Consider the following 61,998-nt stretch of genomic DNA (forward strand, 5'->3'; position numbering starts at 1 on the left):
GATGTCAGATCATCGTGTCATTTAATTTTAAATATAGAAACAGACCAACTTGTCATTAAACTGAACCCAAATGTGTTTTCCAGACCTGAAATTTTAATATGAAGTTATGAACTTTGTTCTTTTTAATATATTGTTTTCAAACTGTCTTGTCAGTAAGCTTTTGCAGCCAGAGCTCGATAAATGCTCTACAGGCTCCTCTTGTTCCCAGGTTTCTTTTGTCTCTTTATGTATTCATTTCTATTAGAGTTATTTCAGCTGTTATAGTTTAAGTGCAGTATGACAATGTCTAAGCTGACAGGCAGGAAAAAAGGAGGAACTGCTGCACCTGCACGAAGCAACACAGGAAGAACAGAAAAGCGTATTTGGTGATGTTCATGGACTCTAGACTGCATCCAAGTATTAAACAACAGTTTCTTTACTTAAAACGAATCGGTTCATTTGTCTGTACTTGAATCACATGCTGGTTGAAGTAAAATCCACTGCGGTGCTGTGCAGAGACAAAATTACAAAAACTGCGTCACTGTCCTAAAATGTAATGATCTGAGTGCACAAGTCCAACCATCTCCATAAAACATTGTCTGAAAATCTTTGTGACAGTAGGAAAAGTGTTATGACCAAATGATAGTGCATCCACACGCACACATAGCTTCAAGTGTTGCTATTTTGGAAATTTGTTATTTTGGAAATGTTGACTGAGACCGAGAGCAAAAATAACAGGATAAAAAGCTGAAGAGAAACCACAGAAAGCCGAGCATGGCAAACATGCCTTCTTTATATCGGTGGTTGTGCGTTCGCTCTACATCTGCACAGGAAGCAGAAGGTTACGGTAAAAGTGAAACCACAGCTTTACGTCCTGTTTTATGAATATCAGACCGTTTCCCCTGAACACATACAGACACACACATCTGCAAGTCTGTGTGAAAGTCACTTATGTTAGAAACTAATACATTTGTAACATTTATTGATTGGTGCATATTTGTACATTTCTCATGATTTGTGACAGAGGCAGCAGTGAGTGCACAAGTCCACTCAGCTCTGACAGTCTGCAGCAGTCTGCGGCACTGACAGAGCTTTTCTTCTTGATGGTTCCCTTAAAAGAAGACCATACAATGAATGTGGAGTAAATATAGCTCAAAACATCTTCAGCGCCTGCTTCTTCTTTGTTCATAAAGCTGGTCAGTGCCAGCGGCCCACGTCTACCCCGTCTGCGTGCCCTGCTGCGTGGCTTTGTGCTGTAGTTGATGGAGGATTCAGCAGGTCAATGGCATTTCCTTCCCTGAGCTTTAGAACTGCTTGCTTCAGATTCCACCTGCAAGGAGTAACGAACGCGTGTGAGGAATAGCGACCATCAAGCTTTCACATCAGTCCCTATGGTTAGCGTTCACATCCTGCTTCATTTGTTTTTGACGGCGGTTAAAACAATTATGGACAGTTTCACAGCAGTCATCATACAGTGTGCTGAAGAGTGTTCGGCTGCAAATACGATTCAAGGCCTAGAAACCCGTAGATGTTGTTTCAGCTTTGTTGTTATTTGTGTGGATGTGTGTTTGTGTGCTTTTTAGTGTTAAAGTTGAAGCCACGCCTGAGACTACTAACACGGTAAAGGGTTGTTAGTCAGTTACAAAGTGAATATAAACTATTCACTGAATGTACCCAAAACACATTACATAAGATTTCTATCAGGACGCACAGCCCTGAAACACACACGGTCTTTACAATATAAAGTGTCCTAAAATGACTAAAAAATGACTACTGTCAATGTGTCAGCTCAACACAACACTCTACAATAAAGCATGTGAAGTGTTACATTATTCTGTGATATTTTCAAAAATAATGATTTTTGCTTTTCTCCATTAGTTATTCATTAATCGAAAATGTAAATACAACTCAAATATCAACGGCACTATATGCATGATATACCACACACACACACACACACACACACACACACACAATAAAATGTAATATGCTGATGACGAATGGCAGCGTCTGCATGTCAGTCATGTTGATGTCAGCCTAACTCTGCTCACCTACTGAGCTAAACTGGCGCCCGTCAGTCACATCACTATGTCAAAATAAACTGAATACAAATTCAGCAGCAGCAGCAGTTCAGTTGTGGCACAACTGTCTCACCTGTTTGTGTTGGGATCCCTCAGTGAAGACGCACACAGATAGCCTCCGGATTTAATCCCTGTCACAGGAATCTTTATCTGCAAAGCAATTTACACTCAGTACTCAATACATTCAGAGTTCTTTGCAATAGGATTGAGTTTGTGATTTACATTTGCTCACTATGTGGATTCTACACCAATTTTCTATACATCTAAATACTTTTAAAAAGCTACTTGTAAGCAAATACTTTAATTATACGCAGAAGGAAAACCAGTTTAGCTGCACATGCAAAACTAGAAAAGAAAGAAGTCAGGGATGACAGCATCGGTTGTCTGTGTTATTGGCACACTTGCCCTCCTAAAGGACAGTACCTGTGCAGTGTGCTTATCTACACGGTTGTATCTGTCAGTCAGATGGATGTTGTGGACCTTTAAAGGTGGCGCCCCCAGGCTTTCCATGGCAACTGGACATGCCTCCAACTCCTGCAAAGCCAGCCTGTGGTAGTCTGACGCAGCAAAGTTCTCTAAGTAGACAGCAGACAGAATGATATATGTGAGTGAACAAAAACAGGAAAGCTAGAAAATAATACAACATTTTAAAGTATGAATGGAAACAGTTACTCTTTTTACTCAAAACTTAAAGTTAAAATAAGCTTTCACAGAACACAAACCAAGAGTTTAGTTTTTAAAAAGGTTCATATGGAGTGAGTTTGGCAGGGATGTGATAGGACGAGGAGACAGTTATTCCCTTTTATTCAGAACATAAGCGTCACACTTCTATACTTGTATAGACGTTAGCTGGTTAGAGAATTACGAGGATGTCTGTTCCAGTTTTAGTGAAAGCAATGCTAAACTGGTGGCCAGCGTTAATGACCTGGAAAGCCGACAGAACATGCAGGTCTGGTGGAATCCATCGAAGGTGAGTGCAGAGCCCATCGCTCACCTGTTGCTAAGCCAAACTTAGCTCAGAGACCATGGCCTGTAATCATTCGCCTTTATCGCTATCAGATAAAGGACCTTCTGATCCGCGAGGCTCGGCGGGGAGGGAAGTTGCAATAACATTACCAGCAGAGAGAAGGGATGGCTTTGCTCAGCCGCTGACGCGAGGGATTATGTGGACAACCTATCCACTGTATTTGTATCATCCTGAGCATCCATGTTATGTTATTAACTACCGCAGTCACGTTATCCTTTGCTGCAGTATGCAGGAGGCTAGATGATACCTGGCTGCTATGGTTACGGGAAGACTGTTCAGCAGTGGTTTTAAGTATTTGCTCATGTCAGCACTCTGCATACTTGTATACCGTAATTGTTGGGCTATAAGCCGCTACTTTTTGCACAAGCTTTGAACCCTGCAGCTTTTAGTCAGGTGCGGCTTTTCTATGGATTGTCCATGATTGTTGTCATATCGTAAGAGGATTTGTTTTGTGTGTTCCGCTGTTGTACGGCACTACGTTGCCTGGCGGAAGGATCGGGGTTCAAGAGTGGTATGTTGGTCACGTGTCCGTCCGCCAGGCAACGTAGTGCCGTACGAAGTAGCGCGAAAAACAAACTTCAAAGTAGCGCTACACGTTCAGCGGGAGGCGTGGATGATGAGCGGCGATAAACTTGCGAAAAGCAAGTTATGCCCAACTCCACCGGTGGATTCTGACAGCGTGGAAAAGTGTGAAAACATCCACGATCACCAACGGATTTCTAAGGGCTGGACTGCTGCATGATGGAGAGGAGGACACCGCCACGGCCCTTCTGAGGGTGTTCGACTCTGACAACGAGGATTTCTTTGGTTTTGTAAGTGACAACGAAGGAGAGAAGCGGAGAGTGGATGACGAAGCCATCCTGAGCCTGTTCGTATCCGACACTGGAGGAGAGGACTTTGGTGGTTTCAGTGGGCAGGAAGAAGAGAAAGATGGTGGTGAATGACTGACTTTTCTTCTTGTTAAAGCCGTGTCGCTGCACCTGAGCCTAAAAGGTAGTCTGAATCTATTTTTCTGGTGTGCTGTAGGTTACTGTTATGTACTACATGTGCAAATATGTACCCATAACTTGTTTTTCAAAATATTAATAAAAGGGGTGTGTCTCCAAACAGCCATCTCTTTCCTGACAATTCCCTTTGTGCATATTCTCTTACATATGATGAGTCAACATTGAAACACCTGCGGCTTTTGGTCAGGTGCGGCTAATGTATGTACAAAACAGGATTTTCCCCTGATTTTAGCTTGTGCGGCTAATATTCAGGTGCGCTTTGTAGTCCGGGAAATACGGTACATACATGCACGTATTGGTGCCGCTTTTATTTTACTTTTTTCTTTCTCACTTTTCAACATTCTGTGTATCTGGTAAGATGTTCTGTTCTGATGTGGTTGAAGGCACAGCCATATCTGACCAGAAGCTTAAAGGTTTAATTACGAATCTATTCTACAGAATTTTTGTTTTCTCTTTTTGAATAAGGTAGGAAGTGTTTTGGTGAGCTCGCTGCTTTTCCTTTTGGCAGCCGTCATCAGCTGGGGAAAAAGTAGTGGGGGTGGTTATGGAGTAGTGAGTATGGAGGGGTGGGAATGATCTGATTCTAATAGTAACGTTTTAGGAGGCACAGTGGCCTCGGTTGTGTTGGTTTCATTTGTGTTTGCAGGACAACCTTACCCTATTGTACATGCATGGCTCTATCTGTGCACGAATCTCTGTCGAGGTTGGGTAGTGCTGTAGACTCGTTAGGTGGAATATTGAGGTGTAAACCACCCTGCTAAAAGGATGTTCTCACACATCAAACAGTGCAGGGCAGCGGTGGTTTGTTTTATATTGTTTTGTGTTGTTTAAACAGGAAACACACATTTGCAGGTCGGATAGCACCCATCTCACTGGGGGAGGGGCAGCATTTTCACTCCACTCGTCAGGCCAAAGCCAGAGGTGTTTCAGTCGTTACGGATCCAGATGTGTGCTTTGAAAAACATGAGGTCATTTCTGATACGTTAAACTCTCGTGCCAATCATGAATCTTCCCGATGCCCCAAAATACGGAAAACAGTGATTTAATTAAACTCTTCTTGCAGACAAGAATTTTCTAAAATTCATGAAAAAACAAATCTGCTTTCCCCCAAACGAATACAACAAATGAGATATTTAGCCTGACGATTTAGGATACACTGAAAGACTTTCTGAGGGGGCAATTCATTTCTTATTCAGCAAACATGAGGAAAAAGGGAGTGACTTGAATTAGCTAACCAAATCAAAGAAATACTTCAGCTATATCCAAGGATTAAAAAAAACACAATTATATAATAGACGGTAATGCTGCAGACTATGTTTGACATCCTTTCAACACTCAGTTTAATGTCAGCTTCTAAAGTGTAAGAGTTTGTTCTATATGCACAGACAGAGCTGACAGGATGCTATCCAACAGCTGAAGGGTATCCAGGCAAAACTGCATATTCCCAAAAACAGAACGACCAATGGTACCATCACCTCAGATCATGTTAGAGTAACAACACATCCAGGTCTCTCAATTCTCAACTTTATACCTCTGAGCTTCCACAGGAGAAAACTCTGATGGAGAACTTTTTAATTCTTTGAATATCCCACGCTCTCTCCGAAATGTAACCTATAAAAAGGAACCTATAAAACAGGCGGAAGTTAAGATTTCATCAGTCTGGAAAGTCTCCGGGCCAAGATGGATTTCCTGATTTTTTTTTAAAGCATTCTCAGTATTGTTTTCACCTCAACTGTGTGTAGCATTGCCATATTTAAAGGAGTCAGCCAAAGTCCCTTCATCGTTCTATGAAGCATGTATGACTGTTGTTCTAAAGAAAGGTAAAGATCCACTCGAATGCTCATCTTACAGGTCAGTCTCCTTACTCACTGACCAAAGTTTTAGTGCATAGGCTGGAAATCGTTTTACCATCAATCGCATCTGAAGATCAAACCAGCTTTATTAAAAACCAGTATCTGTCATCCGTTTGATATATTATATTCTCCTCGCACGGAGACTCCAGACTGTATCTGCTCCCTGGATACAAAGAAGGCGTTTGATTGTGTGGAGTGCGAGTATCTATTCTCAAGCTTGGGAAAATTCAAGTTTGGACCCAAATTTAATTTTTGGATAAAATTGCCCTAAACCCTCAATCCTTTCAAACTCCCAGCAGTCACAGCTGTTTAACCTCCAAACCCAGCAAGGGTGTCCCCTCAAGTCCGTTACTCTTTGATGTGGATATAGAGCCACTGGCCATGCTACGAGGCTGAGCAGATGTCTCTGGGAAGTGGAGGAGAGGAGTCATGCATAAAGTATCCCTGTATGTAGAGGATCACCTGGTCTTCTTGTCATGTGAATCTATACATCCTATTTTCTACATTTTTACTCCGTATGTTTGCAGGATGCAAAGTGAACTGAATACACCGTAAACACTGCAACACTTCCACGCCTTTTTCATTTTATTTTTTTACACATGGAGGGGCAAACACCCTTGAGTGAAAAACTCTGGTCTCCACAAGTCTAAGCATAATTTCCAGTATTACTATTGGGCATCTAATATATGCTGGACCAGGTTTTGGTTTAATTTCCAATTCCTGTTAAAGACACATCTGTCTTGGCAATACTTGGATCTCCACTTTCCTTGGCCTCCATCAAGTCATTTGATAATCCAGTGGTGAGGCACACACTCAGATGAAAAAACACCGGTGAGACTGACTGTTCTCCTTTGAGTCCAGTCTCACCACATTATGTTTTTCAACCATCCTTAAGCGATTCTGTGTTTCAGGATTGGTGCAGTAGGTGCTTCGTATCTTTCATGAAACTCTCTGAAACATTCAATCTCCTGCACACAAATCTTCTCAGAGAGCTTCAGATCAGACACTTTGTTCAATCTCAGATGTCCTACTTCCAGAGGCTTGAAGACGGCTGATATGTTCCTATATTTGTATCCATCTCAGAAAGGGTTAATATCTGTTATTTATGACACGCTGGGTGTTCCCCTCTTTATTTTTAATTTAAATTTTTTTTTACTATGCAAATGTCTGTCAATGTTCTGCTACTGGAAACTGGATTTTCCAGAGGAAGCTACCCGAGGGATTAATAAAGTTTTATCTAAGTTTTATCTTCTCTACTAAAAGATGTGAACAAAGCATTACAGACAATCCCTACTGCAACCATCTCCAAAACGAATCAGCTGATCTAGACCACAGCAGCAGCAACCGCTGAGGTGCTTGGCTACAAAACGAACAACCACAAGGAGCAGTGCCCCCGTATGTTAGCAGGGAGGGACGTTCTGGGGAAGCACTGAAAGTTGGCTAAGTGTGATCTCTAAGAATCTGCCAAGCAAAGACTCACAGCCTTGGTCACCACTTGATAAGGTTTATCAGACAGAAGGCAAGAGAATAAACTGTACTCTTAGTGGCAGGGGAACAATATGAGAAAAGCCCCACCAAGGCTAGAGATGGAGAAGGGGAGAAGACACAACCTATAACAGCATTGTTCAGTGGCTAGTGGATGTGAGAGCAGACGGAGCAACAGGCTCCAGTAACCATCACAGTGCAGACATCCAGTAGGTCTCCAGTATGAAGAGTTGGACTGAAGCTGGGTAAATTAAGCTCTCTTCCCTTAAACAGCAGGTTAATTGCGCTGAGACCTTCTGTGATCCAACTTCTGTACCCACTTTCTCAAACAGATGGAAGCGGCAAATTTTTCCTGTCCTGTTTCTATTCATGTTTCTATTCATGTTTGTTCCAGGAATGGTCGATTAAATGCTGTCTGAGCATCCAAGCTCCATTGCAGGTGTTCTGTGTCTTGCTGCTATTGCACACGGCTACAATGGAGGACATCGAGGCAACGGTATAGCTGGCCCTATTCCAGGAAGTAGGCTCAGCTAAAACTCTGAATTTGTTAAGTCTGTGATAAGGGCTAAGTCAGTTACCAGGGCAACAGAGTCTGAAGTAAACATGCTGGCTGGCAGGTTTTCTTCATCAAGCAACTTCTCCCCACCTGCTGACACTCAGATTCATTCTCTCATTCATAGATTTGCTATCAAATCACGTAGCAGAGCAAGAGAAGTTTTTCCAATCAATGAAATCCCAGTTAATCGTTACTTTGCTATTTTTTGTACTTAACATGAACTCTTATTATAATTACATCACAGATCTATTAACTTTAATAAGGATGGAAAAACCTTTGGCCCAACTGGAACTGGGAAACGAGGTCTTGTCTGGGTTAATCTCACCGTCATTAAACTGTGGCTGAATTTCACTTTCTGGTCCTTTAAGGTCGCAGCTGAATAATCCAATTTTAAATCAAATGTTCTACTTACTGTGATCAAAGTCCAAGCAGGCTGAATGATGAGTGTGTAAATTATAATAAAATGATATATCGTGGTCACCACTGACATGGAATAAAAATGGAGGCTCTGCTCTTTATTTAATCGTTACCATGGTGAACGGCGGTATTGAGGTTCTACTGACGATTGCTTTCCTTCTCTACTCACGTGTGCACTTAACTCCGGGTGAAAATACTCAGAGTTAATTAACTCTGATCAGCTGCAGCACTGGAACAGGAAACAGGACGTTTCGTCACTCATCAAGACACTGCCATAACAGTTTGTGCCTCAGTGAGTGGCTCTTTGGTTTACACGGTGAGTAAGTTTTATTTATATCACCTTTCAAAATGCAAATCACAAGGAGCTTCAAATCAAATAAAAACCATCTAAGAGGGAAATAAAATAAAATGCTGCCCAAATGACAGTTTAACAAAGCTAGTCCCATAAAAGTAGACCTATCAGACTGACCATGGCTCTCCAAGGTGATGAGGTAGTGCAGATACGAGTGGGCAGAGGTGACTACCTTCAGAGGGCTGCAGATACAACAGGGAAGATGCAAATGCAAGGAAAAGGGCGAGGGGCAACACTGCACAGTAATAACAGGCCAGACAAGTGGGACTCAAAGCCAAGGTTTCAAACCACAGCGCAAGACAGAAGGCAGGAAGTGGAGGCAGGCGAACCAACGGTGCAAAGTAGTCCCTCTGAAGGCAGCAGCACGTTGTGCACCAACAAACGCTAAAGTGAGCAGAAAATAGAGAAAGGAAAGAACCAGAGTGGACACAGGCAATCAAGTCGCCGAGAGAAAGGGAAGTGACTGCAACTGCAAGATCTGGAGAACGACCTCAGCATCATTCTGAAGCATTCAGTGCATGGCCAGGTCGAAGCTAAGCTTAACTTCATGGACGACATGTGCGGAGAAGAAGGGTCGTCCAGGGCTGGAAGGAAAGAGGGAGACAGATCAAGCAAATGATGGTGAGGCTGGCAAGAAAAGCGATGAAGGGGCAGAGATCCAGCTCTGAAATTGCTACGATTCTCTTTGTTGATGTGGGAGGAGGGTTTGAGGTTGGCAATGAGAGGAAGCAATCCAAGTACTCGACCTGGCAGCTGAGTCTCGGGAGGCTGACTGAAATGCTGTAATATGCTCACTGGAAGTCAGGTATCAGGGCTTTGTTGGCTCCTCAACTTCACTCCTCCTCTGCAGTCTACGCTGCACGGGAGCAGCGCTGATGCCAGCCACCAGAAAACTGGCAGCAGAAGCATAAAGCCAGCATGTGGTTGTGATTACAGAGATCGCACAAGGTCTGGGGGCTAAACAACAGGGGATAAACATCCTTGGCTGGTGGTCCTCAGCTGATGCCACCCATAGATGTTTACTGTGGCTCCCCCAGGCAAAGGCCTTCAAGGGGCACCTGAGCTAAAGGGCATCATTAAAGGTGGGTGAGGCAGAAATGCCTGGCAGGATTTCCACCATCCTGCGTAGTGATGTGAGCTTTTAGCTGCTTTTTGAATGACAATGTGCTCAGATTGTGGAGTTTCTAGAAGAGGACACCACAACTGCAAAGTCGTGTTGTCAGCTGTCGAGGTAGAAGAGGGTCAGATATTAGAGCAAGAAGGGTTAGGCTTTATCATTCACTCACTGCACACATAACGTGCAAAATGTTTACAATTAGTAAAAGTACATTATCATGCACCTCTCTTTTATCATTTCTTTTAACCTCCTAGGACCTGCGTCCACATATGTGGACGTCACATTTTGGGTTATTTAGACCAAAATACTCAATTTTGCTCTATAAGGGCCTGATATCCACTTACGAGGACATTATCCTGCTACTGTTCTTTCAAAATTTTAAACAAATATCCTCATATGTGGCTCTTATTTTTCTTAAAAACAAAAAGATAAAAAAATAATCTGGTAATAGTTTGTTTTTACATTCATCAGGTCCCAATCAGCCCAAATATCAAAGAGATTAAAAATGCTGCTGTGGAAGAGTTCAGGTCTTAGGAGGTTAAACCCAACTTAAATTATGTTAAACCACCAAAACAGGTGATGACATTCAAACAGTAATTAGATCACCATGTTTTTGAACATGTGCAACAAACCACAGAGTGGTGCTAAATCCTGAAGCCAGCCCAGGTCAGCTGGAGCTGAAAACCTGAAGAATTCACTCTCAGGAGTGCAGCTGAAGTTAACGTCAAGTTGAATTTTTCTACACTCTCAAATGACACATTTCAGTACATGATCGAAGCTGCTGAAATGAAAAGTTTCACTAACTGTAAGCTTTTGTACTCACTCTGTAGCAGGTAGTACATTGTGCCGATCCCTGCACCCGTCAGCACGGTGGTGAAGATGGTGAGCTGCTGCAGGTGACTGTTGGAAATCCTCATGCTTGCTTTCTTTCCTGAAAATAATGACGAGGATCTGGTCAGTATACAGAGAGCGTCTGTGTTTTAATAAGGAAGTATTCATGGTTTGCCATGAATTCTGTGGTAACTACAGGACACAACCTAAAAGCTTCTGAGAGGCTTCAGTCTTACACATTTCCAATTTTCTGAAAGAGAAAAAACACGTTTTGTCATTTTTAATAGCAAAACATATGGTGACCCCCTGACCCCCTCTCCTACACACATACAGTTGAACAAGTACTATTAATATCACCGCCTACATCCATGAGACAGCTCAGCTAATGATGGTAAAGGTTGCCAACACAGGCAAAGACACATACATGCACATTCTGTGAATGCATCCAAGTCTGGTTTCCCTTATTTTCAGTCATATGTATCCTGTGTTTATGGTGGCTGCTAAGATTGAACATGTCCAAACCTAGCACAGGTAATCCATATGAGCACAGCGATGTGTGCTTAGCCCCTCCTATATTCCCTGTTCATACACAACTGTGTGGCTAAACATGAGTCCAACACCATCATTAAGTTTGCGGATGACACAACCATCAAAGGCCTCATCACAGACAACGATGACTCTACTTCCTGAGGAGGCTGAGGACGTTTGGCATGAACGCCAACATCCCCTCAAACCTCTACAGGTGTGCGATCGAGAGCTTGCTGACGAGCTGCATCACAGTCTGGTACAAAGCTGCTGTGCCAGCAGCCGGAAATCACTCCGGAGGGTGAAAGCAGCAGAGCACATCACTGGCATGAGGCTTCCTGCCATTCGGGACATTTATCTCCAGCGATGCCTCCGTAAAGCACACAGCATCACCAAGGACCACAGCCACCCAGCACATCAGCTCTTCTCTTTGTTACCATCTGGCAGACGTTACAGGTTCTGTCTGCTCGGACTACAAGACTCAAAAACAGATTTTACCACCAAGTCGACACCTCAACCACAACACTTCACATGATGCACACAGCTGTCCTGCAGTTTCTCAGGTACACAATACACTCTGCACTGGTCACCCCATTCTTATTTTTTTGTTAGTATTTAAATAAAAACCCTTCCTCTTACTGACCCTTAACCCTTACTGTCCTGCTGAGTGACTGTCTTCTGCTCGTCAAATACATTTTGACCCTGTGCTAACGTGCACATGACAAATATAACTGAAGCTAATGAGCCAAAATGTTAGGCTCAGCCTGGCAGTTTTATATCAGCGCAAGTGGCTCCTCAGACTGAGGAAGAAATCAATGGCTGCACCTCTATAATAGGGAAGTTTAACTGCAGCTGAGAGTCTCTGTTTAGCTGACATGCAGAGGCCTTAGAGCAGGGGTGTCAAACTCAAACACACAGTGGGCCAAAATTCAAAACTGGAACAAAGTCGCGGGCTAACGTTAATATTTATTGAAATATATTTATTCCTCCAGATATGAGAATGAATCTTTTCTTATGGACTCAAACATGTTGTGCTGAAAAACTGAATATGGAACAAGCAAAGCTTAATACTAAACAATATATATATTAGCTGTATGATACCAGAAGGCCAGCTCTGATAATAACTTGGTATGGCTTCGCGGGCCAAATGTAATTAGGCTGCGGGCCAGAGTTTGACACCTATGCCTTAGAAGGTTCAACTCATCACGAGTTTTTCACAAGACAAACTATCTACATAAGAAACAAGTAAACAAGTATAGTTAAGTACACGGGGTTTTGAAAAGTAACACTTTTCTTTCTTAAATATCATTTTGCTTCTTGAGGAAGGGAAACCAGGAGAGGGCTGAGGTGTGCCGAATGAAAGAAAACTGGACTGACTGAGTGGTTCGTTTAAAAGTGACATTTTTGGTTCTGATTGTTGTCAGTATGTCAGCAGAGCAGGGAGATCTGCTGACATACTGATGATTTTTGTTAGAGAGACTTCTGGATGTTATTCAGGATGTCGCCATAGACAAAATTGAACATGCTCCTCTAAGATCCATAAAATGACATGTGGTGTGCCTCAAGGGTCGGTTCTAGGCCCTGTACTTTTTAATTTGTATATGTTGCCTCTCGGCAGTGTCATCAGGAGGCATGGAGTGAACGTCCACAGTTACGCTGATGACACGCAGCTGTACATCTCCGTGTCTCCTGATGACACCAGACCAATGGATGCCCTTTTTAACTGTGTCTTGGATATAAGATCTTGGATGGCAGAAAACTTTTTACAGCTTAACCAGGACAAAACTGAAGTTTTAATTGTCGGTCCTGAGGCTCAGAGAGAGAAACTCTTGTCTAAATTACAGGCATTTTCACTATGTCCTTCGCTACAAGTGAAAAACCTGGGTGTTATTTTTGACTCTGAGCTTGGTTTTATCCCACATGTTAAACATGTGACCAAAATTGGATTTTATCATCTAAAAAATATAGCCAGAGTCCGCCCTATTCTCTCTCGGGCCAACACGGAGATGCTGATGCATGCTTTTATTACCAGTCGCATTGATTACTGTAATGCCCTGCTCTCTGGTCTTCCTAAGAAGAATATTTCAACTTTACAACTCTTGCAAAACTCGGCAGCTCGTGTGCTGACGAAGACCAGAGGGCGGGCCCACATTACACCGGTTTTAGAATCGCTGCACTGGCTCCCCGTGTGTTTCAGGATCGATTTTAAAGTTCTTTTATTGGTTTTTAAATGTCTTAATGGTCTTGGGCCTTCTTATCTCTCAGATCTGCTTTTACCATACGAACCCTCGCGGACCCTGAGGTCCTCTGGTACTGGCCTTTTGATTGTCCCTAAAGTCAGGACACATACTCACGGAGAGGCAGCTTTTCAGTGGTATGGTCCTCGTCTGTGGAACAGCCTGCCGGAGGAGCTCAGGGCCGCAGAGAACGTACATGTTTTTAAGAACAGGCTCAAGACCCACCTTTTTAATTTAGCTTTTACTTAGCGTTTATTTATTTTATGCTTATTTATTCTATCCTGTTATTCTATTATTAATTTAGGATTTACCTAACATTTATTGATTTTATTCTTATTCATTTTTTAATCTTCTTACTCTATTTATATTTATATTGTATCCTGTTCTTATTTATTTTATCATTTTACCCTGTATATATCGTATTGCGTCATATCTCCAGTGTTTCCTCGGAGGGCGCTCTCTGCACCGGGGCTGTTATTGACCGTGGCTGCTGGGTCTCTGGGGTCCTCTCAGCCTGGTTGGGGGGCTCCTTTGCCTCCCTCCTGCTGTGTGCCCAGCCCGGAGGCTGCGGTCTGTGACCGGCTCCCGGTGCAGACGGCTCTCTGTTATAGTGTTTCCTCACTTGGCTCATGCGAGCCCAGCCCAATTTTTACTCTTTAAGTGTGCGCGTGTGTGTATGTGTGTGTGTGTGGGGGTGGGGGGATATATGTGTATTGAGAGTGTGGGGAGTGAGTTGGAGGGTGGGGTGGGCTGCTTTTAACTATGTAAAGCACTTTGTACTACATTTTTTCTGTATGAAAAGTGCTTTATAAATAAAGATTGATTGATAGATTGATTGATTGATTGATCTAAACAGTTTCAATCTTCTCAACATTGATGTTATTCCCCAGAGGGTCTGCAGATGGAAATTAGCCCAAGGCTATAATCTGGCATATTTACATTTGTTAACATGTTCATTAATATGTATTGCCCCTCTTTCTAAAAATAAATAAATAAATTCTGAATGCAGAAGAGAGCTGTGGGATTTTAATATGACCGGTAACAGCTTCACTGTTGGTCTGGTGTTTTTGGAGAGACGCGCACGCCTTTGGCCTGCAAACATGTGTTGGACGTTACATGTTTGAGCAGACTGTATTAGTACATGTTGAGAGAGCTCATTGGTTTTACCTATTACAGGATGTGTCCTGTATTAAACCTTGTTAATGACACCGTCTTCATAGGCCACCGGTTGGGACTGAACCAGCTGATGCTAATTTGGAAGATTGCTTTGTAATTCCTGACAGGTTTGAGACGGTGTGGTGACTTTTCGCGCCTCCCTTTCTTCGCATGTTCAATACTTTTTCCCTGCGTCGTTTCTCGTTATTGCACAGAATCATCTGCGGTTTGATTTCGTTACATGTGTGGACTGAATGGGTTGCACCAGCATCTGGTCTATCACTGCCTACAGATAGCGTTAGCATTGCACTAACTCAGTGCATGAGTGAAACACGCAGCGCTGCAACAGGTCCTCCAATAATCCGTCAGAATGCAAAGAAAGTGGAAAGGAAAAGATCTAACAGCAGCACCGTCGTGGCTGCGCAGACTGTTGACCGTTGTTGAGAGCAGATAAGCACCGGTGTGAAGTGCACAAGGCAGGCAGACGTGTTCTGTGCATACTGGGTCCCAGCAAGAGTAATGCTGAAACACATGCAGCCGCAAACACCGCGCATTCGCTGCGTGTCAAGGTTGCTCACAATGATATTTAAACAGCTAAGGTGCATCCTTGGAGACAACTATAACACCACACGTCGACACAAACACTCACCTCGCGTTACGGTGGACCACTGTATTCTCTCCACATCCGGTAACGTCACAAAACCCGTAGCCAATCGGTTGTGGGTGCGCTTTATCAAACAGCCGGATGGGCCGGTTGTCGCTTGTTCACGCAGGGGGTGTTTATCGAAATATGATATTAGACCCTGTCGGGCGTGGTTCAGAAAGAAGCTGAAGCTGGAAGCCTTCCTCTACTGCAGTACTACACGGGACCTGTTTATGGTGGTCCATCAGCAGCACGTCTCACCACCATCATACATGCCCTGCATCACCCTCACATGTCACTCCCGACTTCTTCATAGTGATGTGATCGATACTGAAACATCGATTCCTCCCATACCAGTCATTTATGTTCTAGAAGCGATTCTCATATTAAAATATCGATATTTTAGTAATTTAGGGTAAATTACTATATCATTCTGATTCTCTACATTGGAAGGAACTACTTCCTCTCACGTCTTTCATAGTCATGTGTGAAACACGGCTGTATAAATGTGTGGCAGCCCCTGGTGTGCGCACTCACAACAATAGCTGAGCGTAAACGGAGTCATATGTGGACGTATTTTACCTCCACAAACAGCAAAGACGTGGTTTGCGATACATGTGGCAAGACAGTGAGGTGTTGTGGCCACACCACTAACCTCATCAAGCACCTCAGAGTAAATCATATCACAGAATATGACGAGCGTATGTTGAGGTGAACTGAAGAGGAGGACAGGTGCTGCTAGGGCGAGACAGACGTCTCTCAGGGAGTCCTTTAGTGCTGCAGGCAGGCAAGGTGTTCAAATAGCACAACTTCAGGTTCTTATTTCTATATGTTAATTGTTTATTATTAAGTGATAAGAACAAGTAATCTGATGTCCTATAAGCATTATGAAGCTATAATTTGAGACACAATAAATAAAATAAGTTTTTGTACAAAGTATCGGTATCGGATCAGTATCGTCGATACCACCCTGATTTTTACTTGTATCGGATCGGACAGGAAATCGGTGGCACATCACTGCTTCTTCATGTAGTGCCGCAGCTCCGCTCTCTGTGCTCTATCATCTGATTCATCTGATTTCTTATGGGGTTAAAAAGAAGCCAGTTTAAAATGAAACAAAAAAAATACTGACATTGAAAAAGAATATTGTAAGTGAAATAAATAAACAGAAAAATTTTGTATTGAAAGTGAAAAAAAATACTCATTGAAACTCTAAATATAGACATTAAAACAAATAATTCCCAACCAAGTCACCCTTTTCTCCACTGCTTGTGTCGCCATCGTGTTCTTTCGATCACTACAGAAAGCTCGTGACCACAGGTGAGGGTAAGGATGCAGACTGGTCTGTAAATTGAGAGCTTAGCTTTCACATCAGCTCTCTCATCACAATGGAACGGTACAGCGTGTAGACCAGTATAATGGATTAGAGTGAAAATGTGCTAGAGACAAATGTGAAGCAGAATTACAGAAACTGAATGAAACTGTCACGAGGGCTGAACCACTGCACCTTAGAAACTTAGCACTGATGTCGGCCCCACCAACCTCCTAAACTAATCCAGCATAGTTCAAAAGTTCACAATGACATTCATATTTACATAAGTTGAAGCTCTAAACAAGTACCCAGTTTTGCTTCTCGGTAAACTATCTGCATTTTGATAACGGATAATGAACATTTCCTGGGGAAATAATTATTCATGTTCCAGATGACTTTGTCTTAATAAATGCTCACCAGTGTTGGTCAAGTTACTAGAAAAAAGTAATCAGTAACTAATTACTACTATGCCATATGTTAAAACAAGATCTAGAGTGTGATTAAAGTGGTGGGTGGGTTCTTTTACAGTTTGAGAGCCAATTGAGTCTAATAACAGATTAAATGCCATGTTGAGGCTGTCATTTTTAGCATCTACATGGATGTTAAAATCACCCACAATAATTATTTTATCTGCGCTCAGAACTAAATCAGATATAAAGTCTGAGAAATCAGACAGAAACTCTGTGTAAGGCCCAGGTGGACGATAGATGATAACCAATAAGACTGGTTTCTGAGTTTCACAGCTGGGGTGGACGAGGTCAGGCTTTCAAATGAATGAAACCTCTGTCTGGGTCTTTGGTTGATTGACAAGCTGAAGCTGAAGATTGCTGCAACCCTACTAGGAGGAGGACACACTAGTTTTAACTGTGAAAAACATGACAAACATCTTAATCCTTCTATTAAGAGGATGTCTCAAGCAGGCGTCCACATGTGGACATCGCATTTTGGGTTATTTAGGCCAAAATACACAATTTTGCTCTACAAGGGCCTGATATCCACTTATACATTATACTGCTACTGTTCTATCAAAATTTTAAGCGAATATCCTTATATGTGGCTCTGATTTTTCTTAAAAACAAAAATAAGGTCAAAAAAAATCTGGTAATTCTTTGTTTTTACATTCATTGGGCCCCAATATGCCCAAATATCAAAGAGAAATTCAAAATGCATGCCGTGGAAGAGTTCGGGTCTTAGGAGGTTAAAGTTTCTTTGATTCAATGCATGAAGGAATATTTTTTGCAGATAACCAGACTTTCTGATCCGTATGATGGCGCAGAAATCCAGCTGTGATTGTCAACCGTAAAGGTGATGCTGTACAAAAGGGACACATAGCTCCCCTTCAGTAACAGAGAACAGAGCTGAGTGACTATTCAAGAAGGAACAGTTCATTAGTTGACGATGTCATCAAATTATGGGCATGTTCCACCCAGGCCAGTAGAGAGATTTCATGAGGTGTTGCAGCAAAGACTCCAAATCTTGATTCGCTTCTTCAGTCTGACCGTTTGTTTGAGGAGAGAACCAGAAGAGAAACTGACCTGGGCTCTGATAGTGAAACAGAACTCATTCGATACACTGGATTTGAACGCGGGCCATGCAAACAGAACACATAATCAGGGAGCAACTGGGCCATCTTAATAGCTAAAGGTAACTGACCGTACAATAAAAATGGGCAGCCATGGAGAAGCGGTCAGTAATGGTGAGTATTGTAGTATTACCTGCCAATGGAGGTAGGCATGTAACAAAATCCAGAGCAATGTCTGACCATCCTGGTGTAGGCAGTAGTGTGAATAACCTGGGAGGAGGAGAGCTGAAGGTAAGAAAATCCCAGAAGAGTTTGGGCTTTGTTGAGAAGGTGAGCGATGTTGTTATTGTTTATATTGTGTGCACTTGGTATTTGTTGTCCTTCTGGGTTTGCCGTAGTGGTAGCAGGCTCACGAGATTAAGGAAGTGAGAGCTGTACGTTGGACATGTGTATGGAGTGAGGGGCAATGAAAGAAAACAGTGGCTCGTGAAGCAGTTCGGGAAGATTTTTTTTATTATTAGAGATAAAACGATTACAATTATAGAGGAATCAGAATCATAAGATAAGATAAGATAACCTTTATTAGTCCCATGCGTGGGAAATTTGTTTTGTTACAGCAGTGGACAGTGCAAAGTTACATAGAAAAATTAGAAACAAACAAACAAACAAAACACTGGACTAATATACCAATAAGATAGTGCACACAACTGTACAAAATAGAATAGAATAAAATAAAATACTATATACAATCAGTCCTGAAAAGAAGTTGGGGAACCTGGGAACCATAATCTGCAGCTATGGGGCTGAGCGATTTGGGGTAAAGAACAAGACTCAGAGACAGCAGAAAGGCCCTTTAAACCAGTCAAAGTCGAGGAGACAGCGGAAATTTGACAGATTAATTAAAGAGAGAAGACAGCTGAGGAAGCAGTGGAGGAGGGCATATGAGACAGAAAGGGAGGGACTCACTGCCCTGCAGGAGGAAATAAAGCAACAACTTACCAAGCTGCGAAGAGCAGAACAACTCAGACGACAACGTAAGAGGAAAGAACGGACAAGGACCCTTTTCTACAGCAACCCATACAACTTTGTTAAGGGCCTTTTTGTTGAAGAGAAGAGTGGGTGCCTCCAAATGCCCATAAAAGACCTGGAAAATCACCTGAGGAAAACTTACTCTGAGCATCGGAGGCATGAGCCAGTTATTATTCTGACTGATATGCCACCTATCCAGGCACCTGAACATGAAATGGACATAAGACCACCTACATGGAGTAAAGTGGAGAAGGCAGCGAAGCAGGAAAGAGAAGCATTGGCTCCAGGACCTAATGGCATCTCATATAGGCTCTATGGAAACACCCCATGAGTTCTCAAATACCTGTGGAAGCTGATGAAGGTAGCGTGGCAGAAGGCTTGGCGAAGAGCAGGAGGTATTCTGATCCCTAAGGAGAAGAACTCATCCATCAGCCAGTTTTGCCAGATCAGCCTGCTGAACGTAGAGGGAACGATCTTCTTCAGTGTCTTGGCCCAAAGACTATCTACTTTCTTGCAAAGAAACAACTATATTGACACATCAGTGCAGAAGGCCGGCATCCGGGGCTTCTCAGGATGTCTGGAGCATGCCAGCGTCGTCTGGCACCAGATTCAAAGTGCCAAGAAAGAACAAAGGAATCTTCACGTGGTCTTTTTAGACCTTGCCAACGCCTTTGGGTCAGTTCCACACGAAAGAGTGGCCTTCATCTTCCTCCCATTAGGGCCTACATGGATGACATGACCATTATTACAACAACAAAACCATGTACTAGGTGACTGCTACAGAAGCTCTAGAAAAACATGAATGGGCAAGAATGAAGTTTAAGCCAAGTAAATCTGGCAGCATCTCCATCATAAAAGGAAAACTGACAGCCAAGCAATTTCTATATCAGTGGAGAACCAATTCCAACAGTCTTAGAGAAGTCCAGAAAGAGCCTGGGACGGTGGTATAACGCAGACCTCAATGGAGTCTAATAGACTAAGTTTCATCATCCGAGCGACGTACCATGTTCTACCTTCCCCAATAAATCTGCAGCTGTGGTTTGGAAAGGACCCAGCCTGCCCCCTGTGTACAGTCCCAGCAACACTCAAGCACATCTAGCATCTCATCTGTCTAGCCGAGAAAGTTGAGCGCAAAAGAAAATCCATCAACGCTCAACCTTTCACAAGCCAAGAGGAGCATCAGTTTTCAGCAGCATTTGTCCGGGAGGGAGACAAGTCGAGGACGAGCCCTTCAACACCAGATCTTGGCCAGCTGAAGGTTGCCAGGGATTGGCAGATGCAAGCGGACTTGGGTCAGAGGCTAATTTTTCCCACAGAGATCGTAACAACTACTCTGCGACCAGACCTCGTCCTTTGGTCTAACTCCCCAAAACTTGTGTATGTCATTGAGCTGACGGTACCATGGGAGGAAGCAATTGAGTGTAAGAAGCTGCGGTATGCCAACTTGGCAGCTGAAGCAGAGGTTGGAAGATCAAGGTGCGCCCGATGGAAGTGGGGTGCAGGGGCTTTGTTGCCAGTACAACAGCAAAACTGCTTAGAGAGATTAGGATCAGAGGACAGGTGCAACGGCAGGCTATAAGAGAACTAGCTAACACTGCTGAGAGGACCAGTCACTGGCTATGGCTAAAAAGGGCTGACCTCACTTGGGCAGCTAAGGCAGTCAGCTAACCGCAAGAGAAAAGAAAATATTATGCTCTTCTCCCCTCTGCTCTTCTTCCCTTTTCTGGGAGGCAGTGGGGAGGTAGAGCGTACAGCCCGATCCGGCGTGGAGGTGTGGGAAGCCAGATCGAGCGCCCCCCTTCCGGCTCTCCTCTCTCCTATCGTGTCCCCTTTGTCTTACTTCTCTCGATCACCTTTTCTATCCCTTTGAAGAAGTGAGGCTCCATAAATGCTAAAGAGGTAAGTATTATTTCTCAGTTGCAGTGAATAGATAGAAAATAAACTGTAAACAGAAGAAAGGAGAGAAATAACAATTTAACATAAACCAGACAGACTCCAGGGCCTGATCAACCCTGGCAGGGCCTCCTTGGATGAGGGTGTCTAGTGATAATGGCCGAAACACCCGATTAATCCAAGGTCCACAACTGATGATGTGTCCCAAATCTTAATATGATAATCTATATCAGATGTCTAATTCCCCCCCCCAAAAAAAAAAAATAAAATAAAATAAATTGCAGATTAGCCTGGGTAAAAGACCGAAAGTTGAGGCACACAACGATGTGTGCTGCCTTTAAAGTTTCTGGGCTGCCTTTTCTTATAACAGCCATCCCTCAAGATTCTTGCCATTTAAAGCAATGCAATTATCAGGGACGTATGTCTGTGAAGGTTCTCAGTCATCCAGTCATCCAATTTCTTTGCAAGCTCTTTTGACAATTATCAGGGACAACATCTAGTCCTTTTACTGAATGTACACAACTGTACACAATAGAATAGAATAAAATACAATATACAATCAAATAAAATAGAATACAAATGCTATATACAATTGAGTATATATGAGAGTTATAAGAAAAATTACCAGTGCAATGGTTTCTGCTGTTTCATTTGGCGTTTCTAACCTAATTAATTTTGTTTGCACGCCACCATTCTTCCAGTCAAAGTATGACTGGGAATATTTTCCCTGTTCCATGGTTACTTAAGTCTGAGAAGTGCCACAGTACTGGATTTCATAAAGAGCTTCAAGAGTGACTTCCACTGAATGTAGCACTATCACTGACAATAGCTTCAGTCTTGGTGCACTACTGAACTTTTTAGCTGTGTTTCTTTAGCAACACACTAGTGCAATCCATGGATCATAGCATGAAATGCCAGTGCGCCTTCTACTGCAGATACAACAGCATCCTTGTTTTTCCCGGGTGTAACAAAGAACTCAGTCAACTTACTAGATGAATTTTCGCCTCGCACAGCCTTTTTGTTTTTCTGTGTCCATGTAAGCAACAAGATCTCCGGCACCTTTGTTAGACACACAAACGTATGTGCCAGCTCTGCACACAGTGCACTACGCCTCCCATTTATTCCGACCACAAATTTCTTTTGCAGATTGTCTGAAAAGATGCACTTGCGCGTTGGCATCTTTTCAGCGCACAGCTTGCGCTCTGTCCTGTCTGTGAGCGCGGAACAACCACTTACAACACAGCAGTTCAGGGATGACGTTGCACATATGGGCCCTCTGTAGGCCTGTAGGAAAACCCGGACATTTTCATCCATCTCGAAAATCCTCCCGGACGCCCCGGACAGAATGTGAAAAGTGGACATCTTGGGGGAAAAGAGGACGGTTGGTCACCCTACTTTTATCCTACCCTGTAACACCACCAAGACATCGGTTCAGGTATGTGGATGACACCTGGGTGAAAATCAAATCTCCGAACATTACACTGATCACATCAAGTTCACCAGGGAGGGTATGAAAAGATGACAGGCTAGCTTAGACTGAGATTTCCATCAATGCTGGGGGACATTTAAATGTTGATGTTTACTGTAAATCAAACAGAACACATGCACACACTAACAAGAAGCCCAATATCGAAGAAAGGGCTGTGGAGCAGAATAAACACAGTACAGTGTGGTCTTAGATTATAGGAGAGAGCAGAGCTTCACTTGATGGTTGTTGTAGGAGCCATTTGTGTTTGTTACCTCATGTCTGCTGCTAGGGGACGCTTTTTGTTTGTCTGCTGCACTGTTGTGATGTATGTTAAATGATGTTGAATACTAAGAGGAATTGCTGAACAACAAAAGCAGCTACTGATGAGCAATAAATGTGTTAAACCGACAAGTTAAGTATGGCTGGAGTTATTGGACTTTCTCAAGCATCATTTGTAACAGTGGCAACCCCACCATCCAACACCTCAGTGGCTTAGCCGCTATGTTTAAACCCCCCCCAAAACATTTCTACATTTCTCAAGAGCTTCTGGTTTAGTGAGACTGTGCGGGTGGTTCTACAGGTCTGGATGGTGAATGTTACAGTGTAGGGGAAATGGCAGATTTCAAACAGTTGTATTGACAAGTGAGACTCCAACTGGAAATGCAATTCTTATTCCAATCATTGTTTGGGTTATGAACATTAAACCAAGTGTGATCAAGAACCAGAGGGGAGCTCAGGGCCTCAAATAGGATCAGACTGATTTACTCAGACTGTTTGCCAGACAGAGAGAGAGACAGGTTACGCTTTGTGATTTAATGTCAAAGAACCGTTCCCAGAGACTGGGAACCGGGCATCTTCTCCAGACAGAAGCAGAGAGATGGGCTCGGCCCGGCTGCGTTGGTTATGTTGCACACTTGGACAAAAAGACAATTCCAGGTGTGCATGAGTTTATAATAGTCTCCTTTAATTCTTTCATTCTGCAAACACAGAAGCACAAGCACTTCAGCTCGCAGGCCGTTCGTGCACTGAATGAAACAGGGCTGCTGTGACTAACTCTGAGGTCACCCTAGCTGCCCCCCCAGTACCTGCGTGAGGACCACTCATGGCAATCATACTTAAACTTCTAAAACGTGACAGTAGGATCCCAGTGACCCTCCCAGCAGGGAATCTTTGCATAGTCAGAGGATTCTGTTTTGCTTTGTTGCCAGAAAACCAAAAACTGAGTGAGAAATCCCCCACTTTTCTCTAACTCACCAGTAAAAACTTCAGGTGTGGACGGTAACTTCTCTGGAGTCATCGTCATGCCTGTGCTGAGCTCTGAGGAGGAGGACGAGGAGAGTTAACATAAGGTTCTGAATCAGGTTTTATCATAGCTTTTAGCTGAATGACTGCTGTCCAGAGATAAGTCTGAGCATTTGTTCATGCCTGCTAAGGTGGACTTCATGAACACCAAAATGCAGTTTCAGTGCATTTTATTATTGCAGTGTTGTGATAGTACAGCACCTAGCCTGGACTATTCTTTCAGGTCTTCAATGGCCAACTGGTAGGGGTTTTTTCGTTCAGTTAATGGGGTAGCCACCCTGCTGAAATCTTGGAAGAACCTGTGGTGAAAGTTAACATCATCAAGAAAAGCCACTGAGCGTTCACAAAACTGGCAGGTCCCTGAAAATGGGGCAGGATAGTTCTGCACTGGGTTAGAATCCAGTCTGGGGCTTCTCTGTGGGGAATGTACATGTTCTCTCTGGGTGCTTCCTCCCACGGTTCAAAGACATATATGGGGTTAGGTTAACTGGTGATTATAAATTGTAAAGTGTAGGTGTGAATGGTTGTCTCTGTTCTTAGCCCTGTGAAGGATTGGTAACCTCTTCTTATCAATAACTAATGCACATTTGAAAACAGAGTTTAAAAATGCATACACATATTCATTTTAAATGCACACAAGCACACAGAGTATGAATGGAAAAACAGTGCTCCTGTGGGTTATCTTTCTCTTCAGGCCAGTGTGCTATCAGCTCAACCTGAGGGCAGTAACTGAGAGATCAGGGTGGCTTTTCTGATAACTGGCTGGCTATATATTTCTCTCACGTCATCTTGGTGGCTGTTTATGTTCCTCCCTCTGCTAACCCCACAGCTGCATGTGACACTATCCACTCTGCCATAGCTCGGCTACAGACTCAGCACCCGAGTGCCTTTATTGTGATCTCGGGTGACTTCAACCATGTATCACTGGACAATACACTACCAACATTCAAACAATATGTGGACTGTCCCACCAGGGGAGAGAAAACTTTAGACTTACTGTATGCTAACGTCAAGGATGCATACAGCTCCTCCTCCCTCCCCCCACTTGGTAGGTCAGATCATAACCTGATTCAACTCACCCCCCGCTATGTGCCAATTGTGAGGAGGGAACCTGTGACCACCAGGACTGTTAGGAGGTGGTCAGAGGAGGCAATAGCGGAACTACAGGGCTGTTTCGAGGTGACCGACTGGGAAACACTCTGTGAGCCTCACGCCGAGGACATCAATGGGCTTACTGAGTGTATCACAGGCTACATAACTTTCTGCACCGACTCCATTGTTCCAGCTCAGACTGTTCATTGTTACCCAAATAACAAGCCGTGGGTGACTAAGGACATCAAAGCCCTCCTCAACAAGAAGAAGAGGGCTTTCAGAGGGGGCAATAAAGAGGAGGTGAGGAAGATCCAGGTGTTACTAAAGGACAAGATCAGAGAGGCTAAGGACAATTACAGGAGGAAGCTGGAGTGGAAACTCCAGCAGAACAGCATGAGAGAGGTGTGGAGGGGCATGAAGACCATCACTGGATTCAGGCCAACCAACAGCAGGGGAGCTGAGGGAGGTGAGAATAGAGCCGACGAGTTGAATCTGTTTTTCAATAGATTCGACACCACAGTGTCTGCTCCCACCCCCACAACCTCACCTGCAGTCAGCCTGGAATCCAGAGCCACACCACTGTGCCAGCCTCTCTCTTCACATGTTGCCTCCTGTGAGATTCCTGACACCCCTCCCCCACCCATCACCTTCACTCAATACCAGGTTGAGATGCAAATGAGGAGACTTCACTCAGGCAAGTCTGCTGGACCAGACGGAGTGAGTCCCCTTGTCCTCAAGACCTGTGCCCCCCAGCTGTGTGGAGTCTTTCATAAACTGTTTATGCTGAGTCTGAGTCTGCAGAGGGTCCCGGTGATGTGGAAGACATCATGCCTCGTCCCTGTACCAAAGACGCCTCGTCCCAGTGGCCCCCAGGATTACAGGCCCGTGGCACTGACCTCCCACATCATGAAGACCCTGGAAAGGCTCATCCTGGACCAGCTGCGACCCATAGTAAGACCACATCTGGATCCCCTTCAGTTCGCTTATCAGCCTGGTCTCGGAACAGAGGACGCCATCATCTACCTGCTCAATCGTGTCTACACCCATCTGGACCAGCCGGCGAGCACTGTGAGGGTCATGTTTTTTGACTTTTCCAGTGCTTTCAACACCATCAGGCCGACCCTCCTGGGTGATAAGTTAGCAGCGATGCAGGTGGATGCTTCTCTGGTGTCCTGGATTGTTGATTACCTGACAGGAAGACCACAATATGTACGTCTCCCACAGTGTGTGTCTGACAAGGTGATTAGCAACACAGGGGCACCACAGGGGACTGTCCTCTCCCCCTTCCTCTTCACCCTCTACACCACAGACTTCAGCCACTGCACAGAGACCTCCAGCTTCAGAAGTTTTCTGATGACTCTGCGGTGGTTGGATGCATCAGCAGGGATGATGAGAGAGTACCGGGCTGTGGTCGACTCCTTTGTCACGTGGTGTGAGCAGAATCATCTGCAGCTCAACGTGGCAAAGACCAAGGAACTGATCGTGGACTTCAGGAAGACCAGGAAACACTTGACCCCTGTTTCAATTCAGGGGGTCAGTGTTGACATTGTGGAGGACTATAAATACCTTGGAGTACACATTGACAATAAACTGGACTGGGCTAAAAACACCACAGCACTTTACAGGAAGGGCCAGAGTCGTCTCTATTTTTTGAGGCGACTGAGGTCCTTCAACATCTGCCAGAAAATGCTGAGGATTTTCTATGAGTCTGTGGTGGCCAGTGCGATCCTCTATGCTGTTGCATGCTGGGGGAGCAGGCTGAGGGTCGCAGATGCCAACAGACTTAATAAACTGATCCGTAAGGCCAGCAATGTTGTGGGGATGGAGCTGGACTCCCTCAAGGTGGTGTCGGAGAGGCGGATGCTGTCCAAGATAAAGACAATGTTGGATAACACCTCCCACCCACTCCATGACATGCTGGTCAGTCACAGGAGCTCGTTCAGTGAGAGACTGAGATTACCCATGATGCACCACTGAACGACACAGGAAATCATTCCTGCCTGTGGCTCCCTGTACAACGCATCCACTTAACACACTGTTTACTGCTATAACTACACATGTTTCTTGTTCAGCTATTTATTTATGAGTGACTTATGTATGTATGTATGTATGTATATATATGTATATATTGTACTATTCTTAGTTAGTGTATTGTCTGTCTTGTCTTAATGTTGGTTTAAAATGGAGCACTGTAACAAAAAATAATTTCCCCCAGGGATCAATAAAGTATTCTGATTCTGATTCTGATTTAAGATAGGAGAGGTCTGGGATGAAGTCATTTGTTTGTTGGCTTGAATAGTCATGCAGGAAAACTCAGTTTTGTGTTAAATTGGTTAACTGTTAAATATCAATTACATTAACAAAGTCACAAGAATAACTCGGACAAGAAAGTCACCTACACCTCTACACCTAGTCTCACGATAAAACAAGGTCATTTCTTATTTTTGGGTTACAAACAAGTCCAGTTTTAGTTACTGACAGCAGACTAAATGATAAAGATAAAAACAATGTCAACCATGTGGCAATGACAGTTTTTTTTAAAAGACATAAATATTTCAGCCAATACAAGATAGTAAAAATTCTTTCTTCTTTGAAAAACAAATGTGGTGTTCCAACGTTTGTAGTTGTATTTCACACTGATTGTTTTATCATTTGGACAATAAAGTTGAAATTTCCAGATTAAAGTAAAAAATTTATTTTGAGAAGAAAGTCGAAATGTGGAGCTTACTTTTGTTCTTTCAAGATAAAAAGCCACGTTTGCAAAATGCCTCGTGCAGATAAGCTAGTGAAACAAGTCGATGGGCCGTCGTGTGACACAGCACACATCTTCTTTCTTGTACGAGGGTAAACTATTGATAAGCTTGCATCTGTCCACTGTCATTGTATTTTGTACAAATGCACTCTTCCAAGTTTGTGTTTTCACATGTGACCAAAAGCTTTTCAACATCGTTGCACTCATGACTGTGTTTATGTTCTAAGACAAATCATTTCTTTCCCTGTTACTAAAACCGACTCACAGGGAACGTGCCTCTCCACATTTCTCAAAACAGAATTATGACTTCAATCTCAAAATGTGGTCGATAATATTTTGTTTTCTTAATGAGACCCTAATACTCTTCCGTAGATTTTTCACAAAGTACAATTTTGTGCTGACCAACAATAGTCTAAAAAAATGCAGCCATTCAACATATAATGTGTAGCTCTGTGTAGCGTCCTATTGCACGTGTACCAAATATAACTCCGCTTGAACAAAACAAGCGCACCTAAAGCAGGGCGGGGCTTTCAGCAGCTACGTCACAGTCGGTGCTGCTCGCTTACTCGCTGCGAAGTGTTGTTATGTCAGGTCGGTATATGTAACTTGTACGTAAGCAGCACTTCGGTAATAGCTGCAGTTTTTGTGGGAATCACAGAGGACATAAAGAAATTCAGGTAAGAGACAAACATGATGTAGTTTGTTTTGTAGCAATGACGCTGAATGATTGTCGGACCATCACCGGCGGCGCTGACAGAATATTTCGCGCTCTGCCGGTGATGGTCCGACAAAAAGTGATCTCCGGTGTTTCAGTGCGGTGTGTGTAATATCTTTCCTTATTAAGTGTGCCTATGTAATGGCACACTTATTACTAGTGATGGGCAGATGAAGCCCCATGAAGCACTGAAGCTTTTCATCCAATTGGTTCACCCCAACGCGAAGCTTCATGAAGCTTCATTTGCTCTAGCAGGACACCTACTGGACGTAAAAATAATAGCTGGCATGAATTTGAAGAGTGTGGCATTTTGCACACAGCCTGTAAATGTCAACAACAAAAGGAGTGTGTAAAACATGTATATTGTAGTGATGGCAGTACACTGTGTATATTTATAGTGGCAGTATGGGAAATGATTATTTGGAAATGCTTGAAATGGAAATGATCATTTACTGTGAGGTGAGGTGTGGTTGGGGTGTGGACAGTAGTTGTGCTTTTGTAACGTTGAGGTATGGACAGCTACACACTGAGGCTTTGAGCCTCAGTCCTGCCTGTTCACATTTTATTCTGTAAAAACTAAATTTTCACTGCTTTTATGACCTTTTTAGTGGGGAGAACATAGCTAGGATTTAATGATTTAACAAATCTTTTGAATCCTTTGTCCTCCACAATGCTAAATGGCTGGGAGTCCTCAATCACCATGCTAACCAGGTCTTCATCTATTTGAGATTGTTCTCCTGAGGAAAGACAATAAAGATAAAGCACAAATATAAATATCACACACGTAACTTATAACAGTTGTATAATATTGTTATATCATTTAGTAACATTACTGCATCCTATATTATCATTGCATTTGATGGCTCACCTGGTCTTGCTCCACGATCGGTGTTGCCCTTATTCTCATGCAAAGCTCTGTAGTGCCTAAGCATGGATGAGGTGTTGTTGTTATATCCCAGCTCCCTGGCACATAGCAAACACTTCACCTTGTACAAAAGTCAAGACAGCTCAACATAAATTGTATTGCACCATCAGTATCATGAAAATACATCTTCTGTAGAAATACCTTGTTGGGAGGAATAAGATCAAAATGTTCCCACACAGGGGAGGACATCCTCCTCTTCTTAGCCAGCTCCATTCTCTCCTGACTTTCTCTCCTCACTCTCATAAACCTCCATACGGTCTCCAAACTCTCACTAACAACTCTCCATCAAACACCCACATTTTGAATGAAGTCTGAGGGCTTTATATCGCTGTCATATCTCGCGGCAAAGTTCGAACCACTTCATGAACCAGTCACGTGGTACAGCCGGGCAGCGAGGCTTCGGACGTCATCATTTTCAGCTCCTCCCATAAATGAAGCAAGCCTCGATACGCGCTTCGCGGAAACGCCCCCTCCATTACTCGACACACGCTCCGAAGCCTCGATACAGAACGTCCCATCACTACTTATTACTATTCGACAGATTTATTATTCTTATTATTATTTTTCTTCCGCCTGAAATTATGAGACGACCCCACGACTCTTGGTAGGGATTCGTCGCACAGTTTTCCCCAAATTCCCAAAAAAAGACCCCATTTCCCCCCATCCATTTCGATGGGGATGGGCCCGAAAAAAGGCGCCAACACAGACCACTTTGAAGGCCTACCGCTCGGCCATACTTTGTCGTACTTTAAACGGGTCACAAGATTTTGGACTTTTATTGTCCAAATCCTCGTTGCGATATCTTTTACGGTTGTTTCACAAGAGCAGTTTAAGTTTTAGGAAGATTTAGATTTTCACGGAATGTTCGCCCCACTGTCAACTGCCAAAAAACCAGAGTGTGGAGAATAATTTAAAAAATTTGTCTTTCTCGTCCTGTCCCACCCAAACTGTTTGCCCTACATCAATAATTTATACATCAAAACTAGTATTAATAAATAATCTACATTGAAAGGGGTTATTTGATAAAAATAAAGAAATGACCTGCTTTGAAAGTATCTTCATCGCTCCGCGTAATTGTAGTGCTCTGTGTTTTATAACCCATATACATCACGTTACTGCCCTCTGCTGCCCTCTGCTGATCTCTCCTGTAAAAGACATTTTTAATGTTAATGAGCATTTTACATTCACAAATAAAGGATAAAAAGGGAACTGGAGCTATTACCTCATAACAGAAATGATCTTTCTGGCTTGACGTCATTCAAGAGAGATATGTTTGACATATGTTTTACAGATTATAGACCAACACGTCACAACTGCTAAATGCTGACAATCTGTTTGCGGCACAACTTTTTTGAATTTTCTGGTGAAGTTGAGCACAGGTTAAACCGATAGTAACCGTGCTCGTTTTTTAAATGCTGATGCCTCAAGTTATTGTCACCAGTTACCTAACAGGGTTACATCACAGGCATGTAGTCTAACCATTGCTTGGTCATTTATGCGCCTTCTTAAAGAAGCATGCTGAACTGAGCTCGCTTGAGATTCACTTCAGAAGCAAACACATTCAAAATCGTTTAGAGGCCTGTACCACGAAGATGAGTTTTGGCATACTCAGGTAACTTCAGGGTTAACACTGAGTTTTCTCTGCTGCAAAGGTGGTTCACTCTTCCCAGAGTACATCCCCATGGCCACTATGCTTACCAATTCTGACGTCATCATGACACCATCTTTGTGTCATGCGACAGCTGCACCGAAGTGCCTGTGACACCAGATATCTATGTTCCAGTCGATTCTCTTATTTAAAATATCAATATTTTAGTAATTTGGGGTAAATTCATTTAGTTTGTCATTAACAGGAACACAGTGGAGAGTACATGTATTTTTGGGATCGTCTAAAGGGGCCAATATTACCTGCTTTGCTCACCGTTTGTTGTTCATCATTTACACCTGCTGTTAAGGGGCAAGAAGCTGCTGCAGTATTCTCCTAAATGACAGGTCTCGCCACTTGGACAATATTGCGTCATATGCAAACTGTTTCAACACTTGGACACACTCTCTGAGCTTGCAGGATTCTCATGAAAATGGTGGTTATTAAAATCCTGCTCCTCTTAAATAATCAGGCCCCATCTTAACTTAATGACCCTGTAGTACCATATCACCCTATTAGAGCACTTTGCTCTCACACTGCAGGCTCACTGCTGGGGGCTTCCCATGATGCATTCAGTATTTCCTTTTCAGTCACATTCTTCACTCACTATGTGTTAACAGACCTCTCTGCATTGAATCGTACCTGTTATTAATCTCTGTCTCTCCTCCACTGCATGTCTTTATCCTGTCTTCCTCCCCTCGCCCCGCAGATGGCCCCGCCCCTCCCTGAGCCTGTTTCTTCCTGTTAAAAGGGAGTTTTTCCTTCCCACTGTCACCAAAGTGCTTGCTCATAGGGGTCATATGATAGTTGGGTTTTCTCTATATGCATTATTGTAGGGTAAATGGCCTGTATTTGTATAGCGTTTTACTAGTCCCTAAGGACCCCAAAGCACTTTACACATTCAGTCATGCACCCATTCACACACTAAGGTCTACCTTATAATATAAAGCGCCTTGAGGCGACTGTTGTTGGGATTTGGTGCTGTGTAAATAAAATTGAATTGAAAATTGAAAATCCAGGCTGGTATCGATGATACTGATCTGATACTGATACTTTGTACAAAAAAGTAATGTGTGGAAACTCAAAAGCAAAAGTAATGTATTTCAAATTATTCCTTCATAAAGAATACAAGACATCTTACTTACTTACTTAGTTACTTACTTAGTTCCTCCTACGCCGAGCGGCGCATCGGGCAGCTAGTGATCTCCATCGATGTCGGTCAGCAGCGACTGCTTCAGCTTCGTCCCAGGCAATGTCGACAGTTCTCAGGTCGTCCATAAATACAAGACATCAGACTTCTTGTTCTAATTCTTTAATTAGGAAGAATTATCAAACAAAAAATTAAAAACACCTGAAAAGTCAATGCCTACATAGAAAAATATTCAGTTAGTGATCATGTGACTGAAAATAATAATATAGCTGAGAAACATTTTATAGACACATGTTATTATCTATCTTATTAAATATTTTTTGAGTTGAATTTCCATTATCTTGTATTTATTATAAAGGTTTTGCAATGTGGGCAACATGGTGGCATGGTGGTTATTAGGGCTGGGCCATATCATACCGTTCACCGCTATAATGTTGGGCAACGATAACAAATTGAAATATGGCGATAAAATATGGGTAAAATGCACATGCGCAGTGCCTTTGTTTTCATATGCACATGGCGGAAAAAGTATGGCGGCCACGGAGAATGAGAAGAGTGAAAGTGGATCGTTGAATGAAATGAATGAACCTGAACTGGTTTGTAAAAATGCTGCAGCTTCACTGGTGTGGAACTGGTTTAGCTTTCGTCCCTCAGATACACAACAAAGCACTATTTTTGGTAGCGCATGCTAGCGGGCCGTCGTTATTACCGTGTTGTTTGGAAAATACGGCGCACTTAAAATCAACCCTTTGATTTGTCTGAAAGTCGACAGAGCCCCTTATAATCCCGTGTGCCTTATGTATGAACTCTGGTTGTGTTTACTGACCTCGAGACGATTTTATGTGCACGGCGCTCGAAAATCTGTCAAATGCTTTAGTACGACTTTGCTAAGCTACGAAGCCGGTTGTCGTTAGCAACCACGACGGTTAAACAATGGCGTGGCTCCACCGTCCGCTTATTAATATATTGACCTTTCACAATAAAGCTCAAGATCCTGTTGAGACTTTTAAAAATAAACGAAATCCCGTGAAAGAGTATTCAGAGTGTTTACAGATGAGAAGCATAAAAGAGGCATCAGGTGCTAAAAAATAAACCTTAGACTCAAACTTTAGAACAGGCTTTTCCCCGCAGCACGCTGTGTAATAAATACTCACAAAGAAAACGGCGCCGTTACAACTTATGTCTAAAAATGTATCGTTTCATGCATCGGTTAAAAGTCTCAACTCCAGGTACACAGCGCCCAGCTGAAAACACTTCACGCAAGTCGAGCTGCCCGAGATTCACAGAATTTACAGAAAATGTAAAATTTTTGTGATTTATATCGTTATCGGGACGATAGATGTCTTATATCAGGATATGAGATTTTGGTCATATCGCACAGCCCTTTGTTGATTCATGGTTTTCTTCAGTTTTTGTTCTACTGCAGAATATTTTTAAGGTTATCTGCTATAAAAAGCCAGGCCAGAAAAATCTCCTTCATGTTTTTTTCTGTTTTATCCTCAGTTACTTTGACACTGTCTGAGTCAGACCTGAATTGAATCAATAATAGAAATCAGTGTTGATACCCAGCCCTAGTCAGCAGCCTAGGCCTGACAGAAGTGGATGCAGCTGTGGGTAATGAGAAAAGATGAAAAGAACGATTGATAACTTTTTCGTTAAGGCCTGAACCATCTGAAATTCATAGCCAGCTCTGACATGGAGCCATCAACCTCTCAGGTTATGTCTAACACCGGTCCGGAGACGGCATCCCATAATGAGCCACACACGATTGACTCTGAGCCAGAGCCCACTGAAAGTAAAAGGGGGACGTGTATACATTTCAAAGAGAGTGGTTTGACCAGTTTCCCTGGCTAAGATACAGTAAAGCTGACCACCTGATGCACTGCGTTTACTGTGATGAGTGTGGAAAGACCACAAGCGGCAATACTGCATTTGTGACTGCTGCTTAGGGCTGGGCGATATAGCCTAAAATTCATATCGCGATATAATTTGAAGCACGTGCGGTAACTGTCATGGTCCTGGGTCGGTGACCCAGCGCTTTTAGTTTATTATCATTTTCTAGTTTATGATGATGATGATTATTGTTTGAGTTCTATGTGTTATATTCGGTCTGCCTTTGAGTCTGCGTCTGTGTCTCTGTCTGTCTATGGTGTCAACCCGTCTGTTTGTGAAGCTGTCTGTTTAGTTCTGTGTCTTGTTTGGTTCCCCGTGTTTGAGTTTCCTGCTTTATTGTGAAGGTCTCTGTCTGATGTGAGTGTGTTCAGTTTACATTTCCCCTGTCCCGTCAGCTCCGATTCCTCCCAGCTGTGTTGCCCTCCTGTCTCTCATCCCCTGATTACTGGTGTGTGTATTTAAGCCCTGTGTGTTCTCCTGCCTGTTGCTGGTTCGTCTGTGTTCCTCGGTGGCCTGCTCGTCGTCTGCCTCTCATCCTCTTGTCGTATGCTCCCAGGTCTGTTATTTTAGTTCTCCCAGTTTAGATGTTTTCAGTTATTTGTCATGCCCCCACTGCTTGTTTGCCACTACACCTTGTAAATAAACTTCACTAGCGTTTTCATCCACTGCTTGCGTCTTGGGTCCTCCTTCCTCCACACCACACGGCTCGCCTTCCCAGCCGCGACAGTAACGATATATATCACGATATATTCTTCTGTATAACGTATTTCCCACACTATAAGGCACACTTAAAATCCTTTAATTTTCTCAAAAATCGAGAGTGTGATTTATGTATGAATTCTGGTTGTGCTTACTGACCTCGAACCGATTTTGGCTGCAGAAATCTGTTAAAAAATGTTTTAGTACAACTTTGGTAAGCTGCACTGCTTGATGGTTTGTCAGAGCATTACGGCTGCCGTAGTGAGGAGCTCCGCGGAGTAATCTGGGTCCAAAACTCCGTCCGTTTCAGGTCCCAAAGTCAAACGAATACTAAGAGTTAAAAACGGTCTAAATTCTTTCATCATCAGCGTTGCTGCTTTACCAGGTGTAACAATTAAGTTTAACATCCAGGCATCCATGAAAACAGAATTTATTAAATTTCACGGAGTTAGAAGTTAACAGGAAGTTAGCTCGCTAGTTTACACCTAAACATGACATACCATGTTCTGACTGAGAGATTTTTGAAGCTAATTCAAACGTACAGCTCTGCTATCACTTCCTCTTTTTTTTTTTTCTTTTTTTTTTTGGCCTGTCCCGTTTGGCTCTTTTGCCATCAGAATCATTGTCTAAAGGCAAAGAAAGATGCCCAACGGATTTACTTTACCAAATTGACCATCCCAGTCTTGCCGTAATGGTCCATTTGATTCACCTTTTATTGTTTATTTTATTTTCACTTGCTGAATACGGGACAGACTTGACTGGAGGAAAGAAGGGGAGAAAGAAAGAGGGAAAGAGAAAGAGCTGAGAAGAGGGACGGGGGAGAAGGGCAAAAAACAAAAACCAACAGAATGGGCAGAAAGAAAAAGAAAAAAAATGCATATATCAGTCACCTGGGGCCCGTTCTTCGTACCTCACTAAGTAAGTTAGCTGGATTTGATTGTTGACGATTTTGCGTGATCCTGGATCGTTCGGTTCCCCGAAGCTCATCCGGGACTTGCTGTCGTAGCAACAGAGCCGTAAGCGTAAACCTGCTGGGGAGCAGGTTTACTTTATGTAAACAGGATTAGATCGCGGCCACGCAGGTATGTCCGCTTCATTTATACGAAAGCAACAGCGATATTCCACCACTGTTTCACCATAAATAAATAACATCAATGTAACTAAAGATAATGCAGCACTGGATCCTTTTATTGATTACACACAGATACATACAGGTCATTTCCTAAAAAAAGGAAATGTACTATTAACATTGTCTGTGAAGGTTCTCAGTCATCCAGGTCATCGTAGTCAAAGGAGCTTGCAAAGAAAAGCGTCTGGACTTCTTTAAGTTGCTTGAAGACGTTTCACCTCTCATCCGAGAAGCTTCTTCAGTTCTAAGATCAAATGGTGGAGAGTCCCAGATATAAACCTAGTGGGAGTGTCCCCCCACAGAGGGACAAAAGGACCCCCTGATGATCCTCTAATCGCCTGAGCCAAGGTGGGAAACTGGGTGTGGGTCCCAATCAGCCAGAGTTTCGGGTGTGTTCATTGTGAAACCTGGCCCCACCTTATCATGTGATTTCCTGAGGTCAGATGGCCCAGGATGTGAGTGGGCGTTAAGGCGTCTGGGAAGGATCTCAAAACTGGATTATAGATGGCCGAGAGTTGGTGTCGTAAACCCCGCCTCTGTTCAAAGATGGTCGCTCACAGTGGACATAGATGCTTCTTTCACTCCTCTTTCAAACCATCTGTCCTCTCTGTCCAAAATGTGAACATTGGCATCCTCGAAAGAGTGACCTTTATCCTTAAGATGCAGATGGACTGCTGAGTCTTGTCCTGTGGAGGTGGCTCTTCTGTGTTGTGCCATGCGCTTGTGAAGTGGCTGTTTGGTCTCTCCAATGTAGAGGTCTGAGCATTCCTCGCTGCACTGTACAGCATACACCACATTGTTAAGTTTGGAAATAAACACTTATGGCTATATGTGATGTGTTGATGAATCGAGCAGGTATTTGAAGTTTACGCAGCACCATTCTCACATGAATCATCTTCAAAGGTTTATTGTGTGACCCAGAAAGAGTAATATTTCAAACTCTGCCACTCTGCGTTCCTCTGCCACTGCCTCGTTTGAGTTTTGGACAAAATGGATTCTGGGATATTTCATTTTGTCATTTTGAGCTGATTGGAGACAAAAACAGCCAATCAGATTTTTTTTGCATCCAAGTCTGTGATTGGCTGGTTTTGTCTCACAAATATAACGGTGTACAGAAAGAGTTGAGCGCGCACGGGCAGAAATGTTGAGAGCGCGAGCGACACATTGCGAGCGAGCGCAAGTGCAAAAACTGAGCGAGAGGGGCTGCTGTGTGTGTGTGTGTGGATAATAGCAAACACTGAAATACAGTTTTTGCACGCAGGAATGAATTTTGTTCACTCAAATTCAGCTTTTCGTCGCTCAAAATAATTTTCTCCTCAAAATGCAACACTTGCACCTGCAAATTTTTTTTTACGTGTGCTCAGAATAGTGGCACAAAAATAACGCCATACAACAGTGCAACCGTGACAACAAGTTAGTCTAGAGCTCTGACAGGTGTACTGCAGTCTTTATGCTTAGAGCCTAACCTACTCTCAAACAGGTTAAGTTCCAGATTAGAGATCAAGAAGTATGACATCATCACCCATTCACCAATCAGTTTTCCAGAAAATGGCATCACCATTCCTGGAAGATCCCATCAGACCTCCACAGAGTCCAAGGTTTAAAAATTAGGGGCTGGCTAAGAAACAAGCACTGATACAAAGCAAGTCTGTTTAAAAAGGAGGAGATTTGGAGATTGTGTGTTTTGGATGAGAATGAAACATGAAACTGTTCATTATAGTTGTTCATATATTGTTTACATTATATTTGTTACATCCTGCACACAACCTAACCTTTTCTCACGCAGCATGCTTGGAGCAGTGGTGATTGGCATTGGCACAGCTGGTTGTGTTAGGATCAGAGACATGCTGGTGCCACTACGTGGCAGTCCTGCAGAGAAACTCACTGTCAAAGGATTTATATCCAGGTAACACACACATGCTGATGCAGCTCATTAATGATATGAGATATAGTGTATGTGGTCTTTGTCAAGCAAAATTATTGTCATAAATCGTTAGCTCATGATGAGTCCAGAGGTGAATGAAAATAAAGCTAACTGATGGATGTCACAACATTGCAAGGGCAGCAGTGTAAGCAGAGACAAGTTGTCCTTATTCCTACCCAGGTCCTCCAGCTCTTCCAGGGGTGCACTGAGTAGTTCCCAAGGGCAGCTGAGATATCTAATCTCTCTAATTAATCTGTCCTGGGTTCTTCCATGAAGACCTCTTCAAAACAGGAGGCATCCTAGTCATCATGCAGAGGAATATTAAAACTACAGTGAGCCCTTAACCAAAGCACGTGGATAGAATGTAGGTCGATTGGTAAACCAGCAGATTTGTTTTCAGACTCAGCTCTGCACCAATCGATGTCAGTCTTCTCACTTGTGAGACCCTGAGAAATTCCTTCCCTTGGAGTAGCTACTCCCCTCCAATCAACGGGCACTCTGCCACTTTTTTTTTTTTTACAGAGGACCATCGCCTCAGACTTGGAGGTGCTGGTTTTCATTTGAGTTGCTTCCAGCTGGGCTGTTAACCACTCTAGCTGAATGTTATCATCTGATCAAGCCAAAAGAAACAAATCATCTGCAGAAAGCAGAGGCCACCCTGAGGCCATCAAACCAGAGATTCTCCATCGGAGCAGTCACAGATACAGTAGAACACTTCTTCCACCTCTTCAGTTGCCGAACTGTTTCCCAGGATTGGAACAGGTTCCAGCCCCATTCCAGGGTCTGGTTTCAGAACCCCCAAGCTGTGACGAGGTGAAGTCAGCTGTTTCCAGCTGGTATCTCTCAACCTCACACACTAATTCATGCTCCTTCCAAACTGGAGGCCATGACTTGCCATGTACCCATAAAAAGTCACAGTACACTACAGTGTTCACTGTCCCGTCCAACTCCATGAATTCAGGTGTGTAAAGTCAAGCACCCAGGGTTGCAGACTGTGTTTACGAACAGTTTGTAAGACTGTTAGTGAATTAAAGTTCATAGCGTTGTAATGTAAAGCTGTTATGTTGACAATCGGTGTATATTTTCATTTTTGTTGTTTGTGAATCTTCAGTCTCATCGGATGTTGTCTTAACTGTGACTACTGTATTCTTCCTTTTGCTTCTTTTGCTTTGGTTTACCAAAGGAGAAGCCTGGAGCCTCAGCAGGGAGTGAGTCGGATCTCACTGGAGGAGGCTTTGGGTAGAGACGACGTTCATGTGGCGTTCATCTGTACTGAGAACATGTCACACGAGGACAATGTCAGGTAAATGTCTGTGCAACTACAAAATGTTGTAGAAAAAATGTACAGGGGGTTGGGAATACTTAGATTACAAACGTGAAAGAGGTTAAACATCAGATTTAAGGAAATATGCTGAGTCATTTTTCCTGGAGTGGAAACCGCGCAATTTTTTTTCACTGAATCAGTAGCCAGACTGCATCTAGACTTAGTAACACATTGTTTTTCCCTTCATCGGGAGCAGCGCTGGGCTCTCCAAATCACAGCCAAACAGGATCCCACATTCGTGATCTTTAGTTCACAAACACTTGTTGTAATGACTAACTACTCCTGACATTTTGGAGATGTTAGCTCTTTATACAGTAAAGTTACAGCGGGATACAAATAACATCAGGCTGATCCTGCCACGATTTGTTCCCCCGGTTCAAATCACAGACAGACAGGATCCCACAGCTGTTTATGTTTTTGAACCTATTTCGCAGAGGAATTGAAAAATGTATTGACAGCAATGTTGAATATTATTACACAGGAAAAAACAACTACAGTAAAATAATGACACCGTGACGCCTCTGCCTTTGTAAATGGAGGGACAGTAACTGCGTGTAAAACCTGCAGACAGTCAGATTAACAGTATTTTGTCTCTATCTGCCATTCTGCAATTCATCTCATGTAAACAATAATGTGGCCACAGCGTGACGTGATAAAAGGCACATACCTTTGATGTTGTGTTACAAACTCCACACGTAAAGGCAAAAAATAAGTTTTAAAAAATCTCAGTTTTCTGTGATTTGAAACACGTTTACGTGGACGAAAGGTCCAAACACACAGAAACAGCTGCGTTTTTAAAAAAACCTGTGTGGGTGTTAATGCAGTGTAAAAGAGTTAGTAGTTTATTTTATTAATTTATTGCTGTTTACTTGCATTTGCTTAATTGTTTACTAAATGTTTGAGGTGTGAAATAAACCGCAGTGGAGCAAAATATGGGCGTGTGCGGTTGGAGGATGTGTTTGTGCGGGGGGGTCTAAACAAACGTTCAAATATGCCTAAGCGCTCATGTAAAATGTAATTACATATCTAATTTTGTCCCCAATAGTGCTCTATTATCTGACAGGAGTCTTTTTCTCCCATCGTAGAAAACATTTGTAACAAAATTCTGAATGTTTACGTGACCTACTACTTATTCTTGTTGCCTTCATTTTGACCAAGAACTCGTGTCTCATTAGGATGTTTCTGCAGGCACAGAAGCATGTCTGTGTTGAGTATCCTATGACCATGAGCTACAAGGCTGCGGTGGAGCTTTGGGACTTAGCTGAAGAAAAAGGTGATCATTTATGATTGTGTGCTACCATGCACTTTCCCTTTGCACGTCAAACGCTGAGTTCGGAGAAATGCTGTCAAACAGATAATTAAAAAGTGAAGCAATTCAGCTGTAACATCTCAGAGTAATGGAAGTTCCTTTTATTAAGTACAGTGTTGTCATCACTACTGCTGTGAGAACAGCATGAACATTTACCCCTGATGGTTCTGCAAGTGATCACTAATTCATAATAGCATTTGGATCGGTTGTTTTGCAGAAACACAGTTTGATGATACTGTGGGAAATGACTTTTTGTTTTATTTAAGAAAAATAGTAGCTCATTTTGGATTTGATTGCAGCAACGCTTCACTTGTGTCAAGATGGGGAAACAAAGGCTAAAAAATATTTGTTATACTAAAAGAAACAGCTGAAGGAACATTTTGCGACAAATTAGGTTCATTGGCAACAGGTCAGTAATATGATTGGCTGTAGAAAGAGCATGTTAGAGAGCCAGAGTAATATTATGGGCAGAGAGTCACTAATCTGCAAAAAACCGAGTCTACAAAAGTTGTGGAACAATGTTAGAATAATGTTCTTCTGTTATGGACCACACAGACTAGATGTCTCCAACTACAGCAAATGATATTAATGATATATTAGATTCCAAGAATCTGGAGGAATGTCTGTGTGCATGGGCACAGAAAGGCTGAATGCCCCTCAGGGGGAGCTGCATTAAAAACAGACATGATTCTGTCATGGAAATGACAGCATGGATTTAGGAACGCATCCAGAAATAATTGTCTTTTAACACAGTTAGCAGGTTAAAGCTGCAAAGAAGAAGCCATCAGAAATCTGCTGTGGGCCAAACCTCTGAAGCTGAATCAAAATTTGAAATTCCTTCCCCAAAATATAAAGACGAGAGGGATCATCATGGAGGTGCATCAGACAGGAACAGACTTCAGAGGCTTTAGGGCAACATGTTTCTTCCAGGTTATACTCAGGGAGGGTCTTTGCATACCTGAGTAAGACAACAACATTTGGCACACGAGGAAATGAGATGCTACGCAGTGGCTGGCATCTTTTTGAGACACGTTGTCTTCAAATCCAAGTTGAGCTAATATTTTCACAACATTTTTCATAAATGGTAAATTTCCTCTGTTTAAACATTTGATGTTTTCTGTATTCTGCTGAGAATAAAATACGGGCACACATGATTGCATCGCCTGTTTGCATTTTGTGTAGCATGCCTTCTTTTTTTGTTTGTAAAAGTTTGAATCCTCTGATTCTCAGCAACTGTGTCTGTTTGTCAGGAGTGATTCTGCATGAAGAACACATTGAGCTGCTGACAGAGGAATACAAACAGCTGAAGAGAGAGGTAGAGGGGAAAACCTTGCAAGAAGGTACTCTTCATTTTACTGGTAAGAGACAGAAGCTAAAGAGTGTCTTTTTAAATAACCCTTGGGTTAGAGCTGGGCGATATATCGAGTTTTTAAAAAATATCGATATATTTTTATACTAGATATAAGATCTGACAATATCCTTTATATCGATATAGTCTATGTTACGTTATAATTAAACTTGCGGAGCCGCAAGTTTGCCTCTCTTTCGTCCACTTTCGTCTTTACGCAACGTTACTCGGCCTCGTCTCTCCTTCACTGAACACAACTCCCCCTCCTCCCCCATCGCTTCACCTGCAGGAAGCAACAAGATGGACACGGCAAATCTCCTTTAACGAGTTACTGCGCATACCGTGCGTGGGGCTGGACGGCGTCAATGTGTTAGCTAGCTAACCACGCTAACGAGCTAACCACGCTAACCACGCTAACGCCATGCAGCCCAGAGGTGCTGCACGGACTAAAATCCTTTCATTTTCTCAAAAGTTGACAGCGCGCCTTATGTATGAATTCTGGTTGTGCTTGATGGCCGCGAACCGATTTTATGTGGAACATGGCGCTCAGCAATCTGTCAAAAATGTTTTAGTACGACTTTGGTAAGCTACGGAGCTGCACCGCTTGATGGATTGTCGGAGGATTACGGCTGAGCCTCGCGGAGTGATACGTACTGTGCTTCAACGTAATAGTACCTTACTGTGTATAAGGACTATAAATGGCACCTGTTAAGAGACGTGGTTATGAAGCGGATTTCAAACTCCAGGCTGTCAGTCACAGAGTAAAACTTGGGAACAGAGCAGCTGTGAAATCTGTCTTTGTTATAGTGCTCAGCGTCTTTTAGTTTACATTTTGACTGCACAATTGTGAGCTTTTTGTTATGCACAAAAACAACATTGTTTTCTTTTATTTATGGAGCATTATTATTTAATGAATGCTCATAATTTAATTTTGAGTAAATTTTATGTACATCTGCTCTATGTTAATAAAAGTGCCTGTGTGACATCTGGGACACAGCTTTGACTAAGAACTCTCTTCTTGTTCTTACTTTATGGCTTTAAAAAAATATATCGAGATATATATCTTATATCGCCATCCAGCTAAAAAATATCAAGATATGAATTTTGGGTTCCCAGGGAAGGGAATATTCTGAGGATCTGCAAAGGATGAACTAGGCCCTCGTTTACAGTCCCTGCACGCGAGGCAGAAGCACAATGACCAGTGAAAACCAGATGAATATGAAAACTCTAAATATGCTTGTATGTGTATCTATGTATAATATTCTGTGCAGCACCTGTAGTGTTTAAAGAAAATTGTTGGTGTAGTTACCGCCTGTGATTTAAATAGTGAATTGTGTATCCTGTTTGTGTATAGCAGCCTGCAGACGTTTGTTTGCGACAGCACACGTCTCCTGAGCAATCCCAGCACATTCTTCTTCGGCGAGTTAAAGCATAGGAGTGGTGTGTGCTGTTACTCAGTAAGACTAAGTTCAGAGGTAGTAACGTTGAGCTTGGTATTTTTCAGAAACAATTGTTATTCTATACAAACAGAAATATAGAAATTTATGCTTTCTAAAGAAAACCCGTATCTTTAGAAATGCTATCCTTTGCAATCTTAGAAACAGTATTAGGGGAATTTTTGACAAAAATTTGATGTGAGGTCTAATAATTCAGTCATCTGTACGATGCTTTAAACACACAACAGTTCTCATCAACTCTAATTCAAACTTCAGGAAACTCTTAGTAATGTACGTGCTGTAATTTCTTCAAGGTGGAGCTTTAAAGCCTGGATTTGGTTTCCCATCATTCAGCGGCATCGCCCGCCTTACTTGGTTGGTTGAGTTGTTTGGTGAGCTCTCAGTATCTGCAGCAACACTGGAGGAGGACCCTGCTAACAGCTACAGCAAGATGACTGCAAAGCTGCTAACATCTGACAACAGGTACGGAGGATAGATCCATCTGAATGAAGAACAAGAGGAGGACTATACCCTAAGTGAAAATAGGACATCTTATCCCACATGTCAGCACACAAGACTGGGGGCTAGGGCCAACATCAGAGCAGGGTTGGACCAAACAGACTAACTAAACCCCAAACAACAGGAATGTACATGTGGATAATATTTCAAAAATCATAGCCAAAAGTCTGTTTGAAACATCACTCTTTTCTGTTGTCAGTTGTGCAGTACATGCGTCATAACTTCATTTCACCTAACTGGAATAAATAAAAGTATTTTTAAAGTCAGAAAGCCATTGGAGTAGCCACTGAGTGAGAATATGTCCCAGTCGTTTGGTTGTCATGACGAAACGACAGATGAGAGGCGTAAATGACGTGTAATCATTTCATCTTATGTCCATCCAGATCTCTGACATGGATTGAGGAACGGCAACCAGGCCTCCCCCGAGCAAAAAACATCAACTTTCAGTTTGATTCAGGGCCTCTGACTCAGATTCCTCCGGCACCAAGAGGGACCGTGGGCCTTTTTATGCAAGACCTGATCCATTTCTCTGCTAAGCTGGCAGGCCAAGTGAGTCCTGAAGAGCTCCAGAGAGAGAGAGTCAGGGTCCTACACTGCCTGGAACTGGCAGGCAAAATACAAGAGCTTTGCCAAGGTTAAAGGGAAACTCCTTGATCTCATTGGATGATAGTTACATTTATACCCCTGTTTCAAAAAACATTTGGGATGCTGTGTGGAATGTAAATAAAATGCAGTGATTTGAAAGTCACATATATTTATAGGCTACGTCCACACGTACACGGGTATTTTTGAAAACGGAGATTTTCCGTTTTCGTTTTAAAAAATAATCCCGTCCACACATAAACGCAGAAATGAAGGAAAACGCTGCTATGAACATGCCAAAGCAACAGGTGGCGATATATTCCTAACCTGTAGAAATGTTGGCCAATCAGAAGTCTAGAAGCCTCGGTGGGAAAAAGTAAACAAGGCTGGGGCATAGAAGCAGAACCGAGTCGTATGTGTGGAGGGACAGTAACTGTGTGTATATGTAAGCATTTAAACACTGCAGAGAGTACAAGTAACAGTAACAATATTGTAGAAATTCATTTCACCGAAACAATTACGTGGCGCACAGTGTGACGTCAAAAATGGCGCACACCTTTGACACTGCGTTTTCTGCGTTTTCTCTGTTTTTTCGTCCACAAGTAAATGCAAAAACGGAGTTTTCAAAACTATCCACCCTGGCCGGAGTTTTTAAAAATCTCCGTTTTCAGTGACCGAAAACGCCGTTTACGTGTGGACGAAAGGTGCAAACGCATAGAAAAATCTGCGTTTTCAAAAATACCCGGGTACGTGTGGACGTAGCCTCAGTTTATTCACAATAAAACAACAACCTTCATAAATATCTGGGAAGTGAGGAATGCTGCGTTTGTAGCAGAGGAATGTCGTCCCATTGTTGTGTGATAGAGAATTCAAAGAACTCTTCTTTTGAACTGAGCGCTGACAACAACCTGGATGTCCACGTGCCATCCATGTTTCCCAAAAACAGTTGCTTTAATCGTTTGGCTTTTTCTTTGCATGACATAATTTTAAACTGCATTTATGGATGACATTATTGACTTGCAAGCTTATTCCAGTTGGACTTTCTAAGTGGGGACATCCCAGTTGTTTTGGGAAGTCAACAGGATGGTGATGTACACTAATAAAGTAAATATTAAACCACCTTAAAGTCTGACTTCATTGTAGATCAATATTGGTAGGAGAGGATGGCTCGCAATGACAGACTTCCTCCAGACTTTGACGAATGAAAGCTGAAAGAATGAAGGTGCTTTCTGGATACGAGTCACAGCTCAACAAAGATAAGCAAGCAACTGGTGTTTTCATGGTTTCCAATTGGATGAGAGAAACAGTGGGGGAAACACTGGTTGATGACTTGAACAAGGACCCTGGTACGAACACATTACTCACGAATCTTGACAGTTTGTTTCTTGAAGAAAAAGACCAGACCTATGATGTTTCTTGCCTTGAGAAGATAACAACAGACCCCAGTGTAACTGTGACAAGCTCTACCATGGACTTTGAACAATGATACAGTCACACGTGGACGTACACGATGGAGCTTCCCAATGCAGTCTTGGCTTTTAAATCATTAGATGCTGCATGTTTGGATGCTAAAGTCTTTACAGCATGTTCAGATCTGACTTTTACATTTATGAAGTCGACTCTAAAAAGGATATTTGGAAGAAAATCAGAGGCTGTCTCAAGTAGGTGAATTAACCAAGAAATGGTAAATATCCCATAGCAAAAGTGACAGAAAGGCTAGCCACTGGCACAAAGGGATCAGGAAGAAACTCACTGTTTGGCTGCAGTACTAAATGTGCAGTTTATCCGTCTGTTTTTCACTGGGTTAAAGACTGTCCACAAAGGTGAGCAAGTCAAGATAACTGACACAGATAAAGGTGAAGAGTGTAATCCACCGTCTGTAACCAAAGAGTGCTTTGGGATGCAGTTACTGACATTGCCTGCACGCAAATTATGTGTGGGAAAAACAGTGGGTACAAAACTACATCACTGAGCAAAGCCAGAAAGAACTGAGTGCACTGAAGAAAACAATACAGTATGAAGTACAGTATATTATTCGTATTGTATTCTAATTTTTGCTATACAACTTTTGCACTGTCCACTTCCTGCTGCGACAAAACCAATTTCCCACATGCGGGACTAATAAAGGTGATCTTATCTTAGAAACACCCAACTGAAAACTGGTGTATTCAACAATAAAGGTGAAAATTACAGCAGAAATTGGTCTTAAGACCTTCTTTTCCAGAGCCTGAAACACAGCAGACACATTTGTTAATCCAAGTGACAAAGTGTCTAAACGGAGTATTAAAGGCCGTCTGAGACTCGCTGCCCTCCTGGATGCAGAGATGAGGCTTTTATTTTTCTTTTCTATGTTAGGAAGTTCCAATAATTATGAACATTCAGTCACATATGAATACAATTCTCTTCATGTTTAATTCAGTTTATGCAGTTTTATCATTAGCCCATTCTCACATGAACACCCACTGGGTCCTCTACCAGAGGCCTGGGGTCTTGGGGGTCCTTCAAGGTATCTTTGGTTCTCCAAGGACTACGCTTGTTCTGACTTTATAATTTACACTGGCTTATACAGTTTTATAAACTGCCCTAGAGCTCCCTCTGGTGGCTGCTTTGTAATATTCTTTTGATTACTTTGGAAAAAGAAAAATAGAGAAAGCGGAAAATCCAAGATGGCTGAACGTAATGCCAAAGTATTACTGTTTTAAGCTGACATGGACCTTAAAATGTTGCTTTGGACGAGATTTGTCCAAAAGTATGAGTGATGATAAAATAATAATTGTCTCTTTGTTTTATTTACAAATTGTATAATAATTTGTACGTGTGAGTTATGAAAGTTTTTTCTTGTCAGCTCGCAGTAAGTGTGTAACAAGCTAGTTTGCGATAGTAGTTTGCTAATGCAATATTTTGTATGTTTCAGTTTTACAATAGTCAAAGAGAAGGCGATGATCAGAGGCCATTCTTCAATAAATCAGCACAAAAAAGGAAAATAAGTCTGCTTACTGGAGCATTATCTTACTGTCCAGCCGGTGAAAACAAAGGGCGAGGACAGCACAACTGGAGGGAGGGAAGCTCACCCCCAATTATCCTTTCGTCCCACCGCACTACCCTCTGGAGAGCTTTGCGGTCGTAAGTGGTGCTGTTGCCATACCAGGTGGTGATGCATCCAGTGAGGATGCTCTCAGTGGCACAGTGATAGAAGGTCCTGAGGATGCGGGGGCTCATGCCGAATCTTTTCAGTCTCCTGAGGAAGAAGAGGCGCTGCTCCGCCTTCTTCACTGTTTTGTTTGTGTGTACTCACCATGTGAGATCCTCCCCCAGATTTACACCTAGGAAATGAAAGCTGCTGACTCTCTCCACAGCATCTCCATTGATGGTGATGGGCATGTGTGCTGCACCTCCGGAAGTCCACTATCAACTTCTTTGTCTTTGTGACATTGAGGGTGAGATGGCTGTCTCAGCACCAGTGCATCAGGGCGCTGGAGTCTTCTGAATCTTCTGGAATCTGCTGCTGGAATCTTCTGGAGCCACTCGCCCAGTTTGGAGGGTCATTGCCCCGAGTGCTCCCATTACTACAGGGACTACTGCTGCCTTCACCCTCTACATCTTCCTGTGTTCCTTTTCCTGTTGTTGCTATCATTCGGTATAGCTACGTCTATCACTGCAGCTGTCTTCCTCTGCTTGTCCACTGTTGAAATCTCCCAATTTTGGGCTGAAGGAAGGACAGTACTCGGTGTATTTATGCTCAATCAACAATACTTTATTTCCATACAATTCAACACTTAAGAGCATAAGGACCATCATGATGGGGAGACATGCCTGAAGAGGGTCACCGCAAGTCTCAAAATGGTGACGTGTTACTCAGCTTCTTATAGCCGCTAGTGGCCCCCACCTAGTCGTAAAAGCCCAAACATTCACATTCTTTCTCCCTAAGTTATGACCTCGGATCATTGCTCCTCTGCTCTAGACACAAAGTCTCCTTCTGTTTATGATTCAGCAATAAAACATGTCAAGAACACAGTATGAGACATTCACAGCAGATCAAGGATACAGAGTGATGCACACTTATCTAATAAACTAATAAGTGAATATGTTCTTTTAACTCAAAAGTATAATGAGAACTAAACTACATACTGATCACACACTCTATATTAAAGGGTATAATATGATCTACAGCAGTATTCTAATCCAACTACTTTGATTACATATATAAGGTAACATATAATAACAGAATAATCTCACACCACCACGACTATATCCTTTTGGTTAGCCATCACCAGCTTGTCTGTCTGTATTTGGAAGTTCCACAGGATTTTAATTCGGTCAGTCACCTCGGAGTCTCTAGGTCATCTCGACACAGATATTCCTGCATACTATGACAGCAACTTGGTAATGGCATTCCATGTATGGCCTGCCTGCTAGCACCTTGCTCTTAGGTGTTGGTTGTCTCAGGGGCATCTTTGCACAGCCTGTGTCTGGGGTCTTGTCCAGTGTGATAGACCCCAGCCTCTATTGATCGTGTGCTTAAGGGCTTGTTCTTGTGCTGCCATGAGTAGTGCTTCTGTGCTGTCTTTCACCAGCCACCGGTAGGATTTCTGGATGTCAGTCACTTTTTCTGCCTTCAGTACAAATCCTGCGGGCGCCTGTTCTTCCAGGGTGGTTTTTCCACTTGCTCGTCTTCTTTCTTTGGTTTCTTCTGCCTGAGGTATTCAATAAGCACTGGTGCTTAGTGTTCCTGATGCATTCATGGACATTCATGTTGTTTCATCCTGGATAGGGGACACAGTAGTCTTGGGCCTCCTTTCTTCTGCTTGACATATAATCTCAGGGTGCTGGATTTGGGGTGAAACCCTCCATACATGGTCAGGAGCTTTGTTGTCTTGATATCAGCTGTTTCTATCACTTCCTTTGGGCAGCTTATTATCCCAGTAGGGTATCTATCTATCGGCAGAGTGTAGGTGTGTATGTGCAAAACCTTCAGGATCTACAGTGGTTTTATATTGCTTGTATATTTTTATTGATCAAAATTCTTTGTCTTGAATTATAATTTGAATAAAATACTTGATTATTTTTGGTTGTTTTAAGATCAATATGATCGCTCAGAGAGATGTGTTTGCTGTATCAGCAAGCAGGTCAGATAGATGTTTAAATGTTTTCATTCTTTTTTATGAGAGCCAAAACCCTTAGTATTCCAGCTAATGACATTTAGTGATTGTATTGTTTTACTGTCATGATCCTGGGTCATGTGACCCAGTGTTTTGAGTGTTATATTTTTATCATTCATTGTAAGTTCAGCTCCTTCTATTTTCCCTAGGTTACCTCGTCTGTCTCATCTCCAATCCCCTTTTTCCTGTGTGTGTATTTACAGTGTGTGTTCCTCGTCAGTTTGTCATATTAAGTCCATCATGTGTTTCATGTCTGCATTTTCTGTGTAATCAGGTTTGTGTGGTCATGTCTGCGTCCTGTAATGTTTCCTATTTTAATTTTGAAGAGGTCATTTGTTCCATGTTCAGTGTGTTTAGTTTCACTTCCCATCATGTTTATTTGAATCAGCTGATTCCCCACGTGTTTCCACTTCCCTGATCACCTCCTGTGGGTATTTAATCTCTGAGCTCCTGTCATTCTTTGTCCGTTCATCTGTTTTGCCTGCTTACCTGCAATGTCACGCCACGTTTCCAGGTTTATGAAGTCTTCCATGTTTCAGGTTTCTATGTTTATGTTTCAGGGTTTTTCATGTTTAGACTTCTTCCAGTATAGGTTATTGTTTCGTGTCGCCTTTGTTTTTGTACTGTTGTATCAGCCTCCAATAAACGGCTCACCCTTTGTTAAAATCAAGTTTCGTTTTGCGTGTCTGGACTTGGGTCCACCTCCTCACTCCACACAGTCTGCTTCCACAGATTGTGACATTTACATAGTAAAGTAAACAATGTCAAAGAAAATGAAAGAAAAGCATGTGACAGGCGACAATGACAAGTGAGGAAACAAACAAATAAAGGCAAAAATAACAGTGACAGTTCTTTGGTAAAGACAGCCAGGGTGTGACATCTTTGTCCCAGTACAATCTACTGTCTATGTACAGTTTGTCTGCTATTATCACGGCTTTCTTTCCTTCTGTCATCTTCATCTTTCTGACTGGGATAAGTTTCTTGCTCCTTTCATATATTTCCTGTGGAAAATGTTCATTTAGTCGGTAATTTGTTCCTCTCAGTTCTTTCCCTTGTTGCTGTACCATTTGTTTATGCTTAAATCTTTCACATCAAACACATCAAACTTATTGGTAATGTCACAAGAAAAACAATGACGTCCATTAAATTGTGGATGTAGCACAACGGCAATTCCACACACTTCACTCTTTGTTGTTGCTGCTCGTCGCTAGGCCAACTGGTCAGACAAACCAGAAGTGATGACAGTTAACATCACTATTGTGATCAACCTGCACCTGCAGGCTGTGTAAAGATGCCCCAGAGACAATCCAGCACATAACAGCAGGGTGCAAGATGCTAGCAGGCAAGGCATACATGGAGCGCCATAACCAAGTGGCCGGCATAGTGTACAGGAACATCTGTGCCGAGTATAACCTGGAAGTCCCGAGGTCAAAATGGGAGACGCCCCCAAGGGTGGTGGAGAATGACCGAGCTAAGATCTTGTGGGACTTCCAGATACAATGGAGGTGGTGGCTAAACAAATGGATATAGTGGTGTTGGGCAAGCAAAGAAAGACGGCTGTAGTGATCGATGTAACGATACCAAATGACAGCAACATCAGGAAGAAGGAACACGAGTTACCAAGAGTTAAAAGAAAAACTTGAGAAGATGTGGAGGGTGAAGGTAACAGTGGTCCCAGTGGTAATCGGAGCGCTCAGGGCAGTGACTCCAGCAGATCCCAGGAACAGCATCCAAGATCTCTGTCCAGAAGAGCGCAGTCCTAGGAACAGCTAAGATGCTGCGCTGGACCCTCAAAACTCCCTAATGAAATGTTATCTTTGTTTCTGCAATGTATGCTTTCCTTTTGGCCAGATCTTTCATGAGAAAAACATTTTTAATCTCAGTAAACATTGATACCTGGTTAAATGAAGGATAGAAAAAAAAGGCACTTTGCCAAAACTGATTGCAGCTTCTACTGTCATGGTCCCTGTGCCTCCCCGGCCAGCCCAGTGTGGCCACAAGTGTTTGTTGTTTTTCTCTCGCTCTCTCTCTCCTACCTGTCTGCCTGGGCGGAGCTCTGATTGGGCTCCTGCCCTTGGCCCACGCACCTGCAGCTGATCTCGAGCGAATTGCAGTTCTCTGGCTCTTAAGGCTGGGGCTCTGAGCTATTCGTCGCTGGAATATTGAGTAACTCTCGTTAGTATTGCCTGGCTTCCTTGCGATTCTACTGTTCCCGTGTTTGCCTTCGACTTACCCTCGTCTGTGTAAACAGGTTTACCTGGATCAGCCCTTTTGTGACCCCTGGACCCCGTGAGTAGGAGAGTGAGCTGATTGTGTGGAGACTGTTTGGACGAGGAGCAGAGCGAGTGCGAAGAAGTGTGTCTCCCCAGCCTATTGATCCCCGGGACCCTGGTGTCCCCCCCCCCTTCACGTGTATATAGTGCACCAGTGTGATTAATAAAGTGTCGTTGAACTGTGCTACCTCGGTCTGCGCCTGAGTCCGTTCCACTCCCGTGACATCTACCTTGTGACAGAAATGTTCTTCCATCTCAAAATGACTCGATACCATTCATGACAGACATGTTTGGCAGACTATAGGACAACAAGCCATTTACAATGGTTTAAATACTTTTTTTGCATCACCCATTCAGGTCTACAGTCGTCTTATCTTTTTTTAACTGCAGTTTATTATGCATTTGTTTTTCACATTTAGCTTATGTTACAGAGCCTTTATGTGTCTGTAAACAATAAGTGTTGCTAGTCAACCCAGCATGCCACAGTAGTTGTTTTGATTCCTGATGACCACTTGGTGGTTTTAGTGTTAAACATTTTGTTAGTAAATTTACATTTCAAAATGTTGTAACATTTTCATTAGTGGGCTCTGAATCTTAGACTGAAGACACAGCTGTTTAAAACACTATTTACTGCTTTTGTAGTGGAGCTGCAATCAATGAGTTGTGTGAATCATTTCTGCTATATCAGAATCATAATTCTATAGAATCTGCAGAAATAATTCTACAGAATCATAATAACCAAATTAAATAATACAACATATAACAAAGTTACAAAATAAAAGAAATAGATCTAACATATACAAATAGTTCAATCATAAATATCCAGAATATCACAGAGATTAAAAAAAATGCTCTAAACTGTAAAACGTTATTTTCACTGTAGAGCTCATGCAAAATGGTTCAGTTATTGCACTGTTTACTGTGGATTAGATGGAGGAGTCGTACACGGACAGAGCGACAGGCAGGAATAATTTCCTGTGTTGTTCAGTGGTGCATTTTGGGTCATCTCAGTCTGTCACTTAACATGCTCCTTAGACTTAATCATTATCTTGGACAACATCTGCCTCTCTGTTTATTGCAGCTGATCACTAGATGTCACTGACAGGATTGTCTGTGAATCGTTTTTTGTACAATCAGGAAGAAACCTCACAAAAGCGCCACAAAGCTTCATCCGCTCATATCTCTGGAAATGTACTTGGACTCTAAGCTTGTCATAATATGTGTGGAATTTGGACCTAAAATGCTTCACGACAGATTCTAATAAACAGAAACAAACCTTTATCTAATGAGGCAGCAGGTACAGATGGCTAAAGATGGACCGTTTGAAGCTGAAGCTCTGACACGTGTCAAAGAAACACCAAAACAGAAGCATTGTGTCGAGGTTTGGTCCGTCTGGCCAGGGTCACGTGATCAGTGACGTCCGAAGCTTTATTCAGTGTATCACAGCTTCAGCACCTGATTCAATTATTTATAAGGAAGTGAATAATTAGCAAAATTTTTCACAGTGATTTTGTGCAAAAAAAACCCCCAAACCAGCAAGAGGATGCGCTGTCATTCCTAAATAAAAACCAAATAGAATAACCATAATAACAATAAATGTGCTGTTTCTATTTTAGTAGTTCACAAGCAATTCTACCCCCAAAACATAAATAAAATATACACTATATGTATAAGTTTTTATATATTATATATAAATGTACCAGTCCAACCTCACAGCACACCCCCAACTTATTATACGATTGTGTTGTATATTATTATTTATATTGTCATTTTTATTGAATATGTTTACAAACATTAAGATGTCACAGGCAAAGGGAGACCGTGGCACATGCTTAAACAAAACAATTATTTATTAAAATAGATACACTGACCCAAACAAACAAACAAACAAACAAACAAACAAACAAACAAACAAACAAACAAACAAACAAACAACACAAAAAATGAAAAACAAAGCACAACAACAGGGTAGCCCAATCACACAGAACTGTCAGTTCATCCTATCATGGCTCAAGAGTTGGGTGTTCGTCTTGTAATCGGAAGGTTGCCAGTTCGAGCCCTGGCTCGGACATTGTGTCCTTGGGCAAGACACTTCACCCGTTGCCTTCTGGCTACACAAATACAGGCCATTTACTAAACAACTGAGCTCGGTATCAAAGCAGTGATCTATGTCACTCAGGGACCTGATTCTGTGGTTTATAAGAAAGTGAATCACTGGTGGGATTTGTGTTGTGATAAATAGCAGACCGGTGTGCGACACAATGACAGAGATTGAACCAGTGAGGAAGAGAGGACTTCAAACAGAATAACATAATGTGTTATGTTTTTATTTCACCAGTTCATAAGCAATTTTACCCACAGGTCCAAAACATAAATAAGAAATAGACTATACATGTAAATGTACCTGTCACTGGTCCATTACAAAGCCATGTGGAGGCAGGGACCTTACAGCACAAGCATACATTTATTAATCAACAGGACATAACATCATTTTTTCACCCCCCCAAAATGCAAGTTCAAAGCACCAAAATAGGAGCTCAGTATCACACAGAACAGTTGTGCCACTATTCTGAGCGCACGTAAAAAATTTGCAGGTGCAAGTGTTGCATTTTGAGGAGAAATTTATTTTGAGCGACGAAAAGCTGAATTTGAGTGAACAAAATTCATTCCTGCGTGCAAAAACTGTATTCCAGTGTTGGCTATTATCCACACACACACACACACCAGCAGCCCCTCTCGCTCAGTTTTTGCATTTGCGCTCGCTCGCAATGTCTTGCTCGCGCTCTCAACATTTCTGCCCGTGCGCGTTTAACTCAACTCTCAAAAATAACGCCATACTAAACAGAAGCTATCAGCTGGCTCTGCAGACTGGGCAATCATAATGATTCAAGCTGCTCTTCATATTTTTGGCCACCAGATGTCACCAAACACATGAGAAAACATAAAGAAACCAAACCGGAAATGTGTCACAACTCAAGACTGCAAAAACGACAAAAAGAACTAATTTTAGTTCTTCTTAGAAGCATGACACAAAAACATTAAATGAGAGAAACAGAGAGTCCAAAACACCGGGTCACAGACCAAGAATCATGAAAAGCTACGTTGTGCACAAGTTACTTAAACTGCCTAAAGTAAATGTACTCATTACGTAGAATGGCATTTTTCAGAATCTACATTATATTATTGAATCATTGCAGATCATTATGTCTATGGTGCTGGATAGCTTTATATATAATAATGTTTCCATAGACGAAACAGAGGTTTTTAACATAACTAGAATGATATACAAAGTACAATATTTTCATCCAAAATATGCCAGAATAGAAGCAACGTAACACGTAACATAGAAATACTTAAAGTAGATTAAGCTTGTCCTTTAGTAAAAGTTATCTTAAATTGCGACACGGGCGGTTGCCCGGGCGGCATCGTGGTGGGGGGCGGCATCACGGGCATGGCAAAAGAAATAAAAATAAAAAAAGCTTTCTATTAGAGCGGACAAAAAGCACCACTTAGATTCTACAACTAATTAAAATGATCTTACACAAATGTAACAAAATGGGACTGTCTACATGCGGAATGATGAATGGAATCAAATGAATGACATACCTAAGAACACGTCTGTGTAATATCTATCACTCAACTTTGTGCAGCACTAAAAATAAAATAAAAACAGAACAAGAACCTAAAGATTAGTTTACAAGTTTATTTTTAGCAGTGACAATGACACTATTTTCTTTCACAGTTGCAATAAAAATAATCTTTGATGTTGTGTTGCACTTTCCAGCAGCCATGACCATTTTGGTAATAGAAAAGCCACGCCCACTTATGAGTTGGAGGATTTCTCATAGGACAGAGTAGAAGGAAAATACAGCGTTATGCTCCCTGCCATTCCCTAACGGCCCTGACTGTTGAATGCCACGGCATCAAAGTTTGGTATGCATGTGATCTAATTATCTATATTCCACTTTACCAAAGTGATTACAGTAACAATAATTTCCTTGGCACAGACTGAAAACAAAGACACTGGACCAGATTACACAAACACATCATGTAACATGAAATCCAGTTTTAAATGCATCTCCTTAGAAACAACTGAGGGGAAAAAAACAACAGAAAATAAACATTTATTGCACAATAACACGTGACAACATGACAAACGTATCACTTGTAACAGTCAAGATGATAATTACCTTTAGAAGTCAAGCCATAGTGGTCACTACAGTGGACAGCTATTCAAAGGCTGCTGTCTTGTATTTGTGTCAGTGTTGATGGTATACTTGCACATAAATCACTACACTGATGTGTCACTCCATACTTGCCACCCACTGGGCAGCCAGTGGCCTGACTACGTGGACATTTTACATCTAAAAAACCCTTAAAATAAAGACTCTTAAAATGCCTCAAAAACACACAGCATAGAGTCAAGTACAAACCCTAGAAAAGAGGAGACCGTCATGTTGGTGTAAAATCAATACTAAAATAGACTTCACAGGAGAGATATTAATGCTTAATCCAATCACATACTTTTATTTGTCACAAAGGCTGAAATCTAACTCAGACAAAATATCATTTACACATTACAGACATTTATTTTCCATAAAGAAACTCTCCCAGTCTGTCGTCACAAACAGCATATTATCAAACTGTCAGTCCTGGGCTGTCTCCATCTCTTTGCTACTCATACAACTTCTTTCTATATCAACAGTTTTTCTTGGACTCTAAAAAAGAAAAGAAAAAATCAGACCTGAGTAAAATATTATGTTTCATAACGCACTGCCTGCCATAAACCTCGACCATGGAAAGACACAGACTTTATTCCTAATAAGCAAGTGTTCAGGCTTAAAATAGCACAGCACTAAAAAAGCAGGAGGGCCTGTTATGTGTGGGCCTGTTGCTATATTGAGAAGATGACATACTATACATTAATCAGCCTGTCAGATGCTCCAACACTGCATGGTACTCCTGAGACGGGAGCTGACATCTAAGAAAGTTAACGGGATCATTTTATAGTCTGTAGCGAGAAGCATGAAGGAAATAGTAGAACAGACGATTTCATCAGGTTAAGTTTTGAATCAGAATCCGGTCGTCTACAACCTGATTTCCAAAAAGGATTCAATGCAACTTCCAAATGTAAAGATGTGGAAGGATTCAGCACTCTGTAAAAAACTGGAAGAGCAAATAGTTTCAGAATTACAGCATCGTGCAAAAGTCTTGAGTCATCCCTGTTTTTTTACATATTTTTCTTCCAAGGAGCAAGACGCTGGAATTTCCAAGGTCTGAATCTACCAAACGTTTCCAAAGGCGACAGAGTATTGACTAGAATCAAATTATAATTTTATCTAAAATCTACATCAGACAAACAGTATCTGACACACAGAGCCAAACTTTGTGTCATTCACATAAGCCTTTCTGATGATGTTACTATTTTTGTCATATGTGCTCAACAATTCAAAGTTCATTGAAAATATTTTCTTCATTTTGTTAAATAAGAATTTCGTGTTAAAAAAAATATTGGACATATTTTATTCTGGATTTATGTGAAATATAACTATATACCATTCAGACATTATCATTAATCTTTTGCAAAGTTAAGTTGTTTACAGGTCAGCAAGATTTTTTTCTCCATATTTTAATTAACCGCCTAAAGTAAATTAATTAACACAAATTACAGCTCCTGATTAATTCTGATGGTAAGAAACAGCAGTAAAGAGTTTTTGAGATATGTTCAAATATTGCCTCAAATTTCAATGTGCAGAAACCAAAAGGACTGAAAATTGCAGGATGGACCTTTGTTTGACCTTTGACAAAAAAGATCAGGTATTTGATATATGAAGATTAAATTTCATGTCAATCTTTATATATTTTGTGCAAATCGGAGACTGTTAGAGCAGAAGGCCTATGTTCATTTCAGGTGGAATTACTCAGTGGCTCAATTTTAGCTCAGCAATTCAGAGTGTATGGCTGGGTCTCTCCACAGCGTTATTTATTGAAGCAGTGTGTGGTCACCTGGACAGAGAACAGAAAAAAGTCAGCCAACATCCAAAGAGTTTTAAATATCCTTCGACAAACCCAAAGAACTATTTCTGATGGCTACTTTTAAAAATATTACCAAACAGCTTCTTGAAGATAGTTCAAGCTGTGTTGGTCCTACCAAATACTGACTTTAAACCTTGTTATAATTGTGCAAACTCTACTTTTGCCTTATGGACTGTATTTTCATGTATATTGCACAGCTCAATAACACCGCACCTATTTTAGACTAGAAAAGTTTCACACAGTACTGTATATTCAAAGTGAAAAATGTACAGAAACAGGAATAAAATGTACTACACGCTGTTGCAGTACTAGTAATGTTTTATTTGCATCCCCCCCTCCAAAGATCACTTTGAGCAGCTTTGCAGCCGACTTGTTCCTGGCACAGCTCTCCCCAAAGCAGTCCCAGCCCACTGCCTCTCCATTCTTCTGCAGCACAGCCGCAGACCACTCCTACCACATACCTCCGCCGCCCTGAGGCCGGGGAGCCATCTGGCCGAGCCTACCGAGCCAAACAGATAGGTGGCAGCACATGCAGCATGCGGACGCAGCACTTGGTCCATGAGAAGCTAGAAATTGACTGGGGCTCCAAACAAGCCGAACAGAAGTGTGACAAATTGGTACAAACCGTACTGAGTGGAGAACGACGTATTTTTCCTTAAACTCTGGACAAAAAGAATCTGCCACTATCCCTTGGTTCAATGAGCAGTGCCTAACCAGTCCAGATGCTTGTCGACCCAGGCCCTGGGATAAGTGACACCTCATTCACCTTACGATAGTCAGCACAGAACCACATAGACCCATCTTTGTTTCCCACACGAACTATGGGGCTACACAAAGCACTGTAAGACTCTTCTAGTGGAGATATCATCTGAATTTCAGGAGCGGGACCACTCCTCCTTCACACCCCCTCTGGCCTCAGGCTATAAAAGCCCCCCTTCTCCAATACCCACTGTTCTCATTTTCATGCGAACACTCGTCGTCATCAGACGCCTCGCAAATCCTAAGAGCTCGATTCCTACTCACCCTTCAGCTCATCACCACGAATTCCCCGTCACTCAGCCCATTGGACCGTTTTACGATAGTTACGGGTCAGAGTATCTGTTAAGATGTTAAGAATAACAAGTATCTCTTAAAATGTTTCCAATAATGAAACATTTCAATATAATGTAGACAAAAAGGAAAAATAAAAAGATAGTTACGGATCAGGACTCCCGATCCTTACTTACATGTACAAAGTCGGACTATACAAATCGGGTCTACCCGATCTGTACTGCGCATGTGCAGGGGTTTTCTTCTTCCTGTGTTCGTTTAATGGCAGTGTACTCCCCAGTGTACGAGGATACTGCCACCTGCTGATCGAGCAAATGAACCCTATTGTAAACTGAATTAGCGTCATTACAAACGTGTATTAAATTTGATTTAGTGATAATCGAGTGTGTTTATGTTTGTCTGTGTGGAGAGGATTGATTGGAATAGTGATGATGATGTCCGCTATCACTGTCAGTTGTCAGTAAACACTTCATCTGGCTGATGAACCTACACGTGACATATTACAAAGTCTGTATTATTAACTCTGTAATTAGGCGCCATTCTTCTTATTTTACGGCGCTGTTGTTCAATCGGGGAACGCTCTTTGTTGAGGAGAAAAGCATGAATTTGTTTGTATACGGATTATCCATTGTTTAAATGTCCCGGTAGTCGAAAAGGAGGCAGAGCTGTTGAGAAATGCTAGGAGCTAACTGGGCGCTAACCGTGTCATTCAAATATATTGAATGTCGCAATGTTGGCAAAGAGAGGAAGTGACGTAAGATTTGCGCATGCGGGGTACCGATCGGGTTTCCGGTATGGATCAGGTAGTGACAAGCCTCACCCAGCCAGCTACAGCCGCAGCTCGCCACCACTCCGCATGCTCCCTCCCCAGCTGCTCCTCCCACCCAGCGTGACACTCGCCTAGGGTTGCCAGTTCTGCGTGCCTCTATTCCCCCTTCACAGCTCGCCCCACAAACCCTCTTGGCACCGAGTTGCCAAACCCTCAGCCACGTATTCCTCCTTTGCTAAACTTTGCCTCCAACCTCGGCACCGGGATGCCAGGTTTTCAGCCACCATTTCCTCCTCTGCTAAACACCACAGGTAACCTCAGCACCGGGATGCTAGGTTCTCAGCCATTCATTCCTCCTCCGTTAAACGCCACAGCTAACACCTACACAGCGTTGCCGGGTCCAACATGCTACTTATTCCGTTTCTTTTAACATCTCAGCACCCCTGCTCTCATTCACCGAACTCAGTTAATTCTCTTCCGGGCACAAATGCAGCTAGCGCTTCCATGAACAACGCCTCCTTGCTCCTTTCAGCCTCACCTGACCAGCTATAGCGGCAGCTTGCCACCTCTCCGCACGCTCCCTCCTCAGCTGCTCCTGCCACTCAGCGTGACACTCCAGGGTTGCCAGTTCTGCGTGCCCTATAAGCCCCTTCGCAGCTTGCCCCACAAACCCTCTCAGCACAGAGTTGCCAAGCCCTCAGCCACACATTCCTCCATTGGTAAACTCTGCCACCAACTCTGGCACCGGGATGCCAGGTTTTCAGCTGCCTTCTCCTCCTCTGCTAAACACCACAGGTAACCTCAGCACCGGGATGCTAGGTTCTCAGCTACTCATTCCTCCCCCGTCAAACGCCACAGCTAACATCTGCACAGCGTTGCCGGGTCCTCTCACCTCCGCTACTTCCCACCGTATTTCAGCTAACATTCCTCAAACCAGCCGTCTGACTGCTCCTAACTCCAGTTCAGAGCTGCACCTGGCCTAGACTTTTCGCCCAGGCCCCATTTCTCCAAGCTAACACCATCCAGTTTTTGCTGGCCACAGCAATTCTTCCTTTCAACCCACCGGCCCCAAAGCCTTCTCCTGTATCTGCTAACCTTTGCTAACTAATCACCGCCTGTAAACATGTGGATTTGGCCGAGCTCATTCCTCCTCCTCTCACGCAACCTGCTCTTCCTAGGTGATCAATGGCCACGATGGTTCCATTATTATACGTGGTGCGGCCCCTTCTCAGTTGAAAGAGCTCTCCCGGCTGAGTTTGCTCTAGCCTTCTCGTTATATAGAGACGTCCTCCGCACCGCTTTTCCCTCCCGAAGACCAGACTTCGACTTCATCTGACCATTATTCTCAACCTCGCGTTACGATTTGGCGGCACCGGATTCTGTCAGTACCTCATTCAGTTCGCTTCTCAGGCAGCTGCTCACCTTCAGCAATTTAACCAAGACACCTTCCGGAGCAGTCCCGATCAGGAAATCTACTGCCGTCTTCGCCGCCCATCTTCTCTCTCCCGCAAGTTGTGTGGCGCTCCATCACTTCCCGCTTCCACCTGTATAGCCTCAGCCCAAAATGATTCAGCCCTTGTGCCGTCCTTCTGTTCTCTCCCGCTTGACCCCAGCTCCCGTACCAGAACCTCTAAACCCGCAATCTCCACCCCAGCATGCCTTTGCCTCACGGTTCAGACAGGCGGGGCAGGCCCATCACGCACCTCGGAGGCCGCACCATTTGCCATGACTTCAACGACTCCAGCTGTTCCTTGCCTCAATGCCGCTATCTTCACTGCTGCTCCCTTTGTGGCGGCGGCCATTCCCGCCCTGCATGACCCCTCAACCCCACCAGCCTCCACCCCTGTCCACATTCTGGCACCAGAAGTTGCCTCATTAAAAAAAAAAAAATAGGTGCTTCACCCCCTTGATGGCTCCCAGTCTGACCCCCTCCCACGTCACCACCAGCTCACGGATTATCTACTCTGAGGTCAGTCTTCTCCGAACTCGGCGTCCCTTCGTCGGAAGAGAAAACGCGGGACCTTTAACATCCCCGGAGTTCCTTAGGATAACCCTCGACACTGAACGCTTCCAGGCTCCCCTGCCCATCGAAAAGCCCAATCGCATCACCCTTCTTCCCCAAAGCTTCCTCCTCGCTCTCTCTTGCTTCAGACGACGGCTGCTCTTCCCGTTGGGATGCTTAAACTCACTTGCTTTCACCCGCTGCATCCAAACGGCCACTCCTCGACTCTGCCATGCTGCATAGCTCTCCCAGGGCCGAACCGCATCTCTGGCAACTTCCCGCCAACTGGAACGGCATCACCTTCTTCTACAACGATCGGCTGCCCCGCCCCGACGACGTCCTGCTTTTCACAGATGCCGCCCCTTCTGCCGGCTTTGGGGGTTATTACGGCCGAAGACATTCAGAGCCTTAGCGCCCCACGGAGAGGCAGCTCTGACCCCAGGTCCTCCATTTTCAGCCACGTCTTTCGAGATCTA

The 61,998-nt window shown here is 42.8% G+C and overlaps 2 protein-coding genes and 1 long non-coding RNA gene across 3 annotated transcripts; 1 reads left to right on the top strand and 2 right to left on the bottom strand.

The window, feature by feature from the left end:
* Positions 1 to 944: 944 nt before the first annotated feature.
* Positions 945 to 15,565, bottom strand: coa1 (cytochrome C oxidase assembly factor 1). The gene is made up of 5 exons (XM_004572951.5): positions 15,272 to 15,565; positions 10,698 to 10,805; positions 2,484 to 2,635; positions 2,134 to 2,210; positions 945 to 1,309 (listed from the first exon to the last, which is right to left on the bottom strand). Exons 2-5 carry the CDS (start codon positions 10,789 to 10,791, stop codon positions 1,177 to 1,179), a joined length of 456 nt encoding a protein of 151 aa, XP_004573008.1. The 5' UTR covers positions 10,792 to 10,805; positions 15,272 to 15,565; the 3' UTR covers positions 945 to 1,176.
* A 3,116-nt stretch (positions 15,566 to 18,681) lies between these two features.
* LOC143413439 (uncharacterized) lies at positions 18,682 to 30,623 on the bottom strand. Its single transcript, XR_013094040.1, has 4 exons — positions 30,317 to 30,623; positions 23,744 to 23,806; positions 22,258 to 22,428; positions 18,682 to 19,850 (listed from the first exon to the last, which is right to left on the bottom strand). It is a non-coding gene; the product is annotated as an uncharacterized LOC143413439 (long non-coding RNA).
* On the top strand, positions 28,185 to 45,353 carry blvra (biliverdin reductase A). Its single transcript, XM_004572952.5, has 7 exons — positions 28,185 to 28,312; positions 37,578 to 37,697; positions 38,899 to 39,018; positions 40,215 to 40,312; positions 41,599 to 41,706; positions 43,447 to 43,615; positions 44,035 to 45,353. Exons 2-7 carry the CDS (start codon positions 37,579 to 37,581, stop codon positions 44,288 to 44,290), a joined length of 870 nt encoding a protein of 289 aa, XP_004573009.2. The 5' UTR covers positions 28,185 to 28,312; position 37,578; the 3' UTR covers positions 44,291 to 45,353.
* Positions 45,354 to 61,998: the final 16,645 nt, after the last annotated feature.

The sequence above is a fragment of the Maylandia zebra genome, linkage group LG18 (assembly GCF_041146795.1).
Source record: "Maylandia zebra isolate NMK-2024a linkage group LG18, Mzebra_GT3a, whole genome shotgun sequence".
Taxonomy (NCBI): domain Eukaryota; kingdom Metazoa; phylum Chordata; class Actinopteri; order Cichliformes; family Cichlidae; genus Maylandia; species Maylandia zebra.

Coding starts and splice junctions, on each gene's coding strand:
- coa1 (XM_004572951.5), bottom strand. CDS start 10,791: ATGAGGATTTCCAACAGTCACCTGCAGCAGCTCACCATCTTCACCACC. Junction 2,636..10,697: donor AATGTACTACCTGCTACAGA/GTGAGTACAAAA, acceptor CTGTCTACTTAG/AGAACTTTGCTGCGTCAGAC. Junction 1,310..2,133: donor AGGGATCCCAACACAAACAG/GTGAGACAGTTG, acceptor TACTCCTTGCAG/GTGGAATCTGAAGCAAGCAG.
- blvra (XM_004572952.5), top strand. CDS start 37,579: ATGCTTGGAGCAGTGGTGATTGGCATTGGCACAGCTGGTTGTGTTAGG. Junction 40,313..41,598: donor GGACTTAGCTGAAGAAAAAG/GTGATCATTTAT, acceptor TCTGTTTGTCAG/GAGTGATTCTGCATGAAGAA. Junction 41,707..43,446: donor AGGTACTCTTCATTTTACTG/GTAAGAGACAGA, acceptor AATTTCTTCAAG/GTGGAGCTTTAAAGCCTGGA.